Source organism: Styela clava, chromosome 12 (genome assembly GCF_964204865.1).
Source record: "Styela clava chromosome 12, kaStyClav1.hap1.2, whole genome shotgun sequence".
NCBI lineage: Eukaryota > Metazoa > Chordata > Ascidiacea > Stolidobranchia > Styelidae > Styela > Styela clava.
In genome coordinates, this window is record NC_135261.1 from 10,588,904 (window position 1) to 10,656,823 (window position 67,920).

Genomic DNA, 67,920 nt, shown 5'->3' on the forward strand with positions numbered 1-67,920 from the left:
CGCTTCGAATTATATTGTTTCGTGGTTGATATTACTTGAAAACACACCAGACACTGTGGTTTGACGTTGTTATGGATTAGGAAATATATTTTCTCACAGTTTACCTCGGTCACCTTTATTTACACTCATGGTATGATGAATTGGTATATTTGACTAATTTTAGTACTGGTAGCGTGAGCAGACCTGGAGTTATCGTCAAAGAACAAGCAAGTCCGTCTAAGTTGGGATTCCAGACCAAGCTAAAAAAAAACTGAATCGCGCGGCGCTAAGTCAGCTCTGTGGTTTGTCACTGCTGTCACATGGCCAACGCTTGAAAATAGAAGAGTGTTTTTACTAAAATAAAGGCGTCTCTCCAAATGAGGAGTTAGTTACTTGACGCGAGCTTAAGGTACGAAAAAAAGGCTTGACCCATCTCATCGGGTCGGTCTTGTCTGCATAAGACAATCCATTCCTCTTTGTCCTGATCACAGGACGTCATTCCCATATTGGCCCCGTCTTGACGTTTATAGATACAACATTGAAATTCCGTGATTTTAACAAACATTAATACCGACATCGGGATTAGGAAAAGCGTTATTTCCAGTTGAAATAGTTCTGCCAATAAATACAAATATCTGCCAATGATTTAGTGAACGATAAAATTGTTCTGCGGGCCGCACAGAATGTGTTGGCGGGCCGCACTTTGCACCCCCCTGTACTAAATGATTCGACTCCACTATATCAAATCTTTGACAGTAGGCGTACTTTACCTTGTACAGGTACTGACCGTACCCAGTCTACAGTCCGTCACGGGTATTGAAAAGCTTCCGAATTTCGCGTAGCACGCTTTGTGAATTGAAAACCGTGTTCCCGCGAGTGGAAATGAAACTGCGAAATTTTGGATGAAATATCAAATATCACAGGATTCACAAGACAATAATAACATAATAAAAAACGATCCATATGTACAGGTTGTAACCAATAAAAAATTGAAGAGGATATAATATTACTCACTCACGAGTAAAAAATCTTATAGCTAAAGGTCCTTAGGGCCTGAGATTATATTTTGGTCAACTCCTACCAATTGTTGAAACACGGTTTTCATTTATTCACAAAAGCTAGCTGTGGTAAAATCGTAAACTAGATAGCGATCTGAGACCGCCGACTTAGCGATCTGCGGTTACGATTCTTTTGCTCTGACTCAATAGCGACACCGCGTGTCTCATCACTAATTAATTGATAGCTCGCTAATTATATGACATAATTCATCCAAAATCAATAGGTTTCTGGTCCGAGATATGATGAATGCACATGCAAAATTCAACTTCGTTTTCGTGAGATATCGCGTAAGATACGAAAGTGCAAACAAATTGACAAATACCTCAACCTCGATCAACATACTTACCGATCGAGATCGATAAGTACTAAACTATTAGAAATCGACGGTATTGATTGATTTCAAAATTAACAGAGAAATAACCCAGTTAGGACAAGTTCTACTAAACTCTGGACAGTACTCTGTACCAACATACAAGAAACAATATTCACAATGCAATTAATAAATATGTTGAGGCAGGGTATGATGCATATTATCATATTAGTTTTGCGTTGCCTTGTCACGGAATTCAACGAACGCATGTTATAACAAGCACATTATTTACCAGCACGCGATTGTGCCGGATCCTGTCAAATGTACTGGCATGCCAATACATTTAATTAGAGAAAGACTTGAGTATCCTATGTGAAAATACAGAAGACAATTCTATGTATTCTATGTACGCAGCACCCCTACACCACCTCAATCATCAGCTCATTTCTCACCTGCAATGATGACGGATAAGTTGCAGAATTTGCGGTGAATACCTCGAGGTACAGCCCGTGCCTCCCTTTTCTGTCGGAGCTACAGATCCTTCCAATAATTTGCACGGAAATTGTGGTGCGCAAATGATGTCTATTTGATAATACTTCTGTTCTCAGAAACGGCCTTAGAAACTGGACAATGATACAGGGGCCCAACAAATGCTCTATCGGGAATTTCTAGTATGTACTCAAGTTTAAATAGTGGTAAATCCCCGATCGAGTGCATAAAACCATTTTGTATCAAATGAAGCTTGGTTTATATAGAGTCAATCTTGAATTGTCGTCTCACGATAGATAGTCCACAACAGGGAAGCGAGAAAAGATTTCATATTACTTGTGCAGATCTTATATCCCCCATCCTAAAACTAAACAATAATTCAGGTCCCCTGGGCCCGACTGGGAGAATCTGCTTTGAACTGTGGTATATTTTTTTTTATTTACAAAAATAATTCATTTGACAGCGAATCTAAAAAAAAATCATCTCTATAATATTGAACATTTTTATAATGGATGAATTATTTACTCAGAACAGCAATAACCCTCAAAGAATATAAAATGTATGTTGACTTTCATAGTTTGCTGAGTGGTTAACACGCCTCGGTTCCAGTAAATCAAACCAACATACAAGAAACAATATTTACAATGCAATTAATAAATATGTTGAGGCAGGGTATGATGCATATTATCATATTAGTTTTGCGTTGCCTTGTCATGGAATTCAACGAACGCATGTTATAACAAGCACTTTATTTACCAGCACGCGATTGTGCCGGATCCTGTCAAATGTACTGGCATGCCAATAAATTTAATTAGAGAAAGACTTGAGTATTCTATGTGAAAATATAGAAGACTATTATATGTGTTTCAGGGATTGTCAAACTTAAGGACGCAAGATGTATTAAATTAGATGTGCCAGATGCAAATTAATTTATATAAATATATATATAATAAAAAATTTGGATTGACGCAAATGAATTTTTGGTTGATATAAACTGAGGTATAGCAATGTTCGTTTCTATTATTTATTTATGTTAAGTTGTACTAAAACAATAAAATATCGCTGTCTCATTATCGCCCGGCGGCACAGATCTCTCCTTACTCAAAAATAAAAATACTTCCAAACTGCAATAATTTTGTTTCATCAATATTTATTTCTTGATATTGATTCAAATCAAAGGCCGAATAGACATGAAACACACAATAGTCGCATTGATAATATTCAGCGTACTTTTACGTTGTCACGGAGACGAAGAAATACCTGAAAGATTGGCAGAATACATAATACAAGTTGCAGAAAAGGAAGGTATTTACAAACGACCCGATGACCTTAACAAAGATACTGTCTCTAATGTGAAAAAAGTGACACATTTTGAACCAAAAGTTGATGGTGAGTAGAGTACATGAGCATACAAAAGAAGCTTCTATTATGTAAGGCTTTATTGCTTAGCGATTTGTAACGCCACTGGGTGTGAAGCCTGGACGAATAGAGTGATTTGCTGTGAAAAATATCTATCTGCATTCAATTCTTCTAATTTCAGAGATAGTTTTTGTCTTTTGAAGGAAGTCTCTTTCCGCATGCCGTGGATGTTTCTGCTACATGTGGCGTTTAAGCTTTGATTGCTTCATTCCTTCGTTGCTGAATACAGTATAATTTAAATAACATTGTGGTAGCTTGGATATCAACTGTCTGTTTCCCCCATTCGCTGTCAATTTATGAATTGTTACATCACAATACTATTTTATTTAAAAGTATGATTATTGTATAGCATCTTTACCTCCTATATCATCATCCTTTGCAATGTAATTGTAACGGATTGGCCCCTGGTTGAGAAACACTGAAATAGACGTTTATTGTAACATGTCAGAATCCTACTTTATATAATATCAATCCTATAGGTTGCCCCGTTCAATTTTGTTCAATTGAGCTTTTCATATTTCAGTTCCAGTTATAGGAGGAGCCAACCCAATAGTAAACACGACCTCTGGTTTAGTAGAAGGAACCTCCACCTCGGAAGCGCATGCATTTTATGAAATCCCGTATGCAGAACCACCATTGGGAAATTTGCGGTAAAACGCTTATGACTATATTTTAACTTGGATTCACAGAAATCGTTATTGACGCGATAGTCTATATTGAATTGGATTTGAAATCTTCGAGATGGCTGCACACAAAGTTTAGTTAGATCATTTTTGTGAAAGCTGTATATTATTATAGACAGATTGAATTCCGATAGTATTCTTATTGAATTTTGTCACTTCCAGTTGCTACGTTTTTCCTCATTCTTTTTTGGGGTAAAAAGCCTTTTATATATATATATATATATATATATATATATATATATATATACCAACGACGAGAAGTCGACTTATTTCATATCGTCTAGATTCCAACCTCCACTTCCGCTACAAAATCGTAGAGATATTGATGGCAGTAGACGAAGAGGTCTGATGTGTCAACAAACTAGAGATATAGCATGTCTTATATCGCCACTTTGTGAAGAAGTTGTAAGTAGGATGGCTAGGCAGTTATATTATAGTGAAAGAAGAGTAGAGAATATTGATAAAAAAAAATAAAATCGATTGGCCAAAATCGTATATAATTAAAACGATCAAAAACTTAGCGATAATTTATGTGAGAATCCCATACCTAAAGTTTTATTAGTTGAATAAATTTTTCGCGTCAAGAACAAAATATTTTTTTTCCAAATTTTTTGAAGACATTTTTATCTTACTTGATTGATCGAAATTAGAAGCTCATTTGGCAATAACGAAATAATCTTGGACTGCTAGAGACGTTTGATCGTTTTTATCAAGTTTTCCTTAATATTGTTGAATCGAGATATAAAAAACATTTCGATAAAAAATGATTTCTATATTTTCAACATATTTACCCCCATGATATTTTATGAACGATTGAATATTTTGTTATTTTCTATTACATCTATTAGATGGATGAAGATTGTCTTGTTTTAAACGTTTTTGTTCCGGGCAACGTTAACTTGACAGATGCCAACCAACCGCCGGGCAACCGCTTGCCAGTTTTATTCTATATCCATGGTGGGTCTTTTAGCCATGGTGCCGGTACAACGACGAGCAAGGATGGGAAAGAATTGGCAAGCGTCACAAATACACTTGTTGTAGTGATAAATTACCGACTGGGTGAGTCGGTGTTTTATGTAAACATTTTTTACATCGCAAATATTAGTTTTGCAAGACAATGACGAGGTAGACACTTATGATTCAAAATCATTCACTAATATGAAACTGTAAGCACATTTATTCAGCTTTACGTCAAACACAGTTTTCCAGACACGACTAACAAAAAATATTTCAAACCACCGGTAATTTTTCAAAATTGAAATTCCGCGGGTCAAATCGGGCCCGTTGGTACTACAACCTGGCCCAACTGATGCTGCCACAACCAAACTAAAATTAAATTTTGATATTTTAGCTAAAATATAGCTCAAGGGATTTGTTGAGATTGCAATTAAATTTAGTTTTGGCACGAAACTTATTGTTTTCCACTTTCGCATTTGTAACACTGCAAATATGGTACATAAAATGTAACTTTTTACGTCACACTTACATGGACCGCCAGTCTAGGTGAGCAAAATTTTTGGAAACTGGCCCAAAAAAAATATTTAAACATTTCGCGCTTTGCAGAAAATAAGAAATTAACTTTTTCGAAGTAGTTTAGAGTTTAGACTTTAGAGCAGTGGTTCCCAAACTTTTCATTCCCGCGTACCATTTTTAATTTTGTGCAGCGTTCGCGTACCACCTAAGTTACACTTGACTAGAATATCTCAAACCATAAACTATGCACCTGTAGATAAGAAAACTGAGCATGTAGCAGCATTAAGATTTGACAAATGTCATTCCAGAAAGAGATAAAAACCATAAATTAAACAAAATGAAGCCAATTAAAAATTTTAATGAGATGGATGTAGTTGTTTTTTCTCCACCAGCTGGTCAATGCGAGGAAGAGCTTTGCTGACAGCGCATCGAAAGTCATGTTCTGGCGTTCCAAGACGATTTCGGCTTTTCGATTTGATGGCCATCAAAGCCGAAAACCCTTGTTCGCACTCCCACGTAGATGGAAAAATCAATAGCTGGGAAACAGCGTGACGTACTAGGTTAGAATACGATGATGCCATGCTCAACCAGAAATTAATTGGACAACATTCCTTATGTTTTATTTTTGCTGCCTCATCAGTTTGAATGTCTATTAGTTCTTCTTGTTCCCCGGTCCCTACAGGCACATCAACCGGATCAATGAAAAATGGGTTGACGGAGTAAGCACAGTATGCAACATCAGGAAAGTAATTCAATAGCTCCGTCTTTAGTTGCGAAAGATGATCAATAATTTCTTTAGAAATGCCACCATCAGGATTTTTCTCAACAGAAGTGAGGCATTTGAACATTCCGTAGTTTTGATTGCTAACATTCCATGTCCAGAGGTCCAGCTTACGAATGAGTGCTCTAAGCTTTGAAATGAAATCTGTTACAGTTAGATTGGGTCCTTGAAACGACAGGTTAAAGTTGTTCAGAACTTCAAAAATGTCTGATAGATATGCCAATCTAGTAAGAAAATCTTTGCTCTCCAGTTCGTTTTGAAAATCGTGATTCTTCTCCTTGAAGAATTGCAGAAGCTCATGTCGCAGTTCAAACAGGCGCCTTGTTGCATTACCACGAGAGAGCCAGCGCACCTCCGTATAGAAGAGGAGACAGCTGTGGTTAGAACCGAGATCCTCACAAAGAAGTTTAAACAACCGAGTATTCAGAGCAGATGTTTTGACGAAATTTACTAGTTTGATAACTCGGTTCAAGCATGATAACATGTTCTGAGGTAGCACTTTCGCGCATAGGGCGAATCTATGAATAAAACAATGAACAAAAGTCACGTTTTGCGCCACAGCCGTCACATGAGCTCTGAAGCCTGATTTATGTCCTAGCATTGATGGAGCTCCATCTGTTGTACAGCCAATCAACTTTCCCCAGTCCAGTTTATTCACTTTGAAAAAACTGTCTAATGCTTCGAAAATATCCTTTCCCTTTGTTGTACCTGAAAGTTCTTTGCTCATAAGTAATTCCGTTTTTACAGCCTTTTCTTGTGTATAACGAACATACACAAGTAACTGTGCGTTATTTGTTACGTCCGTCGACTCGTCCAATTGAATGGAAAAACCATACTCTGAATCTTTCACTCCTGAAATCACTTGCTCAGCAATATCGACTGACATCTCTTCTATTCTATTCTTAACCGTATTGTTGGAGAGGGGAACACTTACTAGCTTTGCAGCCGCCTCTTCACCAAGTACATTTTTTACTAACATCTTTGCAGCTGGCATAATGAGGCGCTCTCCAATGGTATGTGCTTTCTGATTTTTTGCTATCAGGAGAGCGACTTCATAGGATGCCTTGACAGCACACTTCTTTCTCTGATAAATTGTGCCAGTGTTGTCGAAGCGCTGTCGTTTCACTTGCTCGCCCAGTCGCTGAAAGAAACTCTCATTTCGATCCTTCTTGTCGGGATGATTTGTGTCAAGATGTCGTTGGAGTAAGCTTGGTTTCATAGCCGAATTAGCAAGCGTTTTCATGCACACTACACATTGCGGCAAAACTTCTCCGTTGTGTTCAATAGCTATGAATCCGTACTTTATGTAAGCTGGACTGTAATTTCGTTTAGACATGTTGTCAATAGTTGCATTAAACAAAATTTCGCAATATTCACACACCGCAGGCTTTTGAAAGCAAGTACGAATAGCAACCGTACGTAGTCTGAGACGGCCGGTAAGGAGAGCGTTCCCGCCAAATATTTTGCTGACAGCATCGGTCAAAGGTCATGAAAGTTGGTAATTGGCGTTTGATCATCTTGAACAAAATAAGTGTTGCTTCATAAACGTGCGAAACCACAAATTAAAGGTAATTGAAACGCAACATTGCAAATTATTGAAAGTTGGTCGCGTACCACCTGAAAGACTCTCGCGTACCACAGGTGGTACGCGTACCACAGTTTGGGAATCGCTGCTTTAGAGGTTGACATATAAAATACGGTATGCCTTCGAAATGGTATAGTGACATGTGGTAAAATTTATTTTTCCCCTGTTTATTTTGATAAAGGATTTTATATGAAAATATTTCACAAATATAGGACCATTTGGATTCCTTGTTCACAAAGAAGCAGGAAAGCCAGATATTGAAGGAAATCAGGGACTGGCTGATCAGAGACTAGCATTGGAGTGGGTCCGAGACAACATAGCTAATTTCGGAGGAGACAAAAATAAGGTCCAATTTAAGCATAATACATAATATATTATACAATCGAACATCCTCGATCACATTTGCGAAGTTAACAAAAAGTTTCGATCTTGCTGATTAAATAAGCAACATCTTTCCAATTTAAGGGTAGTTCTAATCAATTTATAATTTGAACCTCGTAAATTAATACTAAATTAATATTTTTTTCCACAAACAATGTTGATTATAAACAGAAATTAAGAAAAAATATATTGATGGAGATTATTTTGAAGCATATTAACTTTAAAGGAAATAAAAAGAAGATTTCCTGTGGTAAATTTGTAACTAAAAATAGAACACAAAAGCCTTCATCAATTTTGATGTAACGGCGCACATTGGTTTGTTCACGAATTGTCATGCCTATTATGGTCGAAAATTATTACATTCGCTGTTTTTCGAATTTCTATGCAGTAATAATTATGGCCTGATGTCATCAAATCGTCAAGTGAAGTGTTGGATTTGAAAATTCCGTAAATGCCATTGTGAATTTGTCGGTAACAATTTCAGTCATAAGTCATAATAATGATTGTGGTATTGTTTCGTTGGGAAATATTACAAGAAAATGAAAAAATCAAAGTAAAATTAGTGCTTAACCCTGTACCAGGCACAATAACACTCAAGTTTAAAGTTTGTTTTCTACAAATTTTTTGCCATTAGGTCGCATATCTAAAATAATATCAGAGACGCGCTCTTTAACGTCATCTCGCTGAAAAGAAAGCATATGCTTAAAAAAGCCATGAGTGACGTTTTAGGGCCTAATGGTTGTCGACGAAAAAAGTTTGGAAGTGACAATACAAAATGCCTTCAAAAAACTCGGCTTTTATTGGGTTTGGAGCAACTGTTGTCGCACACCACGCAAAGCAAAACTGTATAGCTCCTAAAACACTTCATCATTGTGGCAGGTTACGATATTTGGAGGTAGCGCCGGAGCACAATCAGTTATGTTTCACACTTTGTCGGCGAAGAGCAAAGACTTATATGAAAAGTCAATCCAGGAAAGCAACCCAGCTGTATTTTCATATCAAACTCCAGATGAATCGTTAGAAATTACTTCTGATCTTACCAGAAGATTGTGTTCGAGAACAGAATCTGAAAGAGAATGTATAATGTAAGTGCGGCTCGATATATATTTTTCATTATCTTCGAACGCACATTGAAAACAATGCCTCATTTTAATAGCACAAAATCTCACGTTAAGTAACCAGTTAGCAGACTGTATATATTTCCTATTTGTAACATGTTGAGGATTCTATATCAAGTGGTTAACTTCCGAAACTTCCGAAAAAAAACACGAAAAGCACAAAACAAAATTGTAAAATAATTATTTTCTAGGAATGCAAATGCAACCGAAATCACTCGTCGTCAGCTTGCTGTTCAAGTTCGTGGTTTTGTAACTGGTGACGTCATGGCCTTTATAGAACCATATCGCCCCGTTATTGATGGAGTAGAGTTTACGGATCAACCATTAGCTTTGTACAGAGGTGGAAAATGGAATTCAGATAAAAGCATGATTGTTGGAGTAAACACTGAAGAATCAGATGGAATTGCATACCTGCTGCCGGAAACATTCCCTACTGGGAAAACAATGTTCACGGTATTATTTTTTCATTGGTGGACCTTCATGGGGTATATGGGGATACATGTTACTGATGTGGCATTAGCCAAAGAAGCAACGCTTATACAATTTTTAATGAAAAAAATGAAAAACAGTCTCAAAATGGTATTCAAAGTTTCTTTGCAAAACCGCTAATTTATATTCTTATTGTAATCGCCATAGAATTATATAGATATATATATAATATCGTCACGCTAATAACCGAATTGCGTAAGTCATTTTTAGCAGTTTTGAGAAAAACGTAAAAAACTTCCTAATGATATTGTTATGGCATTGAGAGTCAATAATTTGCCATGGTTGAAATTTTTTATCGTGGCCGGATTTAAGTTAATTTGTATGACGCAGTTAGGTGACGTCATAATGGCGCACTGTGACTTAGGCAGAAATGTGTCTATGACTTTGGGACATACGCAATTTGTCAACCTCACTATATGAACCAGTCCTGGAAACTAAACATTCCAAAAACGAATGTAATTCTCAGTATCTACAATGTCTAATCTCCAAAATAGCTAATCAGTTTCAATTGCATTATTTTTTATGTGTAAAAATATATATTTCATCAATATAACACGTTCTGCACACCCTCCGATATAAGACTAAGATTAAATATAAAGAATAAAACAGCAATGCACCTAATATAAAAGCCAACCAAGGTGAATTGGACTCGGACAGTGAATATCACAAGTGCACGTCTTCCTATACTGTAGTATAAATTCAAATTGATACGCGCTGAGCTAGAATCCAAGATGAAAAAACTCGAAAATACTTCGCCGAGGTTACTTTACCTTTGTGACGTCACAATAGTCCTGCGATAACAATGATAATTCATTATGACGAAACAATTGCACAAATGTGCATGTCATACTAAATCTCCATTTTTATGGGTTTCGGAATTCTTAAAATAAAATCTGAGTTAACAGACAGGTGCGCAGCATTACATAAATACCTATTTTATAAAAAACTCAAAATCGTCAAAAATGACTTACGCAATTCGGTTATTAACGTGACGATATGCTTTTACAAATTCCAAAGTGCTGTGCTTCAAAGTTTTGACAGCGTGATTACGTCAGTAAAACTTCTACAGAATAGTTCAAAGTTTATATTGATGATCTGTTTCTGGAGATCTGATTGAACAATGAATCAAATTAAGACCATTTCAATAGATAACGATACTGTAAATTGCGATTTTTGTTTAATCTACTATAAATACAATATATATATCTCTTACTTCAGATAGCCAATTATTATCTCGTTGGTCCCGGAAAAACAGATGCTGTGGTGAAGAAGTACGAAGAAGCATACCATCAAGAAGACGGTGATTTCGGTGTGACATTCGCCAAAGAACTGAGTCACATGTATTTTGTTTGCCCAAGCAGGGCGTTAGCAAGGTACGTATTTGAACAGAAGTCAATTTATTAATTTATGAATCAGTGCGTGACGTTTGGTCATTTAGAATTAATACACGTATGTTAGATGAATTTTGATTTCAGATTTGCTGCTTTAACCACAACTGGCGATGCTGAAGTTTCTACGCAAATGAACACGGAGTTCTAGACAGTCTGTGTCAACTGAATAATAATGGAAGCGACGAAGGATGCTACTTTGCATCTCATGGCGCGGAAACTCGTTACGTGTTTCGTACAGTGTAAGCTTTATTTTCCCTCGTTTTACTAATTCATACTTTCAGTTGTCTTTAAATTATTTCTTTCCCTGTTGTCCGACCCTCATCATTTTATACCTTTTTTATTGGACACGAAACGGGCCTACGTTATTATGTTGTTTTTGGTATTTTTCTTATCCTTCCGCTACTGATTTGGTTTCTGCGAGACTAACTACTTCTATGCTTTTGTGCCGGCGGATCCGTATGCATATCTTGAAAGGATGCTGTAGCAAGAGTAAAGATAACTATCCTAAGTGATTCAAGAGTCTTGCTGCACACTAACACAAATATATTTCTGTAACGTTTCGTCTGACCAAGGTCAGACTTCTTCAGTCATACATAACTTAACATACATAGCTTCAACTTATCCTTCTTGTTGTTCTTATTGTTGTTGTGAAAATTGCCTTTATTTTCCCAACCGATTAGTTTGAAATTTTCAGTGGTTGAAGATTGTTGTCGTCGCTATAAGGCTATTACTTTTATTTATTTGAAAATTTTTTGTGGGCTCTATGGCTATGGGCTCTTTTTTTCTTTGAAGTTTTGTGTAGTGACGTCATCGAAATTAAAAATTGCGCACTGTGTGGCGGTTCCGAAATTTGCATTTCAGCGATCTGATGGTCAGTTGAAGTCGGGAGTATCGGTACTGTAAATGATTTGGTACTAGATTTGTGAATAGGATAATTTGGTATTGGATTCATGTTGCACGCATAAATCGCAATAGGACCTGGGAAAGCTAATACAGTCCCTGTACCCTCATACTGGTACTGGAAAGTTACGGTAGCTATTCCACAGTGTCATTCTGGATATTATTTTGAGAAAAAATGTGGGTAGAAAAAATTGATTTAACCTCCGTCTCCATATTTGAGCATAGCTCTCTTGTTCACCTATATATTTTCTCCAGACTTCGTTTTTATCCCACTATTCATGCATTTCTTCTTCCTTCCCTTTCCCTTCTAATAACCTTCTTATTATTTTCCGCTTTTCCAGTTCGTTATTCTCTCACTTTCTTTTTAGTTTTTCTCTTTAATTTTTTTATTTTTCTCGTATTTTATTTGTGTATTCTCTTCTATTTAATTTGGATTTTTGTTTCAGTCAGAATCCCACAGAAGCAGATCAATCAGTGGAAGATCAATTTAGCACGTACTGGGGAAGTTTTGCGCGAACAGAAACCCCGTCCAACGACTTAGAAACATCTATAGGAAACTTTCCTGATTGGCCTATATATTCACCTCTTTATCCCCCTGCGAATTCAGCCAAAACCAACTTCCAGTCCGATACTGGATCGCATTCAAGAATCTCACCTTTCCTGATTGAAGCACCGCTGCACAGTAAGTAGCAATATGACGATATGCTTTTGCTACTCGACCACTCATATTTGTCATTGCATATATTTATACAAAGATGTATCACGCATAATAAAAATCAGAATTTAAAATTTACCGATGCGATGCATTTTTCAAAATTATGGCATGCTAAAATTGTAGAAAAACGTGGATCTGTTGACGTATTTTAACGATATAATTCGTTTAACAATAATTTTTTCTATTTTCAGTCTCTCGAAACCAACTCAAAATTAGTTCATTTTTCAGGGCTAAATTATGCAAGTAACTCCGAATACCATACCTTTTTCTATTCAAAAAATTTCGTCAAGTAATTTTTTACAGGTCAGAAAATGCTTGAATTTTGGGAGAATTTACGCATCAAAGCACCTGTCGGTCTAACGGAAATTGGATACGAAGAAGATATATGCGAGTTCTGGGACAGTGTTGGATACTACATGGATCCTATTCCCCTTGCAACAACAACTGAAGATCCCCATACAGTTGGAAACAGTCAACCCGCAACTCCATTCATTCAAACGACAAGCAATGCTAATTCAATTACTATAACGTTATCTACCTTAACATTTATTCAAAGCTCTCTTTTAGCTATATTTAGATAGTAAGTAATGATAATGCTGATATTGAGCTTTATTTCGGATACCTAATAAAAAACTATCATTTCTACTTAGTTGACTGTGGTTGACGATTTTATGCAAACAGATGTAACAGAATGTTCCTATAAATATTTTTTTTTCGATGGTCAAGGGATTTTTTACATAACTTTTAGGTTAGCGCCTTGAATACCACTTTCGTTTCTTTGTTCAGTACTTATTTGCGGTAGGCTGGGACTGGTAAACTTGCTCGAAATTAGTTTGGATAATCGAATACATTTTGTATTTGTGGATTGGTATTCATTGCACACTATCGTACTCGTCAACTTACCTTATTACTCGAATAACGTGATTGGGCCCTATTTACTTACGGTAAACGACAGCAAACTGCGTTTAAATGTCTTCCAATTAGCTATACAAACGTCCACAACATCTCAATTATTAATCATTAACAGAACAGCATTGTTTCACGGATTTCACTGGTTGATAGAACAGTAAAGTATAGTTGATAGAAAGTGAATCAGCTTCGTCGAGTATGAATGGACCAGTCATACCGTGCGATTCATACTGAAATAGTGGGTTAAATTGACAAAGTATAAGTATATACATAAAGATCCGGTCAGTTATAGATTCAATACGATCGAATTGCAGATAGAGGTTTTATACAATTTAGATATAATTTGAGGTAGTTGATGTTTTCAGTGCATAAAAACTAGGGCAATGAATGAGAAGTATGTGTTTGAGTATATTTAAAAGTGAATATGGTTTGGTGGATATTTCAGTATTTAAACTGTATTTTTTTCATTTAATTATTAGATATTGAATAAGTAGGCTATAATAAGAATAAGACGAAATATGAGATTAGTGGTTTTTGCAGCTGTGATTCTATCTTTGTTGTATATTTCCAACGCGAATTCAGATTATGCCAAAAATTTAGCGGGTTTATTGGCTCATCTTGCCCGGAAAGAAGATCTTTATCACGGACCAATCCATGTTGAAGACTATTCAAAAGTACATTTGCCCACTGATGTTTATAACGAAAAAGGTAAATAGGTATCTTGTTTTAAGCGTAATGACAAGTTGGAGTCTGGCTGGGCGGAATATTGTAAAAATAGCTATCTTCGAGAAGATTGTAGAACTTTTCGCCGTCACAGGGTGGTTGACCAAACTGAATGCCCGTTACGACATCGCCCGCTATTTAAGTTCACGCATCTCGAACGATAAACCGCGATGCAAATGTAAGGTTTTCCCATGAACCTTTTGCAAATACTGCCAAATAACACATACCACACATTTAATCTTTTACAGCTCAGCGTGTGGGAGAATCAAATCCACTAGTTAATACAACTTCTGGTGAAGTTGAAGGTATATCTACAGCATTGGCTCATTCGTTTTACCAGATACCGTATGCTGAACCACCTGTCGGAGAATTGAGGTACCCTAATATTACAAAATAAATAGATTAGGCATCAATACACGTACTACAGAAAAAAAAAAGATATATATTCCAGATTTCAACCTCCGATCCCTTTGCAAACTCCAAGAAAGATTGATGCCACGAATGGAAACGGCCGGAGGTGCCACCAATTTGAGGGACCGAATTGTATTATAACACCAATCGGATGCGGTCGGAATGTATGTATCAGGCAATTATTATCGACAAGATTATCAGATTATTACAAGATTATCAGTCTAAACAAAACAAACTATATCATTTTCAAGATTATTTTTAACTTTCGTTCAAATTCCAGATGGATGAAGATTGCCTTCTGTTGAATGTCTATGTTCCAATCCACGTTAACTTGTCCGATCCTTCTGAACGTCCACATGACACACTGCCTGTTTTATTTTACATCCACGGTGGTTCGTTCAATAGTGGTTCAGGAACTGGCACGGATGGTCGAGAACTTGCAAATGTTACAAATACTGTTGTAGTAACGATAAATTATCGTCTTGGTGAGTTTGTTGGGCGGCACATAATGACAAGAGTTGGGATCAGGGGTCTATTCGCTGAACTTCGTAACCAATTAACATGTTAGTAAAGCGCCAACGTTTTCGTAAAAAGCGAAAATGACATTCACTAAGTAACGTGAAGATTCAAGAATTTTTTTCGCGCCAAATCAGACGTCTCGTAAAGTCGCGTATTCTCACATTTTCTCGGGAATTGGAATTCGGCAACACACAAAAGCGCTCGCAAGCGAAAGAAGTCAAATTTTTTCCTCGTTAACAGTTCGGCCCGTTCTCAAAAGGGATTCAACTTAAAAAAAAACTTTGCTTACTTCATATCAAATTGAGTTGTTATAGAGACAACACAATCCAGCTAACTGCAATGTTAAAAGATAGTCACAAAAGTCAACCATTTATGCTTACTTTGTCGAGACCATGCAGTAACTAACTGCCTCACTGCAAGACGGCTACCGGTATGCACACGGACTGGTCCCGATGGCATATTAATAGCACAGTATTAATTACACCGATTACGGAATTACAAAATATTTATGAATCGCATATATAAGAGATTTTGCTTTTGCGCTTTTGATAGACTCAGTTACGTTCTCGTAAACCTCTAGCAAATGCCCTGGTCCAGGACCGATGCAATCAAAACAAGAGAGCGATAAAAATATGGACACTACAGATTGGTACCGGTACGACTTTAAGACACCAAGTTTGTTGAAAATCGGCGGACGAATTACCAAAATGCTCACTTTACATTAAAATGAAAACAGAAAAATTTGAAGTGAAATATCGGGAACCATCGGACGCAGAATAGATCTGACAAAAATAAAAGATATAGCCATCTTCAACCATCTCGAAGAACTTGTTTGAGTTTAGCCAGAACATCAATCTTCTAAGACACAAGGTGCCTTACGCATGTGTTGTAACAATGACAATTTTACACAATAATACTGCTCTTTCAATTCATAGGTCCGTTAGGTTTTCTGGTGCACAAAGAAGTCGGGAAACTGGACATTGAAGGGAATCAAGGGCTGAAAGATCAACAGCTAGCGTTGAAGTGGGTTCAGGACAATATTCCAAATTTTGGAGGCAATAAATATGAGGTAAAATCTATTTCTTCTCTTGTACATTGAACATTTGTTCTCTTTCGTAAAATTCTTTGTCAATAATCGTATGACTGCAAACATTTACATTCCATGGATTTTTGTTTATCTGCCTTAACACATTTCGGATAGAGTCCAGGTCACCTCACAAATAAATCATGTTAACTATCTCTTCTTGTTTGTAAATAGGTTTCAACAATTGTGTAGGATTCATCTGATACGAAAAACGACTTTTCTTCTGAACTAAATAATAGAGGGTTATTAGCTAAAAATGTTTGAAAGGGACTAGTCAAACGCCTCCTATATGGTTGCTGAATCATAATAGATTTTTCTACCAACTAACCATTATGGAGTGAATACTGCTACAATCGTATATCTTAATACCATTTTTTAAGCAAGATTTGTATTAGGTATTTTTGCTTCATTTATTACACCTTTACCCATCATTAATTGCAGAAAGATCATACATTTTTTTATCTAATTTAATAGATTACTTTATGAACACACTGTAAATGTAAGAGCTAATGATACACTAGTAATATCGATTAATTATGAGAAGAACGTTTTTCGGTAATTTTTCTCTGGCGCAGGTAACAATATTTGGAGGAAGCGCTGGTGCTCAGTCTGTGATGTTTCATACACTTTCAAAAATCAGCGAACCGTTGTACGTAAGAGCAATTCAACAAAGCAACCCAGCGTATATTTCATTTCAAACTCCCGAAGAATCCCTTCAAATCACTGAATATGTCACCGACCGACTGTGCAATGTGTCTATTGAGACTGAAAGAGAATGTTTAATGTAAGAATGCTTGTAGTGCTGTATGTTTATGTACGCGTTTATTGAATCAAGAAATCAAGCCACATGGTCGCAAACTAATTACTAGAAAGCCCTTTGAATGGGACGTCCTGCCTGCACGTCGTTAGACGACAACCAAACCTAAATTTAGTATAGCAGTCAATATAATGTACATTATTTAGAAAAATTTCCGTATAACTGGAGCGCTATGTGAACTAACATTCCATGGTAAGATCTGTAATGAGGAATGAAACTGAAAAACATTGTATATAGGCAATGAGGGAGATGTCTTGGGTAGAATGCGCAGTTGCAATTCCAAAATATCAAAAAAACAGGCTCATTATTTCGTTGAAAATCAATCGTTGTTACAGAAAGCATGCTACAAAAGATGTTAAAATTGATACACGAAATAACTAGTAACCGACCATAGCGAATTTTGTTCCTACCCAATGCAAGATACAACCACTTCTACTATCCATATAAAATCTTCATGGGTTTTCTGCAGGAATGCAGATCCATTGGATCTTGTGAACAGGGAAGTTCCAGTGGTGATCCGAAGTTTGATTGCCGGTGATATAATGGGAATGAGCGAACCGTATCGACCAGTCATTGATGGAGTTGAATTCACTGATCAACCAATGTCTTTATATCGGGATGGTAAATGGAATTCGTACAAAAGCATGATTATGGGCGTAAATACGCAGGAATTAGACGACATACCGTACTTTGTTCCTGATCCTGTTCCTACTGGAAAAACACTCTTCACGGTACCGTTTTTTCCGTTATTGTCCCCTTACATTAAATAGATTATATGTGAACCAATTTGTTTTTGTAGCAACATACCTATTATTTTTTATTATAGACAACGTAAATTTAGACAAAATATATACCTAAAAAATTTCTAGGTAAATATCATAAAATACATAAGTTTTCATTTCTTGTGATATTGTATTTTACCCGATCTTCGGAGGGAGTGAAAAGTTTTTTCTCCCCATCTACAGACTCCTCACATTGTTTTTCAAGTACCGTCTAACTGATTTATTTACCTAGTAAAATCAATGACGGTTTTATTATGTATGCTTGCTCAAATTAAAAATTGATAGTCGGTCGAACAAGTCTGGATACAGGGGACGCAAGGCACCCCTGACGCTGGTTTAGGACATATATATATGAATATATCAATATTTGTACATATTCTTTTGAAAGAGGTGTTTAAAAATGCTTGTTGTATTGCACGAGACTTGTGAGTACTGTAAATCCTTAATGGCAAACATATTACTAGAAGAATGATTTCAAAATCACATATTTTCAGCCACCACAAAATGAATAACAACTAATTTTGATTTTCAAAACTATAGCCGCGTTGTTTTGACAGATTGTTAACTATTACATTCTTGGACCCGGAGATACTGACGCTGTTGTCAAGAAATACGAAGAAGCCTTTCCACCCGAAGGAGATGATTATGCACCTACATTTGGCAAGGAAATGAGCCATTTATATTTTATCTGTCCAAGCCGTGCAATGGCAAGGTAAATTTGCATGTACGTGGTGCAATTGAAAAAAAAACCTAAGTACCCGAAATATATAGATTTTAGATTCACTTCATATGTAACAATAATTGATATTTGATATATCATTTATTGCATTTTTGCAGATTTGCAGCGTTCACAGCGAAAGGTGACTCAAAAGTTTATTTTTATGCCAATGAACATCCAATACTAGATGGAAATTGCAAAGCAAAAAATAACGGAAGCGAGGAGGGATGCTACTTAGCTTCGCATGGAGATGAAATGCGTTTTGTTTTCAGATCAACGTAAGTCACTTGTCAAATATCATATTAATTAAAAGGATATATTATGTTATTAGTTCATTAAATGGTTTATTTTTACTACTTATTAACCAGTAACCTAGACTGAAACAAGCAAAATAATTTCAGAGGAAACCCTACAGACGATGATCAATCTGTTGAAAACCAATTTAGTACTTACTGGGGTAGCTTTGCTCGTATTGGAGAGCCTTCTAATGGGTTAGAAAACTCTCTTGGAGATTTTCCTGACTGGCCACAGTATTCGTCACCATCAATGGCAAAGTGGAAGTATACTCGAAACAATTTTCAGGCGATGATTCATGCTTTTGATAAAGGTGAACTTAGGATGATTAATTTGCCAATAATTAAATTATGAATTGGAATACATATTTAAAACTGCACGTGTTTGCAATCGTAGAGGTAGAAATCCGTTCATGTTGTAGTTTACAGGTAGCAAGAGTTATAGCTTTCATATCCTAAAAGCGTTTAAATCTTCTAAACTAAACCATTTCATGATTTTTTTACACGAAGTAACAACAAACCATGACTGGGAAAGTCTGCGAATCAAAGCTCCGGAGGGTAAAATTGAGACAGGATACGAACAGGATATATGTGACTTCTGGGACAGTATAGGATTCTATATGGATCCAATACCGTTACCGACAACAACAGCTACCGTAGTTACTGAAGATGACGCAGGCCGAACGGATCCACCGATTTTCACAACGAGTAATGCAAGATCAGACTCTCAACATTCATTTATTTTTATTTTTTCCTGCCTGCTTCCAATTTTATGGTTGAACTTGTATGTCCAGGAAGAGTAACCTATTATATTGATAACTGATAATAATACGTCATTTGTCTTAAATATAATATTTAATTACCTCATGAATTAATTATCTTTTCCTGTACTTAATTTCAGCTATCTGAGAATCACTCTACAATACATGAACTGACCTCTATCGACTTTAATAAAATACACGCAGCTGAGAATTCGGATTAGTGATGCCCATTTATAAAATATTTTATTCTTGGCTTCAACCAGTTTCCCATTCAGTGATGTTGAAAACGTATTAAGCGTGATGCAACAAAAAGTGTCACATTAAATGTCATTTGTAATTTTTTTTTCTTAAGTAAAACGACTAGGTTGAGTTCACGAGTTGTCGCAGTCTTCGCGCGCTGCTTTAATTTTAAAATGTCAACATCTGATCTGATCAAAAAATTGCGATTAATCGGCCATGCGTTCGGTTTTTACCTTTCTAAAAATATGTGACACCCAAAAAGACTCGCAACCTTTAATTTTGGCCCGCGAGCGACAAAAGGTTGCCGACCTCGTAAAGTTTTCTTGTATATAGTGCACAAATATCACCAGTATATTGTTAATATTACGTAATTGTGGAATTTGGCAAAAATATGATTGTTCTGAGACATTCTTTTTATTATAATTCCATTTCTCATCCAACGTCATTCCTGAACGTAACAGTTTGACCTGTATTTCCCATTTTGATTTCTTGTGCATCGCTCAAGGGGTCATCTAAAGTTATCAATTTTTAGAAGTACAATTTCAATGAGAAGTTTGAAAGAATCGGGTGTGCTTGAATAAGGATTTGGGATATGCATTTTCGACACAACAGCTTTTCCTACTATTTGCACCCTGGCGTTACTGGGCCGCAAATAAAGGAGGTTACACGGTGTGTGAAGTATAACCGATGTTATTGCGTAATACAATTTTACATGTAAATGTATAGAAATAGTGTTCAATCCACACGTACTTTCAAATCCCAGTCACTAAGGATGCTTCTAACCACATTGTAACACTTCTATTTGCATTTGCTTAGAATTTATTGTCAATATCATCAGATGGTAAAGGAAATTGGCATAAATTCATCAGCCTAATCAAAAACTAAGATGAATAATATTTCCATGGTCGTTTGTCGTTCGGTTGATGTCGCCGGTGTTTATATACATCTGACATATCTGAAGCATCCGTCATACTTGACAATGCGGTAGGATTTGTACGTGCTAAAAATAGGATTATGTTAAACAGGAAAAAATCTGATTCAATTCAATTACAAAACTAACTAAGACTTACCAGAATTGCTTGTAAGCAAAGCAATAAGAAGAAGACGTGGGCAACACGCAGCCATAATTATAGTTGATCTTAAGTTCTCCAAGTTGGACACAGTATGTACATTTTAATCCACAAGCATAATGCTCCTTCAGATCACTGAGATGTTTCCCCCAGTCTTGTTCAATCTTGGTCACTATGTCGGTGTGTTCTTTCTTCGTTTTCTCTTCGTAGGCGTTGTACAATTTTTGAGCTTCGTTGCCGAGGGGTTTGCCCATATAAAATTCAAGCAGTTTCAAATACTGTTCCGTTCTGAGTTGGGCAATCTAAACATTTTTGCAAGAATTATATAAATATATATACATATTTTAAACACAATTTCACACACACACACTCAACCTTTTCCAATCTTTCTGTAATGCATTTCAGTCTTCTTTCAAACCGTTCCGATAAGCACTTTACGTAGCTTCCGATCTTTGTCTTTCTGGTAGATAGGCATGATGTATATTGTGCAACATATTTGGCAATTCGCTCATTGAGCCTTTGCTCGTGGCAACCAATCATGTCAGTGTATGCCCTGGAAGCGCGAGAAAGGCGCTCCCCAAGCTTTTTTTCATACTCTGCAATCACTTTTTTCTTTTGTTCGTCCAATGATTTCTGATATTCTTCTAGGGAAGTCAAGTTATCTGCTGTGATGCAATTGTTTCTGGAAATATAAAGAGCAACTGAGCCAAAAGTCATCTTATGATATACTTATTCATCGTGAAACTTACTGTACTAAGTAATTTGCTTTATAATACGTTATTAAACATTTGTGTCTCTCATCAACAATCTTTTTGAAAGACTCCAATGCCTTCTGATTAGTTATTTTTGCTTGCGCATACCAATCATCATATGTTTTCTTCATGGATTCAATTATTGTCTTAGCTTTATTATCAAGGTCTTCTTTGAATTTTTGTTCGATGATATTAACTTCATCTTAAGTGTAATAAAAACATTAAATTCAGTGAAACATAAAAACAATTGAGCATAAGTTTAAGGACTTGCACTAACCGGTTTCACATTTTTTCAGCTCCTTGTATTTGATTGTCCTGTATTGGAATTTGTAGGTCAAGAAACGGAAGCAACTTCTTTGGGTGGTAATTTTGTACGTCCACCATTTCCCGATACTTCGACTATAAAGAAAAAACCAAGAGTAGAATTATATTGATATATACTATTTACCTGCCATTTATTTATAATTACCAATTGGTGTAAAATTGACTTCTGCCAAAACAGAGAGTTCCGCCGTATGCGCACTGATAAGCGCATGCGTAGCTTTTTACAAGTTCTCCGATAGCTGCAGTTAGCTTCGCGGTGTATTCGTCCAACTGTGTTTGATATGATTGAGTTTCTTTAGTTTTGAAAGCCTGCAAAACTTCATTAACGTCTGCTCCGTTCTAATCCTCAGAACCTAAATGTAAAGTTCCATTATGAATAAAAGTATGTGCAAAATTCGAAAGAATAGAAAAAACTCACAGTGGGCTCTGTATATGAGTTTTTGGAACACTTCAGATCTCTGTTTCACGATGGCTTCCATGACACATTTATATTTTGTCTCGTACTCTGTCACGCGCTTTTCGAGAACTTTTTTGTATTCTTCTATTTTAGCTAAACGAGTGTTGAAGCATGTAACAGACCTGAAATAAGAAAGGTTCGAATTTTTTGTTCTCTTGTAAACGATCTTTTGAACTTACAGTAACCAACCTCTCCACAAGTTTTTTGTGATATTCCTGCACACAAGCGAATCTTTTCTGCATGTCCTCGTTATAATTTTTTTTTGCCTCTCCCAACAATGAATCTAGTTTTGTATTATATTTTTCAATAGCCTTCTTGTTGGTCTCCTTCATTTCTTCTGACTCTTCCTGCAATCCCGTAATTCTAAAAATTCACGATGTTAGTAATTTGAGTAAGAAAAGAATACGTAAGAAAGAATTGTAAGAAGAAATACAAACTTCAAATACTGCTTTGTATATTCCTCGATAGCGTCTTCGTGCTTTGTCTTTGCCTCGGTATTTTGATTTGATGCAGTTTCAACCCAATCATCATATTTTTGTTGCATATCAAGATATATTTTATCGGCCACTTCTTTCAATTGTTTTTTAACTTTAGTTTCAAAAACAGCGACCGTCATCTCTATAATACAAAAATTCATGCCTAAAAATGTGTGTTTCTCAAATTATTCAGCAAAACTTATCAAGATACAATTCAGAATTACCTTCGAATCCATCCTCTGTGCATTTCTCTCCTGGATAGCTCTTCAGAACATTAGAGTAATATTTCGTTGTGAACCAAGCAGGACAGTAGTAGCTTCGGAAACTGTAGCATCCGTAATTGATTCGGTAAAATTGTCCGACATTGTAAATAACATATCCGCAATGACTCGGTTGGTATAGAGCGGCATTGGCAACCTGTAAACATTATCATTTAGGCAAAATTGATAAAAAGAAACGAAGGTCAATATTTATCAAATACTTACGGCCAAACAGCCTAGAAGTAACAATAAAATCTTCATGATCGTCTTTATTCAGGTTGTTGAACAACGACTTGTCGAATCCCTGTTGTGCGCTTGTATATATAGGATTTCTTCCCTCTCTTCAAAATCCAAGTACCAGCTCCGTTAGGTTTTGATGTTACTTTAGTGAGCGCTTGTCTCGACCACAATGATTGAAATTGTCGAAGCGCAACAAATGTTTACCTCGAATCGCTATGCTGTAGTTATAACAGAAAGTTTATTTCATTTAAATCTTCTATCAATGTGCATTTAGTAAAAATGTAATTGTTAGTTAGTCTTTTTATTGTGAAGTACATTATTTTTCAACTAATAAGATACCACCTCGACATAGCTATTCACTTTATCAGTACGCATTGTTTATATAAATATAACTTCAGGGTTGAAGATAGTTAGTCAATAGCTATTACATCCAATTGAACAACATTACTAAAAAAAAATAGAAGTTTTTCAACAACACTTTATTTTTATTATTCACTCTTTGGTATACGCATACAATTGTTTTAACAGCAAAATGTACGACTTTTGAATCATAGATTGATTGACGTTCTCATGCTTGACAGCGTCAATCAATCAAAATAATTTTCTGATCATATAAGCATTAACAATGTATCTGGAATAGCCATAATGAATGGACACTGTAATATGAGTTATTCGGACATGAATTTTGCACACGAAGAATATTTCACTCGTTGTCAGTGGTATTGGAGTTGGGAACTATCTTTTCACCTCCAAAATGATAAAGCGGAAATTAGTGTAGAATACTCCAATTAATTTAAAAATGAATTTTATGTTCTGTTTATTTGCTGGCATTTAAACATATATATATATCTAACGCCAACGACAACCTCTAAATGAAAAGATAACGTTTGTATTAATATCGGGATCGACACAAAACAGAATTATACAGAACTCAACGACGTTCGTCGACAACACCAATAAAGTCGAAATATCCAGTTTCATAACGTTTCGTCATAGGTCTCAAAGTCGAAAATTTTATTTCCGAATTCGGAATTCTCAAAACATTCGAATCCTACTTGAACTATGTAAAGTTGAAAAGTACTAAATATTTTTAGTGTATTTCCATCATATTCAAGGCAAAAACACAAAATGTTGAAATAAATACCAATTTTGAATATTTATATATTTATAATCAAGAGCTGTCATATATCACAAATAAACCATTTGTTTTTGACGAAGCACTCATATCCTTATGTTAGAACAAGCAGTTTATTTTGCATATTCGTATGCAAGTAAACCGTTGATGTTTCGATAGATTGATTGACGTTGTCATTCTCCGAGAATACTGAATCCCAAAAGAATATTTCAACTACTTACCTAGCATCTAGCGGACAGTTTCATATCGGGCGCCTTTAAATATATGGACTTTAAGATATTTTTTTTGCAATTCGAAACAAATTTCCAAACATCATCAATATTTCCCGGATTCTCCTCATGCATAAATATTTCTATTTCTGAAAATATTCAATATGCTAATGTGCAGCTCGACTTTTGACTCGCTTCAAATATTGTTTGACAACGTCAATCAAACAAAAAATGTCATTGTTTAGATAATAGATGCTCAAAAATTGTATGCGAAACAATGTTTGTGATTGCACCCTGGAAGAAGTGGATAATTGAGAATCGAAGGTCAGCCATCATCAGAATTTGTTAGAACTCGTCAGTTGTCAAATATCATATTAATTAAAAGGATATATCATGATATTAGTTCATGAAATGGTTTATTTTTACTGCCTAATAACCCGTAACCAAGACTGAAACAAGCAAATTAATTTCAGTGGAGACCCTAAAGCCGATGATCAATCTGTTGGGGTAGCTTTGCTCGTACTGGAGAGCCTTCTAATGGGTTAGAAAACTCTCTTGGAGATTTTCCTGACTGGTAACAGTATTCGTCACCATCAATGACGAAGCGGAAGTATCCTCGAAACAATTTTCAGGAGATGATTCATGATTTTGATTAAGGTGAACTTAGGATGATTAATTTGCCAATAATTAAATTATGAATTGAAATACATATTTATAACTGAACGTATTTGCAATCGTAGAGGTAGAAATTAATAACATACATATATTCGATTTAGCAAAAAAATAAATATGACCAACATGTCCTTATAATATCCTGGGCATCATTTTTTTTTATCGTCACTTTTCAATTCCCCAAGTTTTACGTTAACTTAAAATAACCAAATCGGTCTGACTTTAGCACATTGTACAGTTTTACTATCAACTGCCGAGCAGGATAATGGTGTTCAGCACAACACCATCGTCGGCAATATACTGTGTGAAGGCATGCATCTTTCAAAAATCCCATATTTTATTTCACCAAAGACCAAAATTTGATGGAAAATCCAATTTTTAAAAAATTAAGTTAAAATTTAAATTAATCTAAATTAAGAAATGAAGACCTAAAATTGAACATTTCATATGACATTGAATTATTTTGCACAAATCCTGGAATAACATAATATACATATGTACGATTCATAACATGCATTAAGTGGCAAAACTGTTCTAATCATACAATATTAAATAGCTGATCCCACCTTTGGGGGTAGCCCACAGAATTTCTTTATTATTTCTCCTTTTTTAAGGGCTGATCCAAAGATGTCTAACTTGATTATCCGTTCATTTTGTAGTTTACAGGTGGCAAGAGTTATAGCTTGCATATTTTAAAATCGTTTAAATCTTCTAAACCATTTCATGATTTTTTTACACGAAGTAACAACAAACCATGACTGGGAAAGTCTGCGAATCAAAGCTCCGGAAGGGTGAAATTGAGGGAAGGGTACGAGCAGGATATATGTGACTTGTGGGAAGGTATAGGATTCTGTATGGATTCAATACTGTTACCGACAACAACAGATACCGTAGTTGATGTAGAACGGATCCACCGATTCACCGAACGGATTCGGACAGGCCGAACGGATTCACCGATTTTCACAACGAGTAATGCAAGATCAGACTCTCAACATTCATTTATTTTTATTTTTTCCTGCCTGCTTTCACTTTTATGGTTGAACTTGAATGTCCAGGAAGAATAACCTATTATATTGATAACTGATAATAATACGTCTTTTGGCTTAAATATATTATTTAATTACCTCATTAATTAATTACCTTTTCTTTAATGTACTTTATTTCAGCTATCTGAGAATCACTCTACAATACATGAACTAACAACCTCTATTGACTTGAATAAAATACACGCAGTCAATACATCTTGCTATATGAAATCCTATTTCATAAATATATATACCAAATAGGCTATGATGGATGCTTACCTGCCCTTTCACCCCAATTAATTCATTTATATATTTTACCATATTTCCATGCATATTTTGAGGTTGTTTTTTCGAGTTGCGCCTAAAAGTGGTTTGCGTGTTTAAAACTATAATTTCACATGACATTTAACGGTATTAATTCCGAATGTCAACCCAGGTAGATCCAAATTTTAACTTCGTTCCATGACTCCAATATTAGGAAATCGTTTGGGTTACTACTGTTTGATGAATAAAGTTGAATAAAATCCAGAAAAACACATTTAGTGTTACAACAACGTACAATGTTTTTGAAATTTGTTCCGGAGAATACAAGCAAACGAACAGTAACCCCAACACCTGTTTTGCATAGTCGTTCCCGAAGTTGGCGATTAATCATCAGTGGCTTTAAAAAACTATAATGACGTCATATTGGATATAACGCATTGAGCCAAATAAAAAAATAACGTTGTACTTAAGTTTTCAATTTGTAAACTGAATTTATTAAGATCGGATGCTCTTGATTCTTCTGATTATATTCTCCAAGTTTTTGTTACTCTAAGTTTAGGTAATGTTTCCTAATTATCAATAAAATACCAGTCTTTCGAAACAGGAATGTACTAGAGCAGGCGTCAGCCTACGGCCCGCGGGCCAGATCCTGTCCGCGGAGTAAAATAATCCAGCACGCGATTCTTTACTGAATTATAGAAATCGGCTGTTTTGATGATTATATTCTTTACGTAACAGAATTTATTTTAAGTCACGTGTAGACTAATTTATACTATAACCTAACAAGTAAATAAGTAGGCTACTCGTTTATTAATTATAATTAGACAAATGGCAACAAACCGCAGAATAGTTTATGCTAAGTGCAAAGGGGTCAATGGCGCAGAAAATATTTAAATGAATTTTATTGAGATGAAGAAATAAATTTATATTCCTTTTTAAGAAATGTATCTTTGCTTGATTTTTATAAAAAAGTAACTTCTTGAAAGAAAACCTTACCCCAATTTGAGTGACAAATCATGCGAATAACTTTCTATCGATGTTTGGAAGTACATATGTACGCGAACAATTATTTCAGAAAACGAACATTACAAAGAACAAGCTGAGAATTCGGATTAGTGATGCCCATTTATAAAATGTTTTTATCTTGGCTTCATTCAGTGTCCCATTCAGAAAACGTTTCCCATTCAGTGACGTTGAAAACGTATTAAGCGGGTTGCAACAAAAAGTGTCACATTAAATGTCATTTGTAATTTTTCTTCTCAAGTAAAACGATTAAGTTGAGTTCACGAGTTGTCGCAGTCTTCGCACGCTGCTTAAATCCTAAAATGTCAACATCTGATCTGATCAAAAAATTGCGATTAATCGGCCATACCTTCGGTTTTTAACTTTCTAAAAATATGTGACACCCAACAAGATTCGCAACCTTTAGTTTTGGTCCGCGAGCGACAAAAGGTTGCCGACATCATAAAGTTTTCTTATATGGTGCACAAATATCACCAGTATGTTATTAAGATATACTAATTGTGGAATTTGGCAATAATATGATTGTCCTGAGACATTCTTTTTAATATAATTCCATTTCTCATTCAACATTTGTCATTTCTGAACCTAACAATTTGACCTGTATTTCCCATTTTGATTTCTTGTGCATCGCTCAGAGTTTCATCTCAAGTTATCAATTTTTAGAAGTACAATTTCAATGAGAAGTTTGAAAGTATCGGTTGTGCTATAATAGGGATTTGGGAAATGAATTTTCGGCACAACAGCTTTTTCTACTATTTGCACCCTGGCGTTACCGGGTCGCAAATAAAGGAGGTTACAAGGAGTATGAAGCATGCATGTTGAAAAATAAAGCGCCTTGTGCTTTGCGAAGTATGTAACTGATGTTATTGCGTGATACAATTTTACATGTAAATGTATAGAAATAGTGTTCAATCCACACGTACTTTCAAATCCCGGTCACCAAAGATGCCTCTAACCACATTATAACACTTCTATTTGCATTTGCTTAGAATTTATTGTCAATATCAGCAGATGGCAAAGGCAATTGGCATAAATTCATCAGCCTAATCTAAAACTAAGATATTTCCATGGTCGTTTGTCGTTCGGTTGATGTCGGCGGTGTTTATATACATCTGACATATCTGAAGCATCCGTCATACTTGACAATGCGGTAGGATTTGTACGTGCTGAAATAGGATTATGTTAAACAGGAAAAACTCTGATTCAATTCAATTACAAAACTAACTAAGACTTACCAGAATTGCTTGTAAGCAAAGCAATAAGAAGAAGACGTGGGCAACACGCATCGATAATTATAGGTGATCTTAAGTTCTCGAAGTTGCACACAGTATGTACATTTGAATCCACAAGCATAATGCTCCTTCAGATCACTGAGATGTTTCCCCCAGTCTTGTTCAATCTTGGTCACTATGTCGGTGTGTTCTTTCTTCGTTTTCTCTTCGTAGGCGTTGTACAATTTTTGAGCTTCGTTGCCGAGTGGTTTGCCCATATAAAATTCAAGCAGTTTCAAATACTGTTCCGTTCTGAGTTGGGCAATCTAAACATTTTTGCAAGAATTATATAAATATAAATACATATTTTAAACAAAATGTCACGCTGTCAACCTTTTCCAATCTCTCTGTAATGCATTTCAGTCTTCTTTCAAACCGTTCCGATAAGCACTTTACATAGCTTTCGATCTTTGTCTTTCTGGTAGATAGGCATGTTGCATATTGTGCAACATATTTGGCAATTCGCTCATTGAGCCTTTGCTCGTGGCAACCAATCATGTCAGTGTATGCCTTGGAAGCGCGAGAAAGGCGCTCCCCAAGCTTTTTTTCATACTCTGCAATCGCTTTTTTCTTTTGTTCGTCCAATGATTTCTGATATTCTTCTAGGGAAGTCAAGTTATCTGCTGTGATGCAATTGTTTCTGGAAATATAAAGAGCAACTGAGCCAAATGACATCTTATGATATACTTATTCACCGTGACACTTACTGTACTAAGTAATTTGCTTTATAATACGTTATCAAACATTTGTGTCTCTCATCAACAATCTTTTTGAAAGACTCCAATGCCTTCTGATTAGTTATTTTTGCTTGCGCATACCAATCATCATATGTTTTCTTCATGGATTCAATTATTGTCTTAGCTTTATTATCAAGGTCTTCTTTGAATTTTTGTTCGGTGATATTAACTTCATCTTAAGTGTAATAAAAACATTAAATTCAGTGAAACATAAAGACAATTGAGCAAACGTTTTAGGACTTGCACTAACCGGTTACACATTTTTTCAGCTCCTTGTATTTGATTGTCCTGTATTGAAATTTGTAGGTCAAGAAACGGAAGCAACTTCTTTGGGTAGTAATTTTGTACGTCCACCATTTCCCGATACTTCGACTATAAAGAAAAAACCAAGAGTAGAATTATATTGATATATACTATTTACCTGCCATTTATTTATAATTACCAATTGGTGTAAAATTGACTTCTGCCAAAACAGAGAGTTCCGCCGTATGCGCACTGATAAGCGCATGCGTAGCTTTTTACAAGTTCTCCGATAGCTGCAGTTAGCTTCGCGGTGTATTCGTCCAACTGTGTTTGATATGATAAAGTTTCTTTAGTTTTGAAAGCCTCCAAAACTGCATTAACGTCTGCTCCGTTCCAATCCTCAGAACCTAAATGTAAAGTTCCATTATGAATAAAAGTATGTGCAAAATTCGAAAGAATAGAAAAAACTTACAATGGGCTCTGTATATGAGTTTTTGGAACACTTCAGATCTTTGTTTTACGATGGCTTCCATGACACATTTATATTTTGTCTCGTACTCTGTCACGCGCTTTTCGAGAGCTTTTTTGTATTCTTCTATTTTAGCTAAACGAGTGGTGAAGCATGTAACAGACCTGAAATAAGAAAGGTTCGAATTTTAGTTCTCTTGTAAACGGACTTTTAAACTTACAGTAACTCACCTCTCGACAAGTTTTTCGTGATATTCCAGCACACAAGCGTATCTTTTCTTCATGTCATCGTTATAATTTTTTTTTGCTTCTTCCAACAATGAATCTAGTTTTGTATTATAATTTTCAATAGCCTTCTTGTTGGTCTCCTTCATTTCTTCTGACTCTTCCTGCAATCCCGTAATTCTAAAAATTCACGATGTTAGTAATTTGAGTAGGAAAAGAATACGTAAGAAAGAATTGTAAGAAGAAATACAAACTTCAAATACTGCTTTGTATATTCCTCGATAGCGTCTTCGTGCTTTGTCTTTGCCTCGGTATTTTGATTTGTTGCAGTTTCAACCCAATCTTCATATTTTTGTTGCATATCAAGATATATTTTATCGGCCACTTCTTTCAATTGTTTTTTAACTTCAGTTTCAAAAACGGCGACCGTCATCTCTATAATACAAAAAATCATGCCTCAAAATGTGTGTTTCTCAAATTATTCAGAAAAACATACAATTCAGAATTACCTTCGAATCCATCCTCTGTGCATTTCTCTCCTGGATAGCTCTTCAGAACATTAGAGTAATATTTCGTTGTGAACCAAGCAGGACAGTAGTAGCTTCGGAAACTGTAGCATCCGTAATTGATTCGGTAAAATTGTCCGACATTGTAAGTAACATATCCACAATGACTCGGTTGGTATAGAGCGGCATTGGCAACCTGTAAACAATATAATTTAGGCAAAATTGATAAAAAGAAACGAAGGGCACTATTTATCAAATACTTACGGCCAAACAGCCTAGAAGTAACAATAAAATCTTCATGATCGTCTTTATTCAGGTTGTTGAACAACGACTTGTCGAATCCCTGTTGTGCGCTTGTATATATGGGATTTTCTTCCCTCTCTTCAAAATCCAAGTACCAGCTCCTTTATGTTTTAATGTTACTTTAGTGAGCTCTTATCTCGACCACAATGATTGAAATTGTCAGAAGCGCAACAAATGTTTACCTCGAATCGCTATGCCGTAGTTATAACAGAAAGTTCAGTTTATTTCATTTAAATCTTCCATCATTGTGCATTTAGTAAAAAGGTAATTGTTAATTAATCTTTTTATTGTGAAGTACATTATTTTTCAACTAACAAGATACCACTTCGACATAGCTATTCACTTCATAAGTACGCATTGTTTATATAAATATAACTTCAGGGTTGAAGATAGTTAGTCAATAGCTATTACATCCAATTGAACAGCATTACTAAAAAAATAGAAGTTTTTCAACAACACTTTATTTTTATTATTCACTCTTTGGTATACGCATACAATTGTTTTAACAGCAAAATGTACGACTTTTGAATCATAGATTTATTGACGTTCTCATGCTTGACAGCGTCAATCAATCAGAAAAAATTCCTGATCATATAAGCATTAACAATGTATTTGGAATAGCCATAATGAATGGACACTGTAATATGAGTTATTCGGACATGGATTGTGCACACGAAGAATATTTCACTCGTTGTCAGTGGTATTGGAGTTGGGAATTATCTTTTCACCTCCAAAATGATAAATCGGAAATTGGTGTAGAATACTCCAATTAATTTAAAAATGAATTTTATGTTCTGTTTAATTGCTGGCATTTAAACATATATATATCTAACGCCAACGACAACCTCTAAATGAAAAGATAACGATTGTATTAATATCGGGATCGACTCAAAACAGGATTATACAGAACTCGACGACGTTCGTCGACAACACCAATAAAGTCGAAATATCCAGTTTCATAACGTTTCGTCATAGGTCTCAAAGTCGAAAATTTTATTTCCGAATTCGGAATTCTCAAAACATTCGAATCCTACTTCAATATGATAAAGTTGGAAAGTACTAAATTTTTTTAGTGTATTTCCATCATATTCAAAGCAAAAACACAAAATGTTGAGTTATAAATTATATTTTTAATCAAGAGCTGTCATATCCGTATAAATAATATCACAAATAAACCATTTGTTTTTGACGAAGCACTTATATCCTTATGTTAGAACAAGCAGTATATTTTGCATATTCGTATGCAAGTAAAACGTTGATGTTTCGATAGATTGATTGACGTTGTCATTCTCCGAGAATACTGAATCCCAAAAGAATATTTCAACTACTTACCTAGCATCTAGTGGACAGTCTCATATCGGGCGCCTTTAAATATATGGACTTCAAGATATTTTTTTGTAATTCGAAACAAATTTCCAAACATCATCAATATTTCCCGGATTCTCCTCATGCATAAATATTTCTATTTCTGAAAATATTCAATATGCTAATGTGCAGCTCGACTTTTGACGCGCGTCAAATATTGTTTGACAACGTCAATCAAACAAAACATGTCATTGTTTAGATAATAGATGCTCAAAAATTGTAAGCAAAACAATGTTTGTGATTACACCCTGTAGGAAGTGGATAATTGAGAACCGAAGATCAGCCATCATCAGAATTTGTTAAAACTCGTCAGTTGTCAAATATCATATTAATTAAAAGGCTATATCATGATATTAGTTCATGAAATGGTTTATTTTTACTGCCTAATAACCGGTAACCAAGACTGAAACAAGCAAATTAAATTCAGAGGAAACCCTACAGACGACGATCAATCTGTTGGGGTAGCTTTGCTCGTACTGGAGAGCCTGCTGATGGGTTAGAAAACTCTCTTGGAGATTTTCCTGACTGGTAACAGTATTCGTCACCATCTATGACAAAGCGGTATCTCGAAAGTATCCTCGAAACAATTTTCAGGGGATGAATCAGAATTTTGATTAAGGTGAACTTATGATGAATAATTTGCCAATAATTAAATCATGAATTGAAATACATATTTATAACTGAACGTATTTGCAATCGTAGAGGTAGAAATTAATAACATACATATATTCAATTTAGAAAAAAAAAGGTTATGACCAACATGTCCTCATAATATCCTGAGCATCATTTTTTTTATCGTCACTTTTCAATTCCCCAAGTTTTACGTTAACTTAAAATAACCAAATCGGTCTGACTTTAGCACATTGTACAGTTATACTATCAACTGCCGAGCAGGATAATGGTGTTCAGCACAACACCATCGTCGGCAATATATTGTGTGCAGGCATGCATCTTTCAAAAATCCCATATTTTATTTCACCAAAGACCAAAATTTGATGAAAAATCCGATTTGTTAAAAAATCATCTAAATTAAGAAATGAAGACCTAAAATTGAACATTTCATATGGCATTGAATTATTTCGCACAAATCCTGGAATAACATAATATAAATATGTACGATTCATAACATGCATTAAGTGGGAAAACTGTTCTAATCATAAAATATTAAATAGCTGATCCCACCTTTGGGGGTAGCCCACAGAATTTCTTTATTATTTCTCCTTTTTTTTTTGGGCTGATCCAAAGATGTCTATCTTGATTATCCGTTCATGTTGTAGTTTACAGGTGGCAAGAGTTATAGCTTGCATATTCTAAAATCGTTTAAATCTTCTGAACCATTTCATGATTTTTTTACACGAAGTAACAACAAACCATGACTGGGAAAGTCTGCGAATCAAAGCTCCGGAAGGGTGAAATTGAGGGAAGGGTACGAGCAGGATATATGTGACTTGTGGGAAGGTATAGGATTCTGTATGGATTCAATACTGTTACCGACAACAACAGATACCGTAGTTGATGTAGAACGGATCCACCGATTCACCGAACGGATTCGGACAGGCCGAACGGATTCACCGATTTTCACAACGAGTAATGCAAGATCAGACTCTCAACATTCATTTATTTTTATTTTTTCCTGCCTGCTTTCACTTTTATGGTTGAACTTGAATGTCCAGGAAGAATAACCTATTATATTGATAACTGATAATAATACGTCTTTTGGCTTAAATATATTATTTAATTACCTCATTAATTAATTACCTTTTCTTTAATGTACTTTATTTCAGCTATCTGAGAATCACTCTACAATACATGAACTAACAACCTCTATTGACTTGAATAAAATACACGCAGTCAATACATCTTGCTATATGAAATCCTATTTCATAAATATATATACCAAATAGGCAATGATGGATGCTTACCTGCCCTTTCACCCCAATTAATTCATTTATATATTTTACTATATTTCCATGCATATTTTGAGGTTGTTTTTTCGAGTTGCGCCTAAAAGTGGTTTGCGTGTTTAAAACTATAATTTCACATGACATTTAACGGTATTAATTCCGAATGTTAACCCAGGTAGATCCAAATTTTAACTTCGTTCCATGACTCCAATATTAGGAAATCGTTGCGTCTTCAAAAAGTTTGGGTTACTACTGTTTGATGAATAAAGTTGAATAAAATCCAGAAAAACATATTTAGTGTTACAACAACGTACAATGTTTTTGAAATTTGTTCCGGAGAATACAAGCAAACGAACAGTAACCCCAACACCTGTTTTGCATAGTCATTCCCGAAGTTGGCGATTAATCATCAGTGGCTTTAAAAAACTATAATGACGTCATATTGGATATAACGCATTGAGCCAAATAAAAAAATAACGTTGTACTTAAGTTTTCAATTTGTAAACTGAATTTATTAAAATCGGATGCCCTTGATTCTTCTTATTATATTCTCCAAGTTTTTGTTACTCTAAGTTTAGGTAATGTTTCCTAATTATCAATAAAATACCAGTCTTTCGAAACAGGAATGTACTAGAGCAGGGGTCAGCCTACGGACCGCGGGCCAGATCCTGTCCGCGGAGTAAAATAATCCAGCACGCGATTCTTTACTGAATTATAGAAATCTGCTGTTTTGATGATTATATTCTTTACGTAACAGAATTTATTTTAAGTCACGTGTAGACTAATTTATACTATAACCTAACAAGTAAATAAGTAGGCTACTCGTTTATTAATTATAATTAGACAAATGGCAACAAACCGCAGAATAGTTTATGCTAAGTGCAAAGGGTTCAATGGCGCAGAAAATATTTAAATGAATTTTATTGAGATGAAGAAATAAGTTTATATTCCTTTTTAAGAAATGTATCTTTGCTTGATTTTTATAAAAAAGTATCTTCTTGAAAGAAAACCTTACCCCAATTTGAGTGACAAATCATGCGAATAACTTTCTATCGATGTTTGGAAGTACATATGTACGCTAACAATTATTTCAGAAAACGAACATTACAAAGAACAAGCTGAGAATTCGGATTAGTGATGCCCATTTATAAAATGTTTTTATCTTGGCTTCATTCAGTGTCCCATTCAGAAAACGTTTCCCATTCAGTGACGTTGAAAACGTATTAAGCGGGTTGCAACAAAAAGTGTCACATTAAATGTCATTTGTAATTTTTCTTCTCAAGTAAAACGATTAAGTTGAGTTCACGAGTTGTCGCAGTCTTCGCACGCTGCTTAAATCCTAAAATGTCAACATCTGATCTGATCAAAAAATTGCGATTAATCGGCCATACCTTCGGTTTTTAACTTTCTAAAAATATGTGACACCCAACAAGACTCGCAACCTTTAGTTTTGGTCCGCGAGCGACAAAAGGTTGCCGACATCATAAAGTTTTCTTATATGGTGCACAAATATCACCAGTATGTTATTAAGATATACTAATTGTGGAATTTGGCAATAATATGATTGTTCTGAGACATTCTTTTTAATATATTTCCATTTCTCATCCAACATTTGTCATTTCTGAACCTAACAATTTGACCTGTATTTCCCATTTTGATTTCTTGTGCATCGCTCAGAGTTTCATCTCAAGTTATCAATTTTTAGAAGTACAATTTCAATGAGAAGTTTGAAAGTATCGGTTGTGCTTTAATAGGGATTTGGGAAGTGAATTTTCGGCACAACAGCTTTTTCTACTATTTGCACCCTGGCGTTACCGGGTCGCAAATAAAGGAGGTTACAAGGAGTATGAAGCATGCATGTTGAAAAATAAAGCGCCTTGTGCTTTGCGAAGTATGTAACTGATGTTATTGCGTGATACAATTTTACATGTAAATGTATAGAAATAGTGTTCAATCCACACGTACTTTCAAATCCCGGTCACTAAGAATGCTTCTAACCACATTATAACACTTCTATTTGCATTTGCTTAGAATTTATTGTCAATATCAGCAGATGGTAAAGGCAATTGGCATAAATTCATCAGCCTAATCTAAAACTAAGATATTTCCATGGTCGTTTGTCGTTCGGTTGATGTCGGCGGTGTTTATATACATCTGACATATCTGAAGCATCCGTCATACTTGACAATGCGGTAGGATTTGTACGTGCTGAAATAGGATTATGTTAAACAGGAAAAACTCTGATTCAATTCAATTACAAAACTAACTAAGACTTACCAGAATTGCTTGTAAGCAAAGCAATAAGAAGAAGACGTGGGCAACACGCATCGATAATTATAGGTGATCTTAAGTTCTCGAAGTTGCACACAGTATGTACATTTGAATCCACAAGCATAATGCTCCTTCAGATCACTGAGATGTTTCCCCCAGTCTTGTTCAATCTTGGTCACTATGTCGGTGTGTTCTTTCTTCGTTTTCTCTTCGTAGGCGTTGTACAATTTTTGAGCTTCGTTGCCGAGTGGTTTGCCCATATAAAATTCAAGCAGTTTCAAATACTGTTCCGTTCTGAGTTGGGCAATCTAAACATTTTTGCAAGAATTATATAAATATAAATACATATTTTAAACAAAATGTCACGCTGTCAACCTTTTCCAATCTCTCTGTAATGCATTTCAGTCTTCTTTCAAACCGTTCCGATAAGCACTTTACGTAGCTTTCGATCTTTGTCTTTCTGGTAGATAGGCATGTTGCATATTGTGCAACATATTTGCCAATTCGCTCATTGAGCCTTTGCTCGTGGCAACCAATCATGTCAGTGTATGCCTTGGAAGTGCGAGAAAGGCGCTCCCCAAGCTTTTTTTCATACTCTGCAATCGCTTTTTTCTTTTGTTCGTCCAATGATTTCTGATATTCTTCTAGGGAAGTCAAGTTATCTGCTGTGATGCAATTGTTTCTGGAAATATAAAGAGCAACTGAGCCAAATGTCATCTTATGATATACTTATTCACCGTGACACTTACTGTACTAAGTAATTTGCTTTATAATACGTTATCAAACATTTGTGTCTCTCATCAACAATCTTTTTGAAAGACTCCAATGCCTTCTGATTAGTTATTTTTGCTTGCGCATACCAATCATCATATGTTTTCTTCATGGATTCAATTATTGTCTTAGCTTTATTATCAAGGTCTTCTTTGAATTTTTGTTCGGTGATATTAACTTCATCTTAAGTGTAATAAAAACATTAAATTCAGTGAAACATAAAGACAATTGAGCAAACGTTTTAGGACTTGCACTAACCGGTTACACATTTTTTCAGCTCCTTGTATTTGATTGTCCTGTATTGAAATTTGTAGGTCAAGAAACGGAAGCAACTTCTTTGGGTAGTAATTTTGTACGTCCACCATTTCCCGATACTTCGACTATAAAGAAAAAACCAAGAGTAGAATTATATTGATATATACTATTTACCTGCCATTTATTTATAATTACCAATTGGTGTAAAATTGACTTCTGCCAAAACAGAGAGTTCCGCCGTATGCGCACTGATAAGCGCATGCGTAGCTTTTTACAAGTTCTCCGATAGCTGCAGTTAGCTTCGCGGTGTATTCGTCCAACTGTGTTTGATATGATAAAGTTTCTTTAGTTTTGAAAGCCGCCAAAACTGCATTAACGTCTGCTCCGTTCCAACCCTCAGAACCTAAATGTAAAGTTCCATTATGAATAAAAGTATGTGCAAAATTCGAAAGAATAGAAAAAACTTACAATGGGCTCTGTATATGAGTTTTTGGAACACTTCAGATCTTTGTTTTACGATGGCTTCCATGACACATTTATATTTTGTCTCATACTCTGTCACGCGCTTTTCGAGAGCTTTTTTGTATTCTTCTATTTTAGCTAAACGAGTGTTGAAGCATGTAACAGACCTGAAATAAGAAAGGTTCGAATTTTTTGTTCTCTTGTAAACGAACTTTTGAACTTACAGTAACACACCTCTCGACAAGTTTTTTGTGATATTCCTGCACACAAGCGAATCTTTTCTGCATGTCATCGTTATAATTTTTTTTTGCTTCTTCCAACAATGAATCTAGTTTTGTATTATAATTTTCAATAGCCTTCTTGTTGGTCTCCTTCATTTCTTCTGACTCTTCCTGCAATCCCGTAATTCTAAAAATTCACGATGTTAGTAATTTGAGTAAGAAAAGAATACGTAAGAAAGAATTGTAAGAAGAAATACAAACTTCAAATACTGCTTTGCATATTCCTCGATAGCGTCTTCGTGCTTTGTCTTTGCCTCGGTATTTTGATTTGTTGCAGTTTCAACCCAATCCCCCTTTTTTTGTTGCATATCAAGATATATTTTATCGGCCACTTCTTTCAATTGTTTTTTAACTTCAGTTTCAAAAACGGCCACCGTCATCTCTATAATACAAAAAATCATGCCTCAAAATGTGTGTTTCTCAAATTATTCAGAAAAACATACAATTCAGAATTACCTTCGAATCCATCCTCTGTGCATTTCTCTCCTGGATAGCTCTTCAGAACATTAGAGTAATATTTCGTTGTGAACCAAGCAGGACAGTAGTAGCTTCGGAAACTGTAGCATCCGTAATTGATTCGGTAAAATTGTCCGACATTGTAAGTAACATATCCACAATGACTCGGTTGGTATAGAGCGGCATTGGCAACCTGTAAACATTATAATTTAGGCAAAATTGATAAAAAGAAACGAAGGGCACTATTTATCAAATACTTACGGCCAAACAGCCTAGAAGTAACAATAAAATCTTCATGATCGTCTTTATTCAGGTTGTTGAACAACGACTTGTCGAATCCCTGTTGTGCGCTTGTATATATGGGATTTCTTCCCTCTCTTCAAAATCCAAGTACCAGCTCCTTTATGTTTTAATGTTACTTTAGTGAGCTCTTATCTCGACCACAATGATTGAAATTGTCAGAAGCGCAACAAATGTTTACCTCGAATCGCTATGCCGTAGTTATAACAGAAAGTTCAGTTTATTTCATTTAAATCTTCCATCATTGTGCATTTAGTAAAAAGGTAATTGTTAATTAATCTTTTTATTGTGAAGTACATTATTTTTCAACTAATAAGATACCACTTCGACATAGCTATTCACTTCATCAGTACGCATTGTTTATATAAATATAACTTCAGGGTTGAAGATAGTTAGTCAATAGCTATTACATCCAATTGAACAGCATTACTTAAAAAAATAGAAGTTTTTCAACAACACTTTATTTTTATTATTCACTCTTTGGTATACGCATACAATTGTTTTAACAGCAAAATGTACGACTTTTGAATCATAGATTGATTGACGTTCTCATGCTTGACAGCGTCAATCAATCAGAAAAATTTCCTGATCATATAAGCAATAACAATGTATCTGGAATAGCCATAATGAATGAACACTGTAATATGAGTTATTCGGACATGGATTGTGCACACGAAGAATATTTCACTCGTTGTCAGTGGTATTGGAGTTGGGAATTATCTTTTCACCTCCAAAATGATAAATCGGAAATTGGTGTAGAATACTCCAATTAATTTAAAAATGAATTTTATGTTCTGTTTAATTGCTGGCATTTAAACATGTATATATCTAACGCCAACGACAACCTCTAAATGAAAAGATAACGATTGTATTAATATCGGGATCGACACAAAACAGGATTATACAGAACTCGACGACGTTCGTCGACAACACCAATAAAGTCGAAATATCCAGTTTCATAACGTTTCGTCATAGGTCTCAAAGTCGAAAATTTTATTTCCGAATTCGGAATTCTCAAAACATTTGAATCCTACTTCAATATGATAAAGTTGGAAAGTACTAAATATTTTTAGTGTATTTCCATCATATTCAAAGCAAAAACACAAAATGTTGAGTTATAAATTATATTTTTAATCAAGAGCTGCCATATCCGTATAAATAATATCACAAATAAACCATTTGTTTTTGACGAAGCACTTATATCCTTATGTTAGAACAAGCAGTTTATTTTGAATATTCGTATGCAAGTAAAACGTTGATGTTTCGATAGATTGATTGACGTTGTCATTCTCCGAGAATACTGAATCCCAAAAGAATATTTCAACTACTTACCTAGCATCTAGTGGACAGTTTCATATCGGGCGCTTTTAAATATATGGACTTCAAGATATTTTTTTGTAATTCGAGACAAATTTCCAAACATCATCAATATTTCCCGGATTCTCCTCATGCATAAATATTTCTATTTCTGAAAATATTCAATATGCTAATGTGCAGCTCGACTTTTGACGCGCGTCAAATATTGTTTGACAACGTCAATCAAACTAAACATGTCATTGTTTAGATAATAGATGCTCAAAAATTGTAAGCAAAACAATGTTTGTGATTACACCCTGTAGGAAGTGGATAATTGAGAACCGAAGATCAGCCATCATCAGAATTTGTTAAAACTCGTCAGTTGTCAAATATCATATTAATTAAAAGGCTATATCATGATATTAGTTCATGAAATGGTTTATTTTTACTGCCTGATAACCGGTAACCAAGACTGAAACAAGCAAATTAAATTCAGAGGAAACCCTACAGACGACGATCAATCTGTTGGGGTAGCTTTGCTCGTACTGGAGAGCCTGCTGATGGGTTAGAAAACTCTCTTGGAGATTTTCCTGACTGGTAACAGTATTCGTCACCATCAATGACAAAGCGGTATCTCGAAAGTATCCTCGAAACAATTTTCAGGGGATGAATCATGATTTTGATCAAGGTGAACTTATGATGAATAATTTGCCAATAATTAAATCATGAATTGAAATACATATTTATAACTGAACGTATTTGCAATCGTAGAGGTAGAAATTAATAACATACATATATTCAATTTAGAAAAAAAAAGGTTATGACCAACATGTCCTCATAATATCCTGAGCATCATTTTTTTTATCGTCACTTTTCAATTCCCCAAGTTTTACGTTAACTTAAAATAACCAAATCGGTCTGACTTTAGCACATTGTGGGGGAAAGGCAGGTTAGTTGATGCTGTAGTTTAGATGATACAGCGCTTCTCACGGCCGTGCAATGCACTTTAAGAAACTAATGCGCCACCTGGTGTTTGGCTAGAATATGATCTTCCTTTCTGTTAGTCGTCTGACGATGTTGGTTGCAGCACGTGTAAAATTTTCGAAAAAAATCAATTTTTGAGATCTGGAGTGAAAACGTCAAATCAAGGTAAATTGATTATTTTTTCAGGCATTATAAATGAGCGATGCAAGCGAGTATTTCCTTGCAGTAGTGTATGATATCGCTTACATAACAGCCTACATGTTTCTGGGTACTGATTTGATTTCTTCCCACTACGGGCCTTTTTTTCAAAATGGCCACAGGTTGACTAGTTGATACAATCGTGGTTCCATTAGTTGATACGTGTATCGACTAACCCTGTTATTTATTCCATGTATTTTTTTAGCATATTTTTCAGCAAATATATTTTCAGACTTTCTTTTAACCGGCTTTTATGGTTTGCAGCATTGTCAATATTTTTACGCTGCCAATATTGTTTTCAACGTATTTTAGGTGATGCCTCAGTTCTATAGAAGAAAAACAAACAGAGCCATAAGAACTCCCCCGGATGTGATGTCGAGGGCGGCTGACGATGTTGTTCGCGGGCGATCATTGAGGAGTGTAGCTGAAGCATTTGGCATCGATAAAATGACTTTGTCTCGTTTTATAGCCAAGCGCAAAAATAATCCTAACGCAATTACAGGTTACGCTGCTGTTGCTCATGCACATTATGTTATTCCTCAGCAAATGGAAGAAGATCTGGGAAATCATGTCAAACGATTGGCCGACATGTTTTTTGGACTCTCTCTTGAAACAGTGTTGTAAACTAGCTTATGAATTTACATTTCAAAACAAGCTGTATATGCCATTGTCTTGGAAAATCAACAAAAAAGCGGGAAAAGCTTGGTGGCTAGGGTTCAAAAAACGACAAAATCTTTCCATACGGACTCCAGAGGCAACTTCACTCGGAAGGGCGACTGCATTTAATCGTCACACGGTTGGTGAATTTTTCGACAACTTAGCACAGGTCATGGATGTGGACGATTTTCACCCTGAAGATATTTACAATCTCGATGAAACCGGGTGCACCACTGTTCAAACCCCATCTGATATTGTTACAGCCAAGGGTAAAAAACAAGTGGGTGCAGCTACGTCTGCTGAGCGTGGTGAACTGGTTACGGTAGTCTACACCATCTGCGCCTCTGGTAATGTGCTTCCACCTATGTTTATATTTCCGCGCGTAAACTTCCACAACCACTTTATCATTGAAGGGCCACCGGGCTGCATTGGACAAGCAACAAAGTCTGGCTGGATTAATGAAGAACTTTTTCTCGTTTATCTAGAACATCTGGTGCGCCAGACTCGTTGTACTCCCGAAAGAAAAATTCTTTTGATTTTGGATAACCACGAGTCTCATATTTCTTTACGTGCTGTTGAGATGGCAAGATCCAATGGAGTAGTTATGCTTACTTTACCACCTCACACATCTCATCGATTGCAACCGCTTGATAAAACGGTGTATGGTCCTTTCAAAGCCAGTTATAACAGAGCGATGGAGAGTTGGCTACGTAGTCATGCTGGGAAAACTGTTACAATATATGATGTTCCTGGCATTGTAAAAGAGGCTCAAATGTCAGCAATGACATCGAGGAATATTCTATCTGGATTTCAAAGCACTGGGATATACCCTTTCAATCGCGATATTTTCACTGATGCAGATTTTGCAGCTGCAACTTTGACGGACCGAGAAGTCGTTGGCGTTGATCGTAATGAACCAGGACAGTCCTCAAAATGCACGGATCCACTGACCCCAGGCTGTAGTACTGAAAATCGTTGCACTCCTAAACCGAGGGTTGATGAATCAGCGTTTCAGTTACAGAAAACGGGCAACCCAGATCCCGACTTATCAAATTCTTGCTCGTCGTACGTATCGCCAAGCGAGATCCAAAAAATCCCAAAAGCTCCACAAAGAAAGACCAAGCGCTCCCGAAAAAAAGGAAAGACAAAGATTTTACCATCCACGCCTGTATTAAAAGAGATTTCCCTAGAGAATGAAAAAAGAAAGAAAAACAAGATATGCAGTTCGAGAAAAAAACTTTTCGCTACAAAAAATAGGAAAGTTCGCCCCCACAATACTAGCAATAGTTCAGAAGAGGAGTGTGCTGTTGTTAGATATGATGATACGACTGATGAAGATGAATTATCTGCAGAAGAAATTATGGAAGGTGATTACGTGGTTGTCAAAGTTGACGGGAGATCTAGAAATGTACATTACATCGCTCGTATAGATTTGCTGGAAGATAATGAGTATGAGGGAGTTTTTCTAAAGAAAGTTTCTAGTCGAGTTTCTGTCGAAGGAGAGCACACTGGTTTTGTATTTGTTCCAAATGAAGATGATGGGGCTTCATTCTCGCATGAGGACATAATATGCAGACTACCTCAGCCAACAATTCTTGCAGGATCAGCTCGGAGATGTGTTCGACTTAAATTTGATTGCGATTTGAGTAAATGGAATGTAAATTAGAGGTTGTCTACCACCATCCAGCAAACCATTTCGTTAAATGAGTTATTTGTTCTTTTTTATTTTTTTTGCCGCCGTTTCTGGTGAAACTTTCTCTCTCGTTCTTTTGAAACAAGTTATAAGTGATATTTGTGCCTCGTTCCATTTCATTTTTGGAGTAATTGCCTGCTTTTAAAAACTTTATGCAGAGTGTATCAACAAAACTACCACTGCGCATCAAGTAACCTTACCAGGCAGGATATTTGATACGTTTGACAAGAAAACTTTAGCGACTGTAAGCGCTAAGTTAGGAAATGACTGAGAGCCCCATTTTGTGGTCATATGTGAGGGACCTATAAATGAATAAATAGGACAAACCAGAACGGCGATTATTCGAACGGTATTTTTTATGGATCAGTAAAACTAAATTATGTATCAACTTACCTGCCTCTCCCCTACAGTTATACTATCAACTGCCGAGCAGGATAATGGTGTTTAGCACAACACCATCGTCGGCAATATATTGTGTGCAGGCATGCATCTTTCAAAAATCCCATATTTTATTTCACCAACGACCAAAATTTGATGAAAAATCCGATTTGTTAAAAAATCATCTAAATTAAGAAATGAAGACCTAAAATTGAACATTTCATATGACATTGAATTATTTTGCACAAATCCTGGAATAACATAATATAAATATGTACGATTCATAACATGCATTAAGTGGGAAAACTGTTCTAATCATAAAATATTAAATAGCTGATCCCACCTTTGGGGGTAGCCCACAGAATTTCTCTATTATTTCTCCTTTTTTTTAAGGGCTGATCCAAAGATGTCTATCTTGATTATCCGTTCATGTTGTAGTTTACAGGTGGCAAGAGTTATAGCTTGCATATTCTAAAATCGTTTAAATCTTCTAAACCATTTCATGATTTTTTTACACGAAGTAACAACAAACCATGACTGGGAAAGTCTGCGAATCAAAGCTCCGGAAGGGTGAAATTGAGGGAAGGGTACGAGCAGGATATATGTGACTTGTGGGAAGGTATAGGATTCTGTATGGATTCAATACTGTTACCGACAACAACAGATACCGTAGTTGATGTAGAACGGATCCACCGATTCACCGAACGGATTCGGACAGGCCGAACGGATTCACCGATTTTCACAACGAGTAATGCAAGATCAGACTCTCAACATTCATTTATTTTTATTTTTTCCTGCCTGCTTTCACTTTTATGGTTGAACTTGAATGTCCAGGAAGAATAACTTATTATATTGATAACTGATAATAATACGTCTTTTGGCTTAAATATATAATTTAATTACCTCATTAATTAATTACCTTTTCTTTAATGTACTTTATTTCAGCTATCTGAGAATCACTCTACAATACATGAACTAACAACCTCTATTGACTTGAATAAAATACACGCAGTCAATACATCTTGCTATATGAAATCCTATTTCATAAATATATATACCAAATAGGCTATGATGGATGCTTACCTGCCCTTTCACCCCAATTAATTCATTTATATATTTTACCATATTTCCATGCATATTTTGAGGTTGTTTTTTTGAGTTGCGCCTAAAAGTGGTTTGCGTGTTTAAAACTATAATTTCACATGACATTTAACGGTATTAATTCCGAATGTCAACCCAGGTAGATCCAAATTTTAACTTCGTTCCATGACTCCAATATTAGGAAATCGTTGCGTCTTCAAAAAGTTTGGGTTACTACTGTTTGACGAATAAAGTTGAATAAAATCCAGAAAAACACATTTAGTGTTACAACAACGTACAATGTTTTTGAAATTTGTTCCGGAGAATACAAGCAAACGAACAGTAACCCCAACACCTGTTTTGCATAGTCGTTCCCGAAGTTGGCGATTAATCATCAGTGGCTTTAAAAAACTATAATGACGTCATATTGGATATAACGCATTGAGCCAAATAAAAAAATACCGTTGTACTTAAGTTTTCAATTTGTAAACTGAATTCATTAAGATCGGATGCCCTTGATTCTTCTGATTATATTCTCCAAGTTTTTGTTACTCTAAGTTTAGGTAATGTTTCCTAATTATCAATAAAATACCAGTCTTTCGAAACAGGAATGTACTAGAGCAGGGGTCAGCCTACGCCCCGAGGGCCAGATCCTGTCCGCGGAGTAAAATAATCCAGCACGCGATTCTTTACTGAATTATAGAAATCGGCTGTTTTGATGATTATATTCTTTACGTAACAGAATTTATTTTAAGTCACGTGTAGACTAATTTATACTATAACCTAACAAGTAAATAAGTAGGCTACTCGTTTATTAATTATAATTAGACAAATGGCAACAAACCGCAGAATAGTTTATGCTAAGTGCAAAGGGTTCAATGGCGCAGAAAATATTTAAATGAATTTTATTGAGATGAAGAAATAAATTTATATTTCTTTTTAAGAAATGTATCTTTGCTTGATTTTTATAAAAAAGTATCTTCTTGAAAGAAAACCTTACCCCAATTTGAGTGACAAATCATGCGAATAACTTTCTATCGATGTTTGGAAGTACATATGTACGCGAACAATTATTTCAGAAAACGAACATTACAAAGAACAAGCTGAGAATTCGGATTAGTGATGCCCATTTATAAAATGTTTTTATCTTGGCTTCATTCAGTGTCCCATTCAGAAAACGTTTCCCATTCAGTGACGTTGAAAACGTATTAAGCGGGTTGCAACAAAAAGTGTCACATTAAATGTCATTTGTAATTTTTCTTCTCAAGTAAAACGATTAAGTTGAGTTCACGAGTTGACGCAGTCTTCGCACGCTGCTTAAATCCTAAAATGTCAACATCTGATCTGATCAAAAAATTGCGATTAATCGGCCATACCTTCGGTTTTTAACTTTCAAAAAATAAGTGTCACCCAACAAGACTCGCAACCTTTAGTTTTGGTCCACGAGCGACAAAAGGTTGCCGACATCATAAAGTTTTCTTATATGGTGCACAAATATCACCAGTATGTTATTAAGATATACTAATTGTGGAATTTGGCAATAATATGATTGTTCTGAGACATTCTTTTTAATATAATTCCATTTCTCATCCAACATTTGTCATTTCTGAACCTAACAATTTGACCTGTATTTCCCATTTTGATTTCTTGTGCATCGCTCAGAGTTTCATCTCAAGTTATCAATTTTTAGAAGTACAATTTCAATGAGAAGTTTGAAAGTATCGGTTGTGCTTTAATAGGGATTTGGGAAATAAATTTTCGGCACAACAGCTTTTTCTACTATTTGCACCCTGGCGTTACCGGGTCGCAAATAAAGGGGGTTACAAGGAGTATGAAGCATGCATGTTGAAAAATAAAGCGCCTTGTGCTTTGCGAAGTATGTAACTGATGTTATTGCGTGATACAATTTTACATGTAAATGTATAGATATAGTGTTCAATCCACACGTACTTTCAAATCCCGGTCACCAAAGATGCCTCTAACCACATTATAACACTTCTATTTGCATTTGCTTAGAATTTATTGTCAATATCAGCAGATGGTAAAGGCAATTGGCATAAATTCATCAGCCTAATCTAAAACTAAGATATTTCCATGGTCGTTTGTCGTTCGGTTGATGTCGGCGGTGTTTATATACATCTGACATATCTGAAGCATCCGTCATACTTGACAATGCGGTAGGATTTGTACGTGCTGAAATAGGATTATGTTAAACAGGAAAAACTCTGATTCAATTCAATTACAAAACTAACTAAGACTTACCAGAATTGCTTGTAAGCAAAGCAATAAGAAGAAGACGTGGGCAACACGCATCGATAATTATAGGTGATCTTAAGTTCTCGAAGTTGCACACAGTATGTACATTTGAATCCACAAGCATAATGCTCCTTCAGATCACTGAGATGTTTCCCCCAGTCTTGTTCAATCTTGGTCACTATGTCGGTGTGTTCTTTCTTCGTTTTCTCTTCGTAGGCGTTGTACAATTTTTGAGCTTCGTTGCCGAGTGGTTTGCCCATATAAAATTCAAGCAGTTTCAAATACTGTTCCGTTCTGAGTTGGGCAATCTAAACATTTTTGCAAGAATTATATAAATATAAATACATATTTTAAACAAAATGTCACGCTGTCAACCTTTTCCAATCTCTCTGTAATGCATTTCAGTCTTCTTTCAAACCGTTCCGATAAGCACTTTACATAGCTTTCGATCTTTGTCTTTCTGGTAGATAGGCATGTTGCATATTGTGCAACATATTTGGCAATTCGCTCATTGAGCCTTTGCTCGTGGCAACCAATCATGTCAGTGTATGCCTTGGAAGCGCGAGAAAGGCGCTCCCCAAGCTTTTTTTCATACTCTGCAATCGCTTTTTTCTTTTGTTCGTCCAATGATTTCTGATCTTCTTCTAGGGAAGTCAAGTTATCTGCTGTGATGCAATTGTTTCTGGAAATATAAAGAGCAACTGAGCCAAATGTCATCTTATGATATACTTATTCACCGTGACACTTACTGTACTAAGTAATTTGCTTTATAATACGTTATCAAACATTTGTGTCTCTCATCAACAATCTTTTTGAAAGACTCCAATGCCTTCTGATTAGTTATTTTTGCTTGCGCATACCAATCATCATATGTTTTCTTCATGGATTCAATTATTGTCTTAGCTTTATTATCAAGGTCTTCTTTGAATTTTTGTTCGGTGATATTAACTTCATCTTAAGTGTAATAAAAACATTAAATTCAGTGAAACATAAAGACAATTGAGCAAACGTTTTAGGACTTGCACTAACCGGTTACACATTTTTTCAGCTCCTTGTATTTGATTGTCCTGTATTGAAATTTGTAGGTCAAGAAACGGAAGCAACTTCTTTGGGTAGTAATTTTGTACGTCCACCATTTCCCGATACTTCGACTATAAAGAAAAAACCAAGAGTAGAATTATATTGATATATACTATTTACCTGCCATTTATTTATAATTACCAATTGGTGTAAAATTGACTTCTGCCAAAACAGAGAGTTCCGCCGTATGCGCACTGATAAGCGCATGCGTAGCTTTTTACAAGTTCTCCGATAGCTGCAGTTAGCTTCGCGGTGTATTCGTCCAACTGTGTTTGATATGATAAAGTTTCTTTAGTTTTGAAAGCCTCCAAAACTGCATTAACGTCTGCTCCGTTCCAATCCTCAGAACCTAAATGTAAAGTTCCATTATGAATAAAAGTATGTGCAAAATTCGAAAGAATAGAAAAAACTTACAATGGGCTCTGTATATGAGTTTTTGGAACACTTCAGATCTTTGTTTTACGTTGGCTTCCATGACACATTTATATTTTGTCTCATACTCTGTCACGCGCTTTTCGAGAGCTTTTTTGTATTCTTCTATTTTAGCTAAACGAGTGTTGAAGCATGTAACAGACCTGAAATAAGAAAGGTTCGAATTTTTTGTTCTCTTGTAAACGAACTTTTGAACTTACAGTAACACACCTCTCGACAAGTTTTTTGTGATATTCCTGCACACAAGCGAATCTTTTCTGCATGTCATCGTTATAATTTTTTTTTGCTTCTTCCAACAATGAATCTAGTTTTGTATTATAATTTTCAATAGCCTTCTTGTTGGTCTCCTTCATTTCTTCTGACTCTTCCTGCAATCCCGTAATTCTAAAAATTCACGATGTTAGTAATTTGAGTAAGAAAAGAATACGTAAGAAAGAATTGTAAGAAGAAATACAAACTTCAAATACTGCTTTGCATATTCCTCGATAGCGTCTTCGTGCTTTGTCTTTGCCTCGGTATTTTGATTTGTTGCAGTTTCAACCCAATCCCCCTTTTTTTGTTGCATATCAAGATATATTTTATCGGCCACTTCTTTCAATTGTTTTTTAACTTCAGTTTCAAAAACGGCCACCGTCATCTCTATAATACAAAAAATCATGCCTCAAAATGTGTGTTTCTCAAATTATTCAGAAAAACATACAATTCAGAATTACCTTCGAATCCATCCTCTGTGCATTTCTCTCCTGGATAGCTCTTCAGAACATTAGAGTAATATTTCGTTGTGAACCAAGCAGGACAGTAGTAGCTTCGGAAACTGTAGCATCCGTAATTGATTCGGTAAAATTGTCCGACATTGTAAGTAACATATCCACAATGACTCGGTTGGTATAGAGCGGCATTGGCAACCTGTAAACATTATAATTTAGGCAAAATTGATAAAAAGAAACGAAGGGCACTATTTATCAAATACTTACGGCCAAACAGCCTAGAAGTAACAATAAAATCTTCATGATCGTCTTTATTCAGGTTGTTGAACAACGACTTGTCGAATCCCTGTTGTGCGCTTGTATATATGGGATTTCTTCCCTCTCTTCAAAATCCAAGTACCAGCTCCTTTATGTTTTAATGTTACTTTAGTGAGCTCTTATCTCGACCACAATGATTGAAATTGTCAGAAGCGCAACAAATGTTTACCTCGAATCGCTATGCCGTAGTTATAACAGAAAGTTCAGTTTATTTCATTTAAATCTTCCATCATTGTGCATTTAGTAAAAAGGTAATTGTTAATTAATCTTTTTATTGTGAAGTACATTATTTTTCAACTAATAAGATACCACTTCGACATAGCTATTCACTTCATCAGTACGCATTGTTTATATAAATATAACTTCAGGGTTGAAGATAGTTAGTCAATAGCTATTACATCCAATTGAACAGCATTACTAAAAAAATAGAAGTTTTTCAACAACACTCTATTTTTATTATTCACTCTTTGGTATACGCATACAATTGTTTTAACAGCAAAATGTACGACTTTTGAATCATAGATTGATTGACGTTCTCATGCTTGACAGCGTCAATCAATCAGAAAAATTTCCTGATCATATAAGCATTAACAATGTATCTGGAATAGCCATAATGAATGAACACTGTAATATGAGTTATTCGGACATGGATTGTGCACACGAAGAATATTTCACTCGTTGTCAGTGGTATTGGAGTTGGGAATTATCTTTTCACCTCCAAAATGATAAATCGGAAATTGGTGTAGAATACTCCAATTAATTTAAAAATGAATTTTATGTTCTGTTTAATTGCTGGCATTTAAACATGTATATATCTAACGCCAACGACAACCTCTAAATGAAAAGATAACGATTGTATTAATATCGGGATCGACACAAAACAGGATTATACAGAACTCGACGACGTTCGTCGACAACACCAATAAAGTCGAAATATCCAGTTTCATAACGTTTCGTCATAGGTCTCAAAGTCGAAAATTTTATTTCCGAATTCGGAATTCTCAAAACATTTGAATCCTACTTCAATATGATAAAGTTGGAAAGTACTAAATATTTTTAGTGTATTTCCATCATATTCAAAGCAAAAACACAAAATGTTGAGTTATAAATTATATTTTTAATCAAGAGCTGTCATATCCGTATAAATAATATCACAAATAAACCATTTGTTTTTGACGAAGCACTTATATCCTTATGTTAGAACAAGCAGTTTATTTTGAATATTCGTATGCAAGTAAAACGTTGATGTTTCGATAGATTGATTGACGTTGTCATTCTCCGAGAATACTGAATCCCAAAAGAATATTTCAACTACTTACCTAGCATCTAGTGGACAGTTTCATATCGGGCGCTTTTAAATATATGGACTTCAAGATATTTTTTTGTAATTCGAGACAAATTTCCAAACATCATCAATATTTCCCGGATTCTCCTCATGCATAAATATTTCTATTTCTGAAAATATTCAATATGCTAATGTGCAGCTCGACTTTTGACGCGCGTCAAATATTGTTTGACAACGTCAATCAAACTAAACATGTCATTGTTTAGATAATAGATGCTCAAAAATTGTAAGCAAAACAATGTTTGTGATTACACCCTGTAGGAAGTGGATAATTGAGAACCGAAGATCAGCCATCATCAGAATTTGTTAAAACTCGTCAGTTGTCAAATATCATATTAATTAAAAGGCTATATCATGATATTAGTTCATGAAATGGTTTATTTTTACTGCCTGATAACCGGTAACCAAGACTGAAACAAGCAAATTAAATTCAGAGGAAACCCTACAGACGACGATCAATCTGTTGGGGTAGCTTTGCTCGTACTGGAGAGCCTGCTGATGGGTTAGAAAACTCTCTTGGAGATTTTCCTGACTGGTAACAGTATTCGTCACCATCAATGACAAAGCGGTATCTCGAAAGTATCCTCGAAACAATTTTCAGGGGATGAATCATGATTTTGATCAAGGTGAACTTATGATGAATAATTTGCCAATAATTAAATCATGAATTGAAATACATATTTATAACTGAACGTATTTGCAATCGTAGAGGTAGAAATTAATAACATACATATATTCAATTTAGAAAAAAAAAAGGTTATGACCAACATGTCCTCATAATATCCTGAGCATCATTTTTTTTATCGTCACTTTTCAATTCCCCAAGTTTTACGTTAACTTAAAATAACCAAATCGGTCTGACTTTAGCACATTGTGGGGGAAAGGCAGGTTAGTTGATGCTGTAGTTTAGATGATACAGCGCTTCTCACGGCCGTGCAATGCACTTTAAGAAACTAATGCGCCACCTGGTGTTTGGCTAGAATATGATCTTCCTTTCTGTTAGTCGTCTGACGATGTTGGTTGCAGCACGTGTAAAATTTTCGAAAAAAATCAATTTTTGAGATCTGGAGTGAAAACGTCAAATCAAGGTAAATTGATTATTTTTTCAGGCATTATAAATGAGCGATGCAAGCGAGTATTTCCTTGCAGTAGTGTATGATATCGCTTACATAACAGCCTACATGTTTCTGGGTACTGATTTGATTTCTTCCCACTACGGGCCTTTTTTTCAAAATGGCCACAGGTTGACTAGTTGATACAATCGTGGTTCCATTAGTTGATACGTGTATCGACTAACCCTGTTATTTATTCCATGTATTTTTTTAGCATATTTTTCAGCAAATATATTTTCAGACTTTCTTTTAACCGGCTTTTATGGTTTGCAGCATTGTCAATATTTTTACGCTGCCAATATTGTTTTCAACGTATTTTAGGTGATGCCTCAGTTCTATAGAAGAAAAACAAACAGAGCCATAAGAACTCCCCCGGATGTGATGTCGAGGGCGGCTGACGATGTTGTTCGCGGGCGATCATTGAGGAGTGTAGCTGAAGCATTTGGCATCGATAAAATGACTTTGTCTCGTTTTATAGCCAAGCGCAAAAATAATCCTAACGCAATTACAGGTTACGCTGCTGTTGCTCATGCACATTATGTTATTCCTCAGCAAATGGAAGAAGATCTGGGAAATCATGTCAAACGATTGGCCGACATGTTTTTTGGACTCTCTCTTGAAACAGTGTTGTAAACTAGCTTATGAATTTACATTTCAAAACAAGCTGTATATGCCATTGTCTTGGAAAATCAACAAAAAAGCGGGAAAAGCTTGGTGGCTAGGGTTCAAAAAACGACAAAATCTTTCCATACGGACTCCAGAGGCAACTTCACTCGGAAGGGCGACTGCATTTAATCGTCACACGGTTGGTGAATTTTTCGACAACTTAGCACAGGTCATGGATGTGGACGATTTTCACCCTGAAGATATTTACAATCTCGATGAAACCGGGTGCACCACTGTTCAAACCCCATCTGATATTGTTACAGCCAAGGGTAAAAAACAAGTGGGTGCAGCTACGTCTGCTGAGCGTGGTGAACTGGTTACGGTAGTCTACACCATCTGCGCCTCTGGTAATGTGCTTCCACCTATGTTTATATTTCCGCGCGTAAACTTCCACAACCACTTTATCATTGAAGGGCCACCGGGCTGCATTGGACAAGCAACAAAGTCTGGCTGGATTAATGAAGAACTTTTTCTCGTTTATCTAGAACATCTGGTGCGCCAGACTCGTTGTACTCCCGAAAGAAAAATTCTTTTGATTTTGGATAACCACGAGTCTCATATTTCTTTACGTGCTGTTGAGATGGCAAGATCCAATGGAGTAGTTATGCTTACTTTACCACCTCACACATCTCATCGATTGCAACCGCTTGATAAAACGGTGTATGGTCCTTTCAAAGCCAGTTATAACAGAGCGATGGAGAGTTGGCTACGTAGTCATGCTGGGAAAACTGTTACAATATATGATGTTCCTGGCATTGTAAAAGAGGCTCAAATGTCAGCAATGACATCGAGGAATATTCTATCTGGATTTCAAAGCACTGGGATATACCCTTTCAATCGCGATATTTTCACTGATGCAGATTTTGCAGCTGCAACTTTGACGGACCGAGAAGTCGTTGGCGTTGATCGTAATGAACCAGGACAGTCCTCAAAATGCACGGATCCACTGACCCCAGGCTGTAGTACTGAAAATCGTTGCACTCCTAAACCGAGGGTTGATGAATCAGCGTTTCAGTTACAGAAAACGGGCAACCCAGATCCCGACTTATCAAATTCTTGCTCGTCGTACGTATCGCCAAGCGAGATCCAAAAAATCCCAAAAGCTCCACAAAGAAAGACCAAGCGCTCCCGAAAAAAAGGAAAGACAAAGATTTTACCATCCACGCCTGTATTAAAAGAGATTTCCCTAGAGAATGAAAAAAGAAAGAAAAACAAGATATGCAGTTCGAGAAAAAAACTTTTCGCTACAAAAAATAGGAAAGTTCGCCCCCACAATACTAGCAATAGTTCAGAAGAGGAGTGTGCTGTTGTTAGATATGATGATACGACTGATGAAGATGAATTATCTGCAGAAGAAATTATGGAAGGTGATTACGTGGTTGTCAAAGTTGACGGGAGATCTAGAAATGTACATTACATCGCTCGTATAGATTTGCTGGAAGATAATGAGTATGAGGGAGTTTTTCTAAAGAAAGTTTCTAGTCGAGTTTCTGTCGAAGGAGAGCACACTGGTTTTGTATTTGTTCCAAATGAAGATGATGGGGCTTCATTCTCGCATGAGGACATAATATGCAGACTACCTCAGCCAACAATTCTTGCAGGATCAGCTCGGAGATGTGTTCGACTTAAATTTGATTGCGATTTGAGTAAATGGAATGTAAATTAGAGGTTGTCTACCACCATCCAGCAAACCATTTCGTTAAATGAGTTATTTGTTCTTTTTTATTTTTTTTGCCGCCGTTTCTGGTGAAACTTTCTCTCTCGTTCTTTTGAAACAAGTTATAAGTGATATTTGTGCCTCGTTCCATTTCATTTTTGGAGTAATTGCCTGCTTTTAAAAACTTTATGCAGAGTGTATCAACAAAACTACCACTGCGCATCAAGTAACCTTACCAGGCAGGATATTTGATACGTTTGACAAGAAAACTTTAGCGACTGTAAGCGCTAAGTTAGGAAATGACTGAGAGCCCCATTTTGTGGTCATATGTGAGGGACCTATAAATGAATAAATAGGACAAACCAGAACGGCGATTATTCGAACGGTATTTTTTATGGATCAGTAAAACTAAATTATGTATCAACTTACCTGCCTCTCCCCTACAGTTATACTATCAACTGCCGAGCAGGATAATGGTGTTTAGCACAACACCATCGTCGGCAATATATTGTGTGCAGGCATGCATCTTTCAAAAATCCCATATTTTATTTCACCAACGACCAAAATTTGATGAAAAATCCGATTTGTTAAAAAATCATCTAAATTAAGAAATGAAGACCTAAAATTGAACATTTCATATGACATTGAATTATTTTGCACAAATCCTGGAATAACATAATATAAATATGTACGATTCATAACATGCATTAAGTGGGAAAACTGTTCTAATCATAAAATATTAAATAGCTGATCCCACCTTTGGGGGTAGCCCACAGAATTTCTCTATTATTTCTCCTTTTTTTTAAGGGCTGATCCAAAGATGTCTAACTTGATTATCCGTTCATGTTGTAGTTTACAGGTGGCAAGAGTTATAGCTTGCATATTCTAAAATCGTTTAAATCTTCTAAACCATTTCATGATTTTTTTACACGAAGTAACAACAAACCATGACTGGGAAAGTCTGCGAATCAAAGCTCCGGAAGGGTGAAATTGAGGGAAGGGTACGAGCAGGATATATGTGACTTGTGGGAAGGTATAGGATTCTGTATGGATTCAATACTGTTACCGACAACAACAGATACCGTAGTTGATGTAGAACGGATCCACCGATTCACCGAACGGATTCGGACAGGCCGAACGGATTCACCGATTTTCACAACGAGTAATGCAAGATCAGACTCTCAACATTCATTTATTTTTATTTTTTCCTGCCTGCTTTCACTTTTATGGTTGAACTTGAATGTCCAGGAAGAATAACTTATTATATTGATAACTGATAATAATACGTCTTTTGGCTTAAATATATAATTTAATTACCTCATTAATTAATTACCTTTTCTTTAATGTACTTTATTTCAGCTATCTGAGAATCACTCTACAATACATGAACTAACAACCTCTATTGACTTGAATAAAATACACGCAGTCAATACATCTTGCTATATGAAATCCTATTTCATAAATATATATACCAAATAGGCTATGATGGATGCTTACCTGCCCTTTCACCCCAATTAATTCATTTATATATTTTACCATATTTCCATGCATATTTTGAGGTTGTTTTTTCGAGTTGCGCCTAAAAGTGGTTTGCGTGTTTAAAACTATAATTTCACATGACATTTAACGGTATTAATTCCGAATGTCAACCCAGGTAGATCCAAATTTTAACTTCGTTCCATGACTCCAATATTAGGAAATCGTTGCGTCTTCAAAAAGTTTGGGTTACTACTGTTTGACGAATAAAGTTGAATAAAATCCAGAAAAACACATTTAGTGTTACAACAACGTACAATGTTTTTGAAATTTGTTCCGGAGAATACAAGCAAACGAACAGTAACCCCAACACCTGTTTTGCATAGTCGTTCCCGAAGTTGGCGATTAATCATCAGTGGCTTTAAAAAACTATAATGACGTCATATTGGATATAACGCATTGAGCCAAATAAAAAAATACCGTTGTACTTAAGTTTTCAATTTGTAAACTGAATTCATTAAGATCGGATGCCCTTGATTCTTCTGATTATATTCTCCAAGTTTTTGTTACTCTAAGTTTAGGTAATGTTTCCTAATTATCAATAAAATACCAGTCTTTCGAAACAGGAATGTACTAGAGCAGGGGTCAGCCTACGGCCCGCGGGCCAGATCCTGTCCGCGGAGTAAAATAATCCAGCACGCGATTCTTTACTGAATTATAGAAATCGGCTGTTTTGATGATTATATTCTTTACGTAACAGAATTTATTTTAAGTCACGTGTAGACTAATTTATACTATAACCTAACAAGTAAATAAGTAGGCTACTCGTTTATTAATTATAATTAGACAAATGGCAACAAACCGCAGAATAGTTTATGCTAAGTGCAAAGGGTTCAATGGCGCAGAAAATATTTAAATGAATTTTATTGAGATGAAGAAATAAATTTATATTTCTTTTTAAGAAATGTATCTTTGCTTGATTTTTATAAAAAAGTATCTTCTTGAAAGAAAACCTTACCCCAATTTGAGTGACAAATCATGCGAATAACTTTCTATCGATGTTTGGAAGTACATATGTACGCGAACAATTATTTCAGAAAACGAACATTACAAAGAACAAGCTGAGAATTCGGATTAGTGATGCCCATTTATAAAATGTTTTTATCTTGGCTTCATTCAGTGTCCCATTCAGAAAACGTTTCCCATTCAGTGACGTTGAAAACGTATTAAGCGGGTTGCAACAAAAAGTGTCACATTAAATGTCATTTGTAATTTTTCTTCTCAAGTAAAACGATTAAGTTGAGTTCACGAGTTGACGCAGTCTTCGCACGCTGCTTAAATCCTAAAATGTCAACATCTGATCTGATCAAAAAATTGCGATTAATCGGCCATACCTTCGGTTTTTAACTTTCAAAAAATAAGTGTCACCCAACAAGACTCGCAACCTTTAGTTTTGGTCCACGAGCGACAAAAGGTTGCCGACATCATAAAGTTTTCTTATATGGTGCACAAATATCACCAGTATGTTATTAAGATATACTAATTGTGGAATTTGGCAATAATATGATTGTTCTGAGACATTCTTTTTAATATAATTCCATTTCTCATCCAACATTTGTCATTTCTGAACCTAACAATTTGACCTGTATTTCCCATTTTGATTTCTTGTGCATCGCTCAGAGTTTCATCTCAAGTTATCAATTTTTAGAAGTACAATTTCAATGAGAAGTTTGAAAGTATCGGTTGTGCTTTAATAGGGATTTGGGAAATAAATTTTCGGCACAACAGCTTTTTCTACTATTTGCACCCTGGCGTTACCGGGTCGCAAATAAAGGGGGTTACAAGGAGTATGAAGCATGCATGTTGAAAAATAAAGCGCCTTGTGCTTTGCGAAGTATGTAACTGATGTTATTGCGTGATACAATTTTACATGTAAATGTATAGATATAGTGTTCAATCCACACGTACTTTCAAATCCCGGTCACCAAAGATGCCTCTAACCACATTATAACACTTCTATTTGCATTTGCTTAGAATTTATTGTCAATATCAGCAGATGGTAAAGGCAATTGGCATAAATTCATCAGCCTAATCTAAAACTAAGATATTTCCATGGTCGTTTGTCGTTCGGTTGATGTCGGCGGTGTTTATATACATCTGACATATCTGAAGCATCCGTCATACTTGACAATGCGGTAGGATTTGTACGTGCTGAAATAGGATTATGTTAAACAGGAAAAACTCTGATTCAATTCAATTACAAAACTAACTAAGACTTACCAGAATTGCTTGTAAGCAAAGCAATAAGAAGAAGACGTGGGCAACACGCATCGATAATTATAGGTGATCTTAAGTTCTCGAAGTTGCACACAGTATGTACATTTGAATCCACAAGCATAATGCTCCTTCAGATCACTGAGATGTTTCCCCCAGTCTTGTTCAATCTTGGTCACTATGTCGGTGTGTTCTTTCTTCGTTTTCTCTTCGTAGGCGTTGTACAATTTTTGAGCTTCGTTGCCGAGTGGTTTGCCCATATAAAATTCAAGCAGTTTCAAATACTGTTCCGTTCTGAGTTGGGCAATCTAAACATTTTTGCAAGAATTATATAAATATAAATACATATTTTAAACAAAATGTCACGCTGTCAACCTTTTCCAATCTCTCTGTAATGCATTTCAGTCTTCTTTCAAACCGTTCCGATAAGCACTTTACATAGCTTTCGATCTTTGTCTTTCTGGTAGATAGGCATGTTGCATATTGTGCAACATATTTGGCAATTCGCTCATTGAGCCTTTGCTCGTGGCAACCAATCATGTCAGTGTATGCCTTGGAAGCGCGAGAAAGGCGCTCCCCAAGCTTTTTTTCATACTCTGCAATCGCTTTTTTCTTTTGTTCGTCCAATGATTTCTGATATTCTTCTAGGGAAGTCAAGTTATCTGCTGTGATGCAATTGTTTCTGGAAATATAAAGAGCAACTGAGCCAAATGTCATCTTATGATATACTTATTCACCGTGACACTTACTGTACTAAGTAATTTGCTTTATAATACGTTATCAAACATTTGTGTCTCTCATCAACAATCTTTTTGAAAGACTCCAATGCCTTCTGATTAGTTATTTTTGCTTGCGCATACCAATCATCATATGTTTTCTTCATGGATTCAATTATTGTCTTAGCTTTATTATCAAGGTCTTCTTTGAATTTTTGTTCGGTGATATTAACTTCATCTTAAGTGTAATAAAAACATTAAATTCAGTGAAACATAAAGACAATTGAGCAAACGTTTTAGGACTTGCACTAACCGGTTACACATTTTTTCAGCTCCTTGTATTTGATTGTCCTGTATTGAAATTTGTAGGTCAAGAAACGGAAGCAACTTCTTTGGGTAGTAATTTTGTACGTCCACCATTTCCCGATACTTCGACTATAAAGAAAAAACCAAGAGTAGAATTATATTGATATATACTATTTACCTGCCATTTATTTATAATTACCAATTGGTGTAAAATTGACTTCTGCCAAAACAGAGAGTTCCGCCGTATGCGCACTGATAAGCGCATGCGTAGCTTTTTACAAGTTCTCCGATAGCTGCAGTTAGCTTCGCGGTGTATTCGTCCAACTGTGTTTGATATGATAAAGTTTCTTTAGTTTTGAAAGCCTCCAAAACTGCATTAACGTCTGCTCCGTTCCAATCCTCAGAACCTAAATGTAAAGTTCCATTATGAATAAAAGTATGTGCAAAATTCGAAAGAATAGAAAAAACTTACAATGGGCTCTGTATATGAGTTTTTGGAACACTTCAGATCTTTGTTTTACGATGGCTTCCATGACACATTTATATTTTGTCTCATACTCTGTCACGCGCTTTTCGAGAGCTTTTTTGTATTCTTCTATTTTAGCTAAACGAGTGTTGAAGCATGTAACAGACCTGAAATAAGAAAGGTTCGAATTTTTTGTTCTCTTGTAAACGAACTTTTGAACTTACAGTAACACACCTCTCGACAAGTTTTTTGTGATATTCCTGCACACAAGCGAATCTTTTCTGCATGTCATCGTTATAATTTTTTTTTGCTTCTTCCAACAATGAATCTAGTTTTGTATTATAATTTTCAATAGCCTTCTTGTTGGTCTCCTTCATTTCTTCTGACTCTTCCTGCAATCCCGTAATTCTAAAAATTCACGATGTTAGTAATTTGAGTAAGAAAAGAATACGTAAGAAAGAATTGTAAGAAGAAATACAAACTTCAAATACTGCTTTGCATATTCCTCGATAGCGTCTTCGTGCTTTGTCTTTGCCTCGGTATTTTGATTTGTTGCAGTTTCAACCCAATCCCCCTTTTTTTGTTGCATATCAAGATATATTTTATCGGCCACTTCTTTCAATTGTTTTTTAACTTCAGTTTCAAAAACGGCCACCGTCATCTCTATAATACAAAAAATCATGCCTCAAAATGTGTGTTTCTCAAATTATTCAGAAAAACATACAATTCAGAATTACCTTCGAATCCATCCTCTGTGCATTTCTCTCCTGGATAGCTCTTCAGAACATTAGAGTAATATTTCGTTGTGAACCAAGCAGGACAGTAGTAGCTTCGGAAACTGTAGCATCCGTAATTGATTCGGTAAAATTGTCCGACATTGTAAGTAACATATCCACAATGACTCGGTTGGTATAGAGCGGCATTGGCAACCTGTAAACATTATAATTTAGGCAAAATTGATAAAAAGAAACGAAGGGCACTATTTATCAAATACTTACGGCCAAACAGCCTAGAAGTAACAATAAAATCTTCATGATCGTCTTTATTCAGGTTGTTGAACAACGACTTGTCGAATCCCTGTTGTGCGCTTGTATATATGGGATTTCTTCCCTCTCTTCAAAATCCAAGTACCAGCTCCTTTATGTTTTAATGTTAATTTAGTGAGCTCTTATCTCGACCACAATGATTGAAATTGTCAGAAGCGCAACAAATGTTTACCTCGAATCGCTATGCCGTAGTTATAACAGAAAGTTCAGTTTATTTCATTTAAATCTTCCATCATTGTGCATTTAGTAAAAAGGTAATTGTTAATTAATCTTTTTATTGTGAAGTACATTATTTTTCAACTAATAAGATACCACTTCGACATAGCTATTCACTTCATCAGTACGCATTGTTTATATAAATATAACTTCAGGGTTGAAGATAGTTAGTCAATAGCTATTACATCCAATTGAACAGCATTACTAAAAAAATAGAAGTTTTTCAACAACACTCTATTTTTATTATTCACTCTTTGGTATACGCATACAATTGTTTTAACAGCAAAATGTACGACTTTTGAATCATAGATTGATTGACGTTCTCATGCTTGACAGCGTCAATCAATCAGAAAAATTTCCTGATCATATAAGCATTAACAATGTATCTGGAATAGCCATAATGAATGAACACTGTAATATGAGTTATTCGGACATGGATTGTGCACACGAAGAATATTTCACTCGTTGTCAGTGGTATTGGAGTTGGGAATTATCTTTTCACCTCCAAAATGATAAATCGGAAATTGGTGTAGAATACTCCAATTAATTTAAAAATGAATTTTATGTTCTGTTTAATTGCTGGCATTTAAACATATATATATATAACGCCAACGACAACCTCTAAATGAAAAGATAACGATTGTATTAATATCGGGATCGACACAAAACAGGATTATACAGAACTCGACGACGTTCGTCGACAACACCAATAAAGTCGAAATATCCAGTTTCATAACGTTTCGTCATAGGTCTCAAAGTCGAAAATTTTATTTCCGAATTCGGAATTCTCAAAACATTTGAATCCTACTTCAATATGATAAAGTTGGAAAGTACTAAATATTTTTAGTGTATTTCCATCATATTCAAAGCAAAAACACAAAATGTTGAGTTATAAATTATATTTTTAATCAAGAGCTGTCATATCCGTATAAATAATATCACAAATAAACCATTTGTTTTTGACGAAGCACTTATATCCTTATGTTAGAACAAGCAGTTTATTTTGTATATTCGTATGCAAGTAAAACGTTGATGTTTCGATAGATTGATTGACGTTGTCATTCTCCGAGAATACTGAATCCCAAAAGAATATTTCAACTACTTACCTAGCATCTAGTGGACAGTTTCATATCGGGCGCCTTTAAATATATGGACTTCAAGATATTTTTTTGTAATTCGAGACAAATTTCCAAACATCATCAATATTTCCCGGATTCTCCTCATGCATAAATATTTCTATTTCTGAAAATATTCAATATGCTAATGTGCAGCTCGACTTTTGACGCGCGTCAAATATTGTTTGACAACGTCAATCAAACAAAACATGTCATTGTTTAGATAATAGATGCTCAAAAATTGTAAGCAAAACAATGTTTGTGATTACACCCTGTAGGAAGTGGATAATTGAGAACCGAAGATCAGCCATCATCAGAATTTGTTAAAACTCGTCAGTTGTCAAATATCATATTAATTAAAAGGCTATATCATGATATTAGTTCATGAAATGGTTTATTTTTACTGCCTAATAACCGGTAACCAAGACTGAAACAAGCAAATTAAATTCAGAGGAAACCCTACAGACGACGATCCATCTGTTGGGGTAGCTTTGCTCGTACTGGAGAGCCTGCTGATGGGTTAGAAAACTCTCTTGGAGATTTTCCTGACTGGTAACAGTATTCGTCACCATCAATGACAAAGCGGTATCTCGAAAGTATCCTCGAAACAATTTTCAGGGGATGAATCATGATTTTGATTAAGGTGAACTTATGAAGAATAATTTGCCAATAATTAAATCATGAATTGAAATACATATTTATAACTGAACGTATTTGCAATCGTAGAGGTAGAAATTAATAACATACATATATTCAATTTAGAAAAAAAAAGGTTATGACCAACATGTCCTCATAATATCCTGAGCATCATTTTTTTTATCGTCACTTTTCAATTCCCCAAGTTTTACGTTAACTTAAAATAACCAAATCGGTCTGACTTTAGCACATTGTAGGTACAGTTATACTATCAACTGCCGAGCAGGATAATGGTGTTTAGCGCAACACCATCGTCGGCAATATATTGTGTGCAGGCATGCATCTTTCAAAAATCCCATATTTTATTTCACCAAAGACCAAAATTTGATGAAAAATCCGATTTGTTAAAAAATCATCTAAATTAAGAAATGAAGACCTAAAATTGAACATTTCATATGACATTGAATTATTTTGCACAAATCCTGGAATAACATAATATAAATATGTACGATTCATAACATGCATTAAGTGGGAAAACTGTTCTAATCATAAAATATTAAATAGCTGATCCCACCTTTGGGGGTAGCCCACAGAATTTCTCTATTATTTCTCCTTTTTTTTAAGGGCTGATCCAAAGATGTCTAACTTGATTATCCGTTCATGTTGTAGTTTACAGGTGGCAAGAGTTATAGCTTGCATATTCTAAAATCGTTTAAATCTTCTAAACCATTTCATGATTTTTTTACACGAAGTAACAACAAACCATGACTGGGAAAGTCTGCGAATCAAAGCTCCGGAAGGGTGAAATTGAGGGAAGGGTACGAGCAGGATATATGTGACTTGTGGGAAGGTATAGGATTCTGTATGGATTCAATACTGTTACCGACAACAACAGATACCGTAGTTGATGTAGAACGGATCCACCGATTCACCGAACGGATTCGGACAGGCCGAACGGATTCACCGATTTTCACAACGAGTAATGCAAGATCAGACTCTCAACATTCATTTATTTTTATTTTTTCCTGCCTGCTTTCACTTTTATGGTTGAACTTGAATGTCCAGGAAGAATAACTTATTATATTGATAACTGATAATAATACGTCTTTTGGCTTAAATATATTATTTAATTACCTCATTAATTAATTACCTTTTCTTTAATGTACTTTATTTCAGCTATCTGAGAATCACTCTACAATACATGAACTAACAACCTCTATTGACTTGAATAAAATACACGCAGTCAATACATCTTGCTATATGAAATCCTATTTCATAAATATATATACCAAATAAGGCAAATAGGCTATGATGGATGCTTACCTGCCCTTTCACCCCAATCAATTCATTTATATATTTTACCATATTTCCATGCATATTTTGAGGTTGTTTTTTCGAGTTGCGCCTAAAAGTGGTTTGCGTGTTTAAAACTATAATTTTACATGACATTTAACGGTATTAATTCCGAATGTCAACCCAGGTAGATCCAAATTTTAACTTCGTTCCATGACTCCAATATTAGGAAATCGTTGCGTCTTCAAAAAGTTTGGGTTACTACTGTTTGACGAATAAAGTTGAATAAAATCCAGAAAAACACATTTAGTGTTACAACAACGTACAAGGTTTTTGAAATTTGTTCCGGAGAATACAAGCAAACGAACAGTAACCCCAACACCTGTTTTGCATAGTCGTTCCCGAAGTTGGCGATTAATCATCAGTGGCTTTAAAAAACTATAATGACGTCATATTGAATATAACGCATTGAGCCAAATAAAAAAATAACGTTGTACTTAAGTTTTCAATTTGTAAACTGAATTTATTAAGATCGGATGCCCTTGATTCTTCTGATTATATTCTTCAAGTTTTTGTTACTCTAAGTTTAGGTAATGTTTCCTAATTATCAATAAAATACCAGTCTTTCGAAACAGGAATGTACTAGAGCAGGGGTCAGCCTACGGCCCGCGGGCCAGATCCTGTCCGCGGAGTAAAATAATCCAGCACGCGATTCTTTACTGAATTATAGAAATCGGCTGTTTTGATGATTATATTCTTTACGTAACAGATTTTATTTTAAGTCACGTGTAGACTAATTTATACTATAACCTAACAAGTAAATAAGTAGGCTACTCGTTTATTAATTATAATTAGACAAATGGCAACAAACCGCAGAATAGTTTATGCTAAGTGCAAAGGGTTCAATGGCGCAGAAAATATTTAAATGAATTTTATTGAGATGAAGAAATAAATTTATATTCCTTTTTAAGAAATGTATCTTTGCTTGATTTTTATAAAAAAGTATCTTCTTGAAAGAAAACCTTACCCCAATTTGAGTGACAAATCATGCGAATAACTTTCTATCGATGTTTGGAAGTACATATGTACGCGAACAATTATTTCAGAAAACGAACATTACAAAGAACAAGCTGAGAATTCGGATTAGTGATGCCCATTTATAAAATGTTTTTATCTTGGCTTCATTCAGTGTCCCATTCAGAAAACGTTTCCCATTCAGTGACGTTGAAAACGTATTAAGCGGGTTGCAACAAAAAGTGTCACATTAAATGTCATTTGTAATTTTTCTTCTCAAGTAAAACGATTAAGTTGAGTTCACGAGTTGTCGCAGTCTTCGCACGCTGCTTAAATCCTAAAATGTCAACATCTGATATGATCAAAAAATTGCGATTAATCGGCCATACCTTCGGTTTTTAACTTTCTAAAAATATGTGACACCCAACAAGACTCGCAACCTTTAGTTTTGGTCCGCGAGCGACAAAAGGTTGCCGACATCATAAAGTTTTCTTATATGGTGCACAAATATCACCAGTATGTTATTGAGATATACTAATTGTGGAATTTGGCAATAATATGATTGTTCTGAGACATTCTTTTTAATATAATTCCATTTCTCATCCAACATTTGTCATTTCTGAACCTAACAATTTGACCTGTATTTCCCATTTTGATTTCTTGTGCATCGCTCAGAGTTTTATCTCAAGTTATCTCAATTTTTAGAAGTACAATTTCAATGAGAAGTTTGAAAGTATCGGTTGTGCTTTAATAGGGATTTGGGAAATGAATTTTCGGCACAACAGCTTTTTCTACTATTTGCACCCTGGCGTTACCGGGTCGCAAATAAAGGAGGTTACAAGGAGTATGAAGCATGCATGTTGAAAAATAAAGCGCCTTGTGCTTTGCGAAGTATGTAACTGATGTTATTGCGTGATACAATTTTACATGTAAATGTATAGAAATAGTGTTCAATCCACACGTACTTTCAAATCCCGGTCACTAAGAATGCTTCTAACCACATTATAACACTTCTATTTGCATTTGCTTAGAATTTATTGTCAATATCAGCAGATGGTAAAGGCAATTGGCATAAATTCATCAGCCTAATCTAAAACTAAGATATTTCCATGGTCGTTTGTCGTTCGGTTGATGTCGGCGGTGTTTATATACATCTGACATATCTGAAGCATCCGTCATACTTGACAATGCGGTAGGATTTGTACGTGCTGAAATAGGATTATGTTAAACAGGAAAAACTCTGATTCAATTCAATTACAAAACTAACTAAGACTTACCAGAATTGCTTGTAAGCAAAGCAATAAGAAGAAGACGTGGGCAACACGCATCGATAATTATAGGTGATCTTAAGTTCTCGAAGTTGCACACAGTATGTACATTTGAATCCACAAGCATAATGCTCCTTCAGATCACTGAGATGTTTCCCCCAGTCTTGTTCAATCTTGGTCACTATGTCGGTGTGTTCTTTCTTCGTTTTCTCTTCGTAGGCGTTGTACAACTTTTGAGCTTCGTTGCCGAGTGGTTTGCCCATATAAAATTCAAGCAGTTTCAAATACTGTTCCGTTCTGAGTTGGGCAATCTAAACATTTTTGCAAGAATTATATAAATATAAATACATATTTTAAACAAAATGTCACGCTGTCAACCTTTTCCAATCTCTCTGTAATGCATTTCAGTCTTCTTTCAAACCGTTCCGATAAGCACTTTACGTAGCTTTCGATCTTTGTCTTTCTGGTAGATAGGCATGTT

The 67,920-nt window shown here is 35.4% G+C and overlaps 14 protein-coding genes across 14 annotated transcripts in view; 5 read left to right on the forward strand and 9 right to left on the reverse strand.

Annotated features, from left to right (window-relative positions):
* Positions 1–3,019: 3,019 nt before the first annotated feature.
* On the forward strand, positions 3,020–5,158 carry LOC144430465 (para-nitrobenzyl esterase-like). The gene is made up of 5 exons (XM_078118405.1): positions 3,020–3,226; positions 3,780–3,906; positions 4,224–4,344; positions 4,788–4,998; positions 5,124–5,158. Exons 1-5 carry the CDS (start codon positions 3,028–3,030, stop codon positions 5,156–5,158), a joined length of 693 nt encoding a protein of 230 aa, XP_077974531.1. The 5' UTR covers positions 3,020–3,027.
* Positions 5,159–5,560: 402 nt separating this feature from the next.
* LOC144430697 (zinc finger BED domain-containing protein 5-like) lies at positions 5,561–6,429 on the reverse strand. The gene has a single exon (XM_078118736.1). The coding sequence runs from the start codon at positions 6,258–6,260 to the stop codon at positions 5,769–5,771; it is 492 nt and encodes a 163-aa protein (XP_077974862.1). The 5' UTR covers positions 6,261–6,429; the 3' UTR covers positions 5,561–5,768.
* LOC120342852 (zinc finger BED domain-containing protein 5-like) lies at positions 6,347–7,868 on the reverse strand. The gene is made up of 2 exons (XM_039411839.2): positions 6,414–7,868; positions 6,347–6,358 (listed from the first exon to the last, which is right to left on the reverse strand). Exons 1-2 carry the CDS (start codon positions 7,527–7,529, stop codon positions 6,347–6,349), a joined length of 1,128 nt encoding a protein of 375 aa, XP_039267773.2. The 5' UTR covers positions 7,530–7,868.
* Positions 7,869–7,995: 127 nt separating this feature from the next.
* LOC120330093 (crystal protein-like) lies at positions 7,996–13,408 on the forward strand. Its single transcript, XM_078118406.1, has 7 exons — positions 7,996–8,124; positions 9,039–9,244; positions 9,469–9,730; positions 10,985–11,139; positions 11,277–11,396; positions 12,504–12,739; positions 13,076–13,408. The coding sequence occupies exons 2-7, from the start codon at positions 9,078–9,080 to the stop codon at positions 13,351–13,353; spliced, it is 1,218 nt and encodes a 405-aa protein (XP_077974532.1). The 5' UTR covers positions 7,996–8,124; positions 9,039–9,077; the 3' UTR covers positions 13,354–13,408.
* A 791-nt stretch (positions 13,409–14,199) lies between these two features.
* On the forward strand, positions 14,200–20,169 carry LOC120330057 (pyrethroid hydrolase Ces2a-like). Its single transcript, XM_039396871.2, has 11 exons — positions 14,200–14,389; positions 14,653–14,779; positions 14,856–14,979; positions 15,096–15,300; positions 16,270–16,403; positions 16,994–17,202; positions 17,705–17,966; positions 18,575–18,729; positions 18,855–19,013; positions 19,137–19,342; positions 19,539–20,169. Exons 1-11 carry the CDS (start codon positions 14,200–14,202, stop codon positions 19,829–19,831), a joined length of 2,064 nt encoding a protein of 687 aa, XP_039252805.2. The 3' UTR covers positions 19,832–20,169.
* Positions 20,170–20,887: 718 nt separating this feature from the next.
* LOC144430841 (uncharacterized) lies at positions 20,888–21,397 on the reverse strand. Its single transcript, XM_078118966.1, has 2 exons — positions 21,100–21,397; positions 20,888–21,029 (listed from the first exon to the last, which is right to left on the reverse strand). Exons 1-2 carry the CDS (start codon positions 21,351–21,353, stop codon positions 20,966–20,968), a joined length of 318 nt encoding a protein of 105 aa, XP_077975092.1. The 5' UTR covers positions 21,354–21,397; the 3' UTR covers positions 20,888–20,965.
* Positions 21,361–23,642, reverse strand: LOC144430467 (uncharacterized). Its single transcript, XM_078118408.1, has 10 exons — positions 23,594–23,642; positions 23,333–23,525; positions 23,070–23,250; positions 22,822–22,995; positions 22,625–22,754; positions 22,321–22,514; positions 22,129–22,250; positions 21,849–22,053; positions 21,468–21,781; positions 21,361–21,401 (listed from the first exon to the last, which is right to left on the reverse strand). Exons 1-10 carry the CDS (start codon positions 23,627–23,629, stop codon positions 21,361–21,363), a joined length of 1,590 nt encoding a protein of 529 aa, XP_077974534.1. The 5' UTR covers positions 23,630–23,642.
* Positions 23,643–28,959: 5,317 nt separating this feature from the next.
* LOC144430813 (uncharacterized) lies at positions 28,960–31,755 on the reverse strand. Its single transcript, XM_078118943.1, has 11 exons — positions 31,651–31,755; positions 31,390–31,582; positions 31,135–31,315; positions 30,887–31,060; positions 30,660–30,820; positions 30,387–30,594; positions 30,195–30,316; positions 29,915–30,119; positions 29,541–29,847; positions 29,172–29,473; positions 28,960–29,102 (listed from the first exon to the last, which is right to left on the reverse strand). The coding sequence occupies exons 1-11, from the start codon at positions 31,684–31,686 to the stop codon at positions 29,039–29,041; spliced, it is 1,953 nt and encodes a 650-aa protein (XP_077975069.1). The 5' UTR covers positions 31,687–31,755; the 3' UTR covers positions 28,960–29,038.
* Positions 31,756–36,969: 5,214 nt separating this feature from the next.
* On the reverse strand, positions 36,970–39,869 carry LOC144430468 (uncharacterized). Its single transcript, XM_078118409.1, has 11 exons — positions 39,716–39,869; positions 39,455–39,647; positions 39,200–39,380; positions 38,952–39,125; positions 38,724–38,884; positions 38,451–38,658; positions 38,259–38,380; positions 37,979–38,183; positions 37,605–37,911; positions 37,236–37,537; positions 36,970–37,166 (listed from the first exon to the last, which is right to left on the reverse strand). The coding sequence occupies exons 1-11, from the start codon at positions 39,749–39,751 to the stop codon at positions 37,103–37,105; spliced, it is 1,953 nt and encodes a 650-aa protein (XP_077974535.1). The 5' UTR covers positions 39,752–39,869; the 3' UTR covers positions 36,970–37,102.
* A 2,136-nt stretch (positions 39,870–42,005) lies between these two features.
* LOC120334471 (uncharacterized) lies at positions 42,006–44,983 on the forward strand. Its single transcript, XM_078118828.1, has 2 exons — positions 42,006–42,199; positions 42,545–44,983. The coding sequence occupies exon 2, from the start codon at positions 42,753–42,755 to the stop codon at positions 44,553–44,555; it is 1,803 nt and encodes a 600-aa protein (XP_077974954.1). The 5' UTR covers positions 42,006–42,199; positions 42,545–42,752; the 3' UTR covers positions 44,556–44,983.
* A 3,053-nt stretch (positions 44,984–48,036) lies between these two features.
* LOC144430826 (uncharacterized) lies at positions 48,037–51,023 on the reverse strand. Its single transcript, XM_078118952.1, has 11 exons — positions 50,783–51,023; positions 50,522–50,714; positions 50,267–50,447; positions 50,019–50,192; positions 49,791–49,951; positions 49,518–49,725; positions 49,326–49,447; positions 49,046–49,250; positions 48,672–48,978; positions 48,303–48,604; positions 48,037–48,233 (listed from the first exon to the last, which is right to left on the reverse strand). The coding sequence occupies exons 1-11, from the start codon at positions 50,816–50,818 to the stop codon at positions 48,170–48,172; spliced, it is 1,953 nt and encodes a 650-aa protein (XP_077975078.1). The 5' UTR covers positions 50,819–51,023; the 3' UTR covers positions 48,037–48,169.
* Positions 51,024–53,072: 2,049 nt separating this feature from the next.
* Positions 53,073–56,050, forward strand: LOC144430752 (uncharacterized). The gene is made up of 2 exons (XM_078118829.1): positions 53,073–53,266; positions 53,612–56,050. The coding sequence occupies exon 2, from the start codon at positions 53,820–53,822 to the stop codon at positions 55,620–55,622; it is 1,803 nt and encodes a 600-aa protein (XP_077974955.1). The 5' UTR covers positions 53,073–53,266; positions 53,612–53,819; the 3' UTR covers positions 55,623–56,050.
* Positions 56,051–59,103: 3,053 nt separating this feature from the next.
* On the reverse strand, positions 59,104–61,993 carry LOC144430814 (uncharacterized). Its single transcript, XM_078118944.1, has 11 exons — positions 61,850–61,993; positions 61,589–61,781; positions 61,334–61,514; positions 61,086–61,259; positions 60,858–61,018; positions 60,585–60,792; positions 60,393–60,514; positions 60,113–60,317; positions 59,739–60,045; positions 59,370–59,671; positions 59,104–59,300 (listed from the first exon to the last, which is right to left on the reverse strand). Exons 1-11 carry the CDS (start codon positions 61,883–61,885, stop codon positions 59,237–59,239), a joined length of 1,953 nt encoding a protein of 650 aa, XP_077975070.1. The 5' UTR covers positions 61,886–61,993; the 3' UTR covers positions 59,104–59,236.
* Positions 61,994–67,182: 5,189 nt separating this feature from the next.
* LOC144430633 (uncharacterized) overlaps positions 67,183–67,920 on the reverse strand; it is a 1,849-nt gene continuing 1,111 nt past the window's right edge. Inside the window, exons 5-7 of the mRNA XM_078118644.1 lie at positions 67,818–67,920; positions 67,449–67,750; positions 67,183–67,379 (exon numbers count right to left, since the gene is read on the reverse strand). The exon at positions 67,818–67,920 is cut by the window's right edge and continues 204 nt beyond it. Of these exons, the coding sequence (XP_077974770.1) occupies positions 67,316–67,379; positions 67,449–67,750; positions 67,818–67,920 (469 nt within the window). The 3' untranslated portion in view covers positions 67,183–67,315. The remainder of the gene's footprint in view (positions 67,380–67,448; positions 67,751–67,817) is intronic.

What these genes read in the sequence shown, in the direction of transcription:
- LOC144430467 (XM_078118408.1), bottom strand. Translation starts at nt 23,629, where the DNA reads ATGAAGATTTTATTGTTACTTCTAGGCTGTTTGGCC. An exon ending in TCGTGAAACAGAGATCTGAA is followed by an intron (nt 22,515 to 22,624) that starts GTGTTCCAAAAA and finishes TCTGAGGATTAG; the next exon opens with AACGGAGCAGACGTTAATGA. An exon ending in AAGATTGGAAAAGGTTGAGT is followed by an intron (nt 21,402 to 21,467) that starts GTGTGTGTGTGA and finishes AAAAATGTTTAG; the next exon opens with ATTGCCCAACTCAGAACGGA.
- LOC144430465 (XM_078118405.1), top strand. Translation starts at nt 3,028, where the DNA reads ATGAAACACACAATAGTCGCATTGATAATATTCAGCGTACTTTTACGT. An exon ending in CCACCATTGGGAAATTTGCG is followed by an intron (nt 3,907 to 4,223) that starts GTAAAACGCTTA and finishes CATATCGTCTAG; the next exon opens with ATTCCAACCTCCACTTCCGC. An exon ending in CGCCACTTTGTGAAGAAGTT is followed by an intron (nt 4,345 to 4,787) that starts GTAAGTAGGATG and finishes TACATCTATTAG; the next exon opens with ATGGATGAAGATTGTCTTGT.
- LOC120330057 (XM_039396871.2), top strand. Translation starts at nt 14,200, where the DNA reads ATGAGATTAGTGGTTTTTGCAGCTGTGATTCTATCTTTGTTGTATATT. An exon ending in TTGGAGGCAATAAATATGAG is followed by an intron (nt 16,404 to 16,993) that starts GTAAAATCTATT and finishes TCTCTGGCGCAG; the next exon opens with GTAACAATATTTGGAGGAAG. An exon ending in CTGGAAAAACACTCTTCACG is followed by an intron (nt 17,967 to 18,574) that starts GTACCGTTTTTT and finishes TTGTTTTGACAG; the next exon opens with ATTGTTAACTATTACATTCT.
- LOC120334471 (XM_078118828.1), top strand. Translation starts at nt 42,753, where the DNA reads ATGCACATTATGTTATTCCTCAGCAAATGGAAGAAGATCTGGGAAATC.
- LOC144430841 (XM_078118966.1), bottom strand. Translation starts at nt 21,353, where the DNA reads ATGGGCAAACCCCTCGGCAACGAAGCTCAAAAATTGTACAACGCCTAC. An exon ending in TTTGCTTACAAGCAATTCTG is followed by an intron (nt 21,030 to 21,099) that starts GTAAGTCTTAGT and finishes TCCTATTTTTAG; the next exon opens with CACGTACAAATCCTACCGCA.
- LOC144430813 (XM_078118943.1), bottom strand. Translation starts at nt 31,686, where the DNA reads ATGAAGATTTTATTGTTACTTCTAGGCTGTTTGGCC. An exon ending in TACTTCTAGGCTGTTTGGCC is followed by an intron (nt 31,583 to 31,650) that starts GTAAGTATTTGA and finishes TATTGTTTACAG; the next exon opens with GTTGCCAATGCCGCTCTATA. An exon ending in AAAGCAAATTACTTAGTACA is followed by an intron (nt 29,848 to 29,914) that starts GTAAGTGTCACG and finishes TTATATTTCCAG; the next exon opens with AAACAATTGCATCACAGCAG.
- LOC144430826 (XM_078118952.1), bottom strand. Translation starts at nt 50,818, where the DNA reads ATGAAGATTTTATTGTTACTTCTAGGCTGTTTGGCC. An exon ending in CACAAAAAACTTGTCGAGAG is followed by an intron (nt 49,952 to 50,018) that starts GTGTGTTACTGT and finishes TTCTTATTTCAG; the next exon opens with GTCTGTTACATGCTTCAACA. An exon ending in ACTCATATACAGAGCCCATT is followed by an intron (nt 49,726 to 49,790) that starts GTAAGTTTTTTC and finishes CTTTACATTTAG; the next exon opens with GTTCTGAGGATTGGAACGGA.
- LOC144430752 (XM_078118829.1), top strand. Translation starts at nt 53,820, where the DNA reads ATGCACATTATGTTATTCCTCAGCAAATGGAAGAAGATCTGGGAAATC.
- LOC144430814 (XM_078118944.1), bottom strand. Translation starts at nt 61,885, where the DNA reads ATGAAGATTTTATTGTTACTTCTAGGCTGTTTGGCC. An exon ending in AGTCAATTTTACACCAATTG is followed by an intron (nt 60,515 to 60,584) that starts GTAATTATAAAT and finishes TTTTCTTTATAG; the next exon opens with TCGAAGTATCGGGAAATGGT. An exon ending in GCTGAAAAAATGTGTAACCG is followed by an intron (nt 60,318 to 60,392) that starts GTTAGTGCAAGT and finishes ATTACACTTAAG; the next exon opens with ATGAAGTTAATATCACCGAA.
- LOC144430697 (XM_078118736.1), bottom strand. Translation starts at nt 6,260, where the DNA reads ATGTTCAAATGCCTCACTTCTGTTGAGAAAAATCCTGATGGTGGCATT.
- LOC120342852 (XM_039411839.2), bottom strand. Translation starts at nt 7,529, where the DNA reads ATGTCTAAACGAAATTACAGTCCAGCTTACATAAAGTACGGATTCATA.
- LOC120330093 (XM_078118406.1), top strand. Translation starts at nt 9,078, where the DNA reads ATGTTTCACACTTTGTCGGCGAAGAGCAAAGACTTATATGAAAAGTCA. An exon ending in CTGGGAAAACAATGTTCACG is followed by an intron (nt 9,731 to 10,984) that starts GTATTATTTTTT and finishes CTCTTACTTCAG; the next exon opens with ATAGCCAATTATTATCTCGT. An exon ending in CGTTACGTGTTTCGTACAGT is followed by an intron (nt 11,397 to 12,503) that starts GTAAGCTTTATT and finishes TTTTTGTTTCAG; the next exon opens with TCAGAATCCCACAGAAGCAG.
- LOC144430468 (XM_078118409.1), bottom strand. Translation starts at nt 39,751, where the DNA reads ATGAAGATTTTATTGTTACTTCTAGGCTGTTTGGCC. An exon ending in ACTCATATACAGAGCCCATT is followed by an intron (nt 38,659 to 38,723) that starts GTAAGTTTTTTC and finishes CTTTACATTTAG; the next exon opens with GTTCTGAGGGTTGGAACGGA. An exon ending in AAAGCAAATTACTTAGTACA is followed by an intron (nt 37,912 to 37,978) that starts GTAAGTGTCACG and finishes TTATATTTCCAG; the next exon opens with AAACAATTGCATCACAGCAG.